Consider the following 72089-nt stretch of genomic DNA (forward strand, 5'->3'; position numbering starts at 1 on the left):
CCGTGAACCTCAGTATAAATTGAGCTGCTTCACGTTGTCTCAGTCATTTTGCTGGCGTTCTTCAATGCGAGTCTTACTGCTACGGTCTTCAGTCGGTAGCTCTTACTAACTGCACTTTACTTGTCGACTTTGGTTCACTTTCTTTCACAGCCGTGATTTCGCTCATTTATAGAAAAAATTATATTCAGTCGTAGTACATGCGACGATGCCGCTTTCTGCAACGTTCATGTAGCTGGCTTGCATTGATCATTTAACGTTGTTTATCAAGAATAATCTAATTTGAGTGCCAGATTTAAACTCTTAAATCTGTCGCCTTGCTCTCTTAAACGTGCCTTCTTTACGGTGTGGCCGAAAAGGTGTCGTAGTTGGGTAAGTAATTCAAACTTATGTTAATAATTAATGAGTTGCATGCCATTTTATTTAATTTTTTAGGTTCGAAGTAATTTTTTAAACTGTGACAATTTTAGTTTTATTTTTTAGTTTCTGTGCTAAAGTTATCTTTTTTATATTTTCAGACCCCAGTTGAAGTAAGATTTCATTACCAGCGCTATGGAATTGCTGGGCGCCACTTGATTGCGTAAAGTAGCACGTTGGATCTTTCCGTTGAATGGGAGAAGTTCCTGGAAAAAGTATTCCATTGACATCGTAGCTACTCAACGATTTCAAGTGGCTGATCGCGGTTACCGCGAGATTTGACTGCACCTGCGTTAGATAGCCTTCATCGCAGCGCTGCCCGCTGCGAAATTGCCTCTGCGGAAAAAAATTCTCTGCACAACTTCGGAAATTAAGGATTTCGGTGAGTTTTTCCCCTAATTTTTAATGATGCCCGTTCATAACGTAATCGGCAGAGCAATGGGGTAGCCAGAAATTTCGTTCGCCGGGAGTTTCCAAAATAAGGGGGGGAAATTTTTGAAAAACCAGAGTACCAAGTACAGAGTTCTAAACTAATTATTACACTTCTCATAATCAAATATTTAATTTGTTAAAGAAATATTAAGAGAATTCATGATCGTTCAATATTTTCTTATATGATGCAAAGTAATTGTTTCATATATGGAGGTGGTGTCCGGACCTTCCCCTGGCTATGCTACTGCGGCAAAGGTTTCATAGCTTTAATCCTAAATTACGCGATCATATTTTCCGTATCTCAGAGTAATAACTTCGGCGGTAGGTTCTAAGCAATTTAAAATAAAGTTATCACTCGACCTAAGATTTCCCTAATCGGTGTCATTCCCACCGTCCCTTTTACCATCGCGTAATCATTCACGTACCGTAGATACAACCGTGATTCAATGAAAGCAAAGCGTGTGAGGTTAATATCGCTGTTAGCGGCCGTGCATTCTGGTTGGCCGAAAGACTGTGGTAGCTATGGTTTCAATGACGGAAAAAGGGACGTTGAGTGATTGGAAAAGGGATAGGATTTTCATTCCATCATGGAAAATGATTGCGTGGAACGTTAATATTTCCTTTATCATTGGATCTGTCGCTAGTAAGGTGCGGAAAAAAAATGAACACGTGATTCAAGCTTTTCAATTCCATTGAAAACTTTTTGTAACCTAATCTAATAGACATTTTAATTTTTTATATTTCTTTCCGTTCTTTATCGTTGTTCACTACTTTCTTTTTCTCATTTACAGGTCGTACAACCGGCATGCATCCCTGTTAATCTCGATTAGAATGCTTGATGAAAGGATGAGGCTCTGGGGTCTATTTTCACCAAGCAACAGCTTCAAACCTATGTCGTCCAGATGAAGCAGATTGTCGGACGGGAGAGTCATGTGAAATATCTTCGCAAGTGGGCTCTTTATTCAAAATGTTGGGTCGTGATCCATCGTGACGTTTTGAAGGAATACACGTACGTAAAGTCTGATTCCTCGGAGAGAATTACTTGGTGGTGAGTAAAGTTAAATAATTTTTTCTTTCGTTCAATCCTGTTTTCATCTATCACTGTTCAAAGAAAAAATGTGGTGCGCATGCGAAATTATAATATTATTACTTACATTTCAATAGATATCATAATAAAGTTATCATTTTTGGATGCTAAGGTTTATTTAGTGAACTTATGAAATCGCGAGTAATCGTACTACAGAAAGTCATTTTTATATGGTAATATTATTCCTTTTCAGGCTTTGAACGACTTCACTTTGGGATTCTATTCCCTGCAATCACTATGCGTTAAGTGAACATCCTTCTGCAACCTCCATAGCGATGGCATCAGCTGTTTGATTCCATTCCCCCTGCGAGAGAACACAATCCAAACTAAAGCTGAAATTCATTACTGCCGCAGAGAGATATTTAGCTTGAACTGCTGACATCTAGCCGCGCCCAGCACCTGTAATTTCCGTAGCGGTGGAATCAGCTGTTAGTTTCAAATCTCCAGTGGAGGAATACCAACCTAACCATCGCTCAAATTAACCACGGAGGACAAGTTGAAGATTTTACCTGGACGTCCTGCCGCGGTCTCCTGTACCTTCCGTAACGATTACATCAGCTGTTTGGTTCAATTCTCCATCGAGGGAATATTTTCTGACTTGAAGCTTCAAAATTTACTCCTGCCAGCATGTGGAAGATTTCGTCTCAACTTCGGGCATCATGCTGAGAACCTCGGAACATATTGCGGTGAGTAAAGACTTATATTCATATTTAAGTGACTTTAGTGATCTCATTCGTATGTGATAGCGTGATCAATTGCTGTGGTCAGTGTAGGTATATCGTCAGGCTTTATTCTGATGTAAGATTAGATTGAAGTTCAGAAACAAACTGTAAACATTTGTTGCTAGAAATTTAGTGCGCTTCTGTTTTTGGATGGATCATAGACGATATAGTTTATTTACAGATATGGTGAAAGTGTTCGGAAAAAAAGTTTCATAATCTCTATAGTAACGATTACTTAGCAAATTCACTTGGAAGTAAATTTAGGGATAAATTATGTTACCTTAAGGATTATTAGTACTGAAAGTCACTTAATACATGGTAATATTATTCCTATTCAGGTCTTGAACACGCCAATTCAGGGATTCGAATCCCTGAAATCACTGAGTTTAGTGAACATCCTTCTGCAACCTCCATAGCGATGGCATCAGCTGTTTGATTCCATTCCCCAGCGAGAGAATGCAATCCAAACTAAATCTTAAAGTCATTACTGCCGCCAAGTGGAAGATTTCGCTTGAATGCGGACACACAGTCGCGCCCAGCTGCTGCAACTTCCGTAGCGGTGGAATCAGCTGTTTGCTTCCTCTCCAGCGAAGGAATACCAACCGAACCATCGCTCAAATTAACCACGGAGGACAAGTTGAAGATTTTACCTGGACGTCCTGCCGCGGTCTCCTGTGCCTTCCGTAACGATAACATCAGCTGTTTGGTTCAATTCTCCATCGAGGAATTATTTTCGGAATTGCAGCTTCAAGATTTACTCCTGCCAGCATGTGGAAGATTTTGTGTCAACTTCAGGCATCATGCAGTGGCCTCGGAACATATTTCGGTGAGTAAAGACTTTCTTCATATTTATGTGACTTTAGTGAACTCATTCGTGCATGTCAATGTGTGGTCAATTGCTATGGTCAGTGCAGGTCAATGTGTGGTCAATTGCTATGGTCAGTGCAGGTCACTCGCAGTGGTGGGGACTCCATGGGGCCTGAGGGGGGCCCGAGCCCCCTCAAAAATTCGTTATGGGGTGAGGAAAAAATGTCAGGCTTGTCGATTTTCCCCGGAAAGTCAAGTTATCAAGAGTTAAGTTTTCAGGGTTAAAATGTTGATCATCTTACTCCTCTAAAATGCTTAAAAAAAAAGCTTTAAAACTCACATTCCCATTTGATTATAAAATTTCGCAGAAAAGCCCCCGTTTGGGCCCCCCAATATTTTATTTAAAACTCGGCAACCCTGGTCACTCATCAAGCTTTATTTTGATGTAAGATTAGATTGAAGTTATGAAACGATCGGTAAACATTTGTTGCTAGAAATTTCGTGTGCTTAAGTTTTTGATAAATCATTCAGGGGTGCAGCTAAGAATTAAGGCTGGGGGGGGGGGTTAGGTAAAACTAATTCTTAGGTGTGTGGGGGTATTTCATACCCGCCAGGGTAAGCAGGACTTGCGGGGGCCCTCCTCAAGCAAAATTTTGAGAATAATGGTGAAAAATGGCGAGTTGTACGGCTTTCTGAGGGATATTTGATTAATCCTAACACTATAAGTAATCCCAATACCATTGCGTAAAATGGATTAAACTTAAATATTTCTGAGCTCTGGTGGGGGGGGGGTTTATCCCACAACCCCGCCTCGCCTCGCTGCGCCACCTACATCATGGACGATCTAATTAATGGGGAACTTGCATGGATTGCAGATTGCTCTAAAAACTATTTTGAATAAGTAAAATGGATACATTAGCTCGTGAAAATACCTACATAAGTTTCTCCATCATCAAAAGAAATAAAAAAGACTTTAAAATCCAGAAAAAAATTCTGAGACGATCACTGCACGAAGACACCTCAGCATTGCAGAGGCCAGGCATGACATCATAGGTGCCTGAACAACTGTAGGGAGTTGGGAAATACTCTTGAGCGCATGCTGTAAAATTTGTTTTGAGGGAGTATTTAGCCGCTCATCGTCACTTCATTTTGTTCTGTTATTCTTGGGTAAATTTTTCTATTGCTATTGTGCCAAGATTATTACTTGGGTTGTTAATAATGCGACATCAATATGATGAAGGATAAGCGTTTCACTTTGTATGTTTTAGCTATCAGAAAAATGGATGATAACGTTGCCGCTCATTCGAGTAGTACACTTGAAATTATTTTAAATCTAGATAATACCCCGTAAGCTGCCTAAAAGGCGTGTGGCAGGGGGTGTTAGGACACCAGCCTTTTTTTAGGACACTAAAAATTGATGCCACGACACTCATGGTATTTAATAGTTGAAAAAAGTGAAATTGGTAAAATCCCAGGGGAGTTCAGCTTTAATAGCTATGTCAATGGCTGATTTCTTGAGTTGGTCACTTAAGGTACTACAATTGATGATGTAGTTTAGGTGGCACCAGCTTCTTTTAAGTACACCTCCACTTAAGTTACTTAGAACCCGTACTTAAGTTGCATAGGCAAATGTTTTCACACGGTTGATGCTCTTCAAATGTTGTAAATGCTACATTATAATACCCATCCCACCACCCCTGGCTCATCCCGTTGGTTACGTTAAGTTGTACTGTATTCAATGACGTGGTTTTTGAGCATTCTATTTCGTTAGCTAACTTTCTAGTGTTGGGGTTATTAAATCGACAAATTTATTTAGTGGAGTCTCTCATCTAATTGTTGGTTTTATTTCTGTGAAAACTAATTGCCATGCCTGTTGCTCATGGTATCACCCGTTTTATAAAACTTAGAAACATTTTAAGGAATTTTAAGACTGAGACGACGGTAGAGGATCCGTTGAAACATTAAAGCTTCCATGGAGTCATAATCGAAAATAACGTAAACAAATGCACTTAGTAAAATCCCACACACTGCCATTGAAACCATTGCATAGGATGCCGAGGGGGATATGGCATGGCAATTTCATTAGACGTGGGAGGAATGGCAAGTTAAAATTTAACATCAATGGTTTTAATAAAGGAGTGGAATTGACTAAGTGTTTTCGATTATGAGTACGTTATGAATATGTCATTCCATGAAGTCAACCTTAGTAATTCTAAATTCCTCTGGCTCCATCACCTCTCACCAAATAGCGTTTGCTCAGGGACTGAAATCAGTCTTTTATTTTGACCTTCTAAGTCCAAAATGGCTAATTTGCAGAGCTTGGAAGTTTACTTCAAGTATCCATGGCTTTGGATCACAGAATCACTTAATTCCTCTCGTAGATCTTCATCTGTCAACATAACTATTTCCAGATGTAGACAATCATGGTGCTGAAGTTGACTTAAAGCTCAAGCTTAGCTACTGCACCACAATAAAGATTAGACTTAAGTGAAGTCACTTTAGTCTGTAGGTTAGAAAAGGCAATGGGAACTAAATTTTTATTTGATATTTGGTTGCCTCGGTGGCAGTAGGGTAAAGTCCTCACCTGCCAAACAAGAGCTCCTTGGTTTGAGTCCCACCAGTGTAGGTTTCCTCTATTCAGGGAATGGTAGTTCATGCACACATGATTGTTAAATATGTTGAATAACCCAATATAAAATGGCCAATATGAGCTGTATTCAGTGGTTTGAGAATAGAGTAAAAAATAAAAATAAATTAATGTGGATTGCCTTTATGTAACGAGTAGCCTTGGTTGATAGCAATATGAAATGATTTAAAAAGAAGTCTTCTTTGCTAAAAAGCTTTGTTATTAAATATTATCTCTCAATTATGGGTAATGATCTTATTTTTTAACTGGAGCTATATAATTTATAAAAAAAATAATAATGCATGCGTCCACAAACTTGGTGATCATGGCATTAAGTTCCGCAATGGTTCTATCTTCATTATCCCTTCATGGTGCAGGTGTCCCAAACGCTTGTGCCATGTTGTTGCTGCAATTTTACATGCTTTCATACCTTCATGTTCTTCAGCTTCTTTTCTTATTTGTGAAATAGAAGCACTCCCTTCAGTAGTGAGGTAATACAGGAAACCAACGCGATACCCCTGGAACAGAGTAGCTTCTTCGTCGCTAACAGTAGTCTTTCCGTCTCTCCTCACAATGGTCAAGCCCTTCTCTTCTAATTTCCCTTCCGAAATCAAATTGTCTTGGAGGCAAGGAATATATAACACATCAGTTAACTTTATTTTCCATCCACCACATTCATTCGACATCTGGATGGTCACTGATCCTTGACCTTCTATTTTTAGCGATGTACCATCACCCACAGTTACTTCTCCAGAGAGGGGTTTGAAATCAACAAACAAATCTTTCCTAGGGCTCATGTGATCCGATGCTGCTGAATCCAGTATCCATATGCCGTTGTTTGCATGGTTTGGATTTCTTTGCATGCAGAGTACTTTATAGCCTCTTGATACTACTGATGCTGATGACTTCTTCTCTTCTTCATCTTGCTTCTGTATGGCAGGACAAAATCTTGCAGTATGCCCCTCCTTTCCACATGTGAAACAAATGTATCTCCTCCCAATAGGTTTCTTTGGAGCATTTTGTGATTTATTTTCACTGCTTACTTTAGGTCTGTTTGGCTTCTTCTTTACCTTGAGAACCTTGTGTTCTTCTGTCTTCGCGTAATCCTCATTTTTCATTCTCTTCTCTTCTAGCAGGAGTTGGGACTTAACATATTTGGATGTTATGTCTCCTTCATTTGTTCTGTAAATACTTCGTATAAACCGAGCATATTTTTCTCGAGGCAGACCCATGAGGTAGAACGCAGCCAGTGCTCTATCCGGGAGATTAATGCCACACTTAGTAATTTTACGGTTGTAATTCTGGATCTTGCTCATGTACTCCATCCTGGAAAGGTCTTCCGTTTTTTCGGTATTTACCATTTCCTTTAGGAACATTATCTCCTGGAACACGTCGTAAGTGGTGCACATGTCTCTTAATGCCTCCCACATATCCTTCGCTAGGTCCAGTCCCACGATATCATCCAAAAATGAATCATCTACGTATTGTATGATAATGGCTCTGGCCTGTTGATTTTGTCGCTGACGGCGCCTAACCTCTTGTGGTGGGAGTTGGCTTTCGTCTTCCATTTCTATCTCGTTTCCATCACTGCCGAATGCTATGTATGGATGGAAACCTTTTACCGCTTCCCAACAATCTTTCTTCATTAAAAAAGCTTCAATTCTTACAGCCCATACATCGTAATTATCGCTGTCGAGTATTGGGATACAAGTCTTCTTTTCTTCCGCCATTTTTGATGATTCCGAACTTACAAAGAACAATTATGGGGTTCACTTCTTCTAACCTCAAACGTATTCGCCGTTCACACCATCAAAAGAAAACTTCGCTTCGCATCAACACTTAGTGTTTAAGTCTCATAATCTGTCAAAAACGAAAAAAGTCTCCTTTAGGTCTTCGTTACAAAAAACTATTTTATTCGTCTTCTATATCCCAAGGCCGCACAACAATCACTTTTTTATATTGGCAACGTAAATAAAAAACAAAACAAACATTCATCATCACCTTGAACGTAAAAATGCAAAACCCTACAAAATATTAGTTTTCACATTACAACAGTAAGAAAGTGCTACACCGAGAAATATGGGAATAAAATAACTGAAAAACTGTATTTGATTTATTTCAAGTCGCGGTGAATTCATGAAATATTTTCATTTTAGAAGCGGAAGTAGCAATGCGGTCGAGTAATTCAGTCTCCATGGACGGGAGTGAAGATAGTTGAAATGTTTCCACCAGCAAGTGATTCAGGGTGCGCTGGTGGCCTCTTTTATTAACTGAACATAGTATGTAGGCACTTGCAAGAAAATAAAGTCATAAGTAAAAGAAAGTAAGTGCTATTGCACAATTTTGTCCATGATTCTAGAGAAAACGATGTGTTCCGTCTTCATTTACTGTCACTTAATTTGATTACGATAGTTGGATGCCTTTTTCTTATTTACTGCCAGGTATGCTCTCATATGGAACAAAATTGCCCTAACTAATGGTTAACGTAATTATTTAAGGTGTATAAAAAATAAGCGTGAAAAATTTATTGCTGAAAATGTCATTCCATTTACATAATCGCGGCTGCATTCTCGCGGTCTCTAGTTGTCTCGGTACGATTTGCTGAGATAGTTAGGCGGTCTTGGGGGTGTCTCGTTGGCATGATACATGGAGGTTTTACGAGATAAAGAGGGTCACTATATAGAGGTTTGCCTATAAATTTACATCTAAATCTGATGGGATCAGAGGGTTGGTACGAAGTATGGAGGTTTACGATGTAAAGAGGTTCACTACATTGAGGTTTTACTGTAACACGAAACCACACTATTCCTGTTCAGATGATGGTGTAGGCCTAAGGTCTTACTGACCATGGTTAGGACCGCAGTTGGGTGAACAATTAAGTGAATGATTTTCTTAAATAAATATGGAATCCCCTAGTTGTATAATGGACCAAAACAGAAGAATTGTCGTTTCGTTTACGCAGATATTTACTTTACAAAAAAATTGCCATGTACCAAAATATAGCCTTAATTCTTTGCAGCACAGGAATTATTACTGTTGAATAAAAACTTTTGGGCTATGTCACCGCGTCAATTACTGGGATGGCCCAACATAACCGACCGATTCTGGTCGCTTTTCAATGGAGTCTGATGTGTACCCACAGAAGTAATGAAGAATCAGGAATTATAACCTTGGTAGGGTTGGTAATGTTATTAATGTATATCGCTTCCATGGACAGTGTCTAGTTTTCCGTTGGGTAATGGAATTACTATCTGCTATAAAAGTAGCTCTACATTCGGTATGAATCATGAGAAAATGAAGTCAACGATAAAAATTGTATAAATGATTACAGGAATGGCACAGTTATTCAATTTAGAATGAACATTATTCAAAGACTGTCTCATTGTTCAAAGAAATTACAAAGTGTTCATTGCTGTATATGTGTGGATGATAGTTCTATATTGTAAAAGAATGGTGTATTAAAAGAATATTGATTCTTATGTGCATTGATTAATGAGTTGATTCCTACTCTCAGCATATGTTTCCAGAGGACGAAAAAGTGATTGGTAATTCTGAAATGACCATTGACTCTATGACTGAGGCTATAGGTGAGTAAACTCTAGGTCTTGCAAATATATGTGCGTGGAGAGGGTGTTGTAACTCTTTTGAAGCATGAAGAACCTAAGTTAGTCATCCATGTGTAACTTTTGTTTTATTTAGTTTACATGTCACTTAAATATGAGAGAATGTTTATCTTTACATTTGTGTGGTCTGGATTTCTAATAATATGAAATGTAATGTATTTAATGTAATGAATATCACAATTTCCTTTAACATTTATGTTTAGTAGAAGTCCTTTTAATGTAAAATATTTTGTTCTGCTGAAGTCTATCGATATTTAACTTGTGCGACCATTGACTAGTAAAATTTCATATTTTAGTGACATATTGCATTAATGGCAGTGAAAGATTCGTATAAGATCTGCACTCTAGTCCAGTCAATGAAATTTAACAAATGAGTTCTTTATGACTGGTGTTATAGACAAAAATTTCTAATTATTAATGATCCATTACGAGTGCTTAGCATGAGAAACCAGTGCGCGTACAACTAAGGGTGGTATTTGTATAAAACATGTGGGTTGAATTCAGGGAAATGATTGAATGAAAGTGTTTCCGACTTCTTTTGGCAGAAATGCGATACATCCATGTTGAAATACATAACACCGGTTGTACTTTCCACCCATTTATGCACTACTCCACCGCCTATTGTTTGCCTAGTTTTGACACTCAAATGTCATTCTTAATTCTTTCTGGCCTGTGTCTATGGAAGGAAAACGTTTTCTGTGCTATGGGTAGCATGATAATATTTGAAACCTCTCCGCATGGAGTTCTTTTTTTTGGGGTTGAGTTACCCTGGTATCCTTTTCCTTCTTATTTGGGACCCAGCTGGTCCTTTACTCCAACCACTGGGGTGGACCGTAGAACCCTTTCTTAGCACGAATCCACATTCAACTCATTGCATTGCTAGTGCATTTTTTTTTTACAAAATATCGCAATTGATTTTCAAAAATTTATTCTTCCAAAAGACATATTAACATTATATAGGCATTTTTGAATTTAAAATGGATGTCTAGCATTAATTACAGCCAAATTAGTGAACACAAGGTACTGAGAGTGTAAGTCCAGAAGTGGTATTAGCATGTTGAATTTATAAAATTAGCTTGAAGTTTGTAATGCACAGTCTTATTCAATTATTTTTGTAGGCATGGCAACTGCTTGGTTAGGTGTAACAGTGAATCATGTCAGAAAATACTTTGTAACAGAAAGTAAGTAGATATATTATGGATTTCAGAAATAAAAACCAGAAGACAAATCAATACTGCTAAGTTGCAGCACAACTCAATTTTAATAAATAGTGTGTTACAGTTTGCTGCTATTGATAAAAAAAATGATAATCCCTAATATTTCAATATACTTATGTGGATCTCATCAGGTTGATCAGGAAATGATTTAGATGGATATGATATCCAACCTGGAAAAATGTAATTGCTACCATTATGACTTATTAACTCTTATCCTCAAGCGGACAAAAGGAGGAAATTATTTAATTTTTAAGAAATTTTATTTTTTTAATCAAATTTACCTCTGATTGTTAACTACGCTTGATTCATGGTTGATGCATTAATTTTTCGACAAAAATGTGGTGTGAATTTTTAAATAAATATGCATGAATTGTGGCCTCTTCCATGGCACACGTGATTTCCATTGCTAAGTACTTTATGAAAAATGTTTATTTATTGGTGTAAAAATGTTTAAAGTAAACTTATATTTAAAATCTGGAGTATTTTAACATTAAAGGAATTATATTCCTTAAATATTTTTATAATTGTTGTGCTCTCACGTTGAAGGATTAGGACAGCATTATTTTCTCCTCAAGTATTCTCAAAAGGAAAATCTATGCCATTTTAAATATTAACTTAAGGAACATTACGATGTGTATAATCCATAACCACTGAACACATGTTTTTGTCTCTTAAATGCATTTTTTTTTAAAAGGGCATGATTTCATTTTTCTTCAGCAATTTCAAGCTTGATATGAGATTATTCTTGATGCCTGACTTTTCTTTTTGGACAAAATTGTAGTTTATTGAAAATACCAAAAAAGACTGATTTCTGATCTACTTGCAAAGGAACGAAAGGAAAACATTATTTTCTCCTTAAGTATTCCTAAATGAAAAATTATTTGTCATTTAAAATATCAGCTTCAAGAACATTACAATTTACATAATACAAAATTACTGAGCACACATTTGTCTTTTGAATGAACAAATTTTTATAGGGGATGATTTCATTTTTCATCAACAATTTCAATATAGTGATTATTATGGATGCCTGCCTTCCCTTTTCAGACATAATTGAACCAATATTGAAATTGCCAAAAGAGAATGAAACCTTATTTGTGTTTAGCAACCAGCAAAAATATTAATTAAAGGGAATAGGTTTCAATCTATCAAATGGTTTTTAAAAATTAGATCTGTGAGTCCTCGATTGTAATATGATTTTCTTTTCTAGGGCTGTCAACTCCTGACCGAGTGCTGGTAGAAACAACACCAACTTCACACCTGCTGGCAGAAAGAAATGTATGGATTGACCTTAAAAATGATTGTATTGGTTCATCAGCTTCAGTTTTAAGCCGGGTTCTCCGCCCGTAACATCTAAATCCTGCCAAACAAAGGCGGCAAAGGGAGTAGAAAAGAGAAGAAACCCGCGTCTGGCGGGGAAAGTAGTGGAGGCTATCCAGGCAATCCATGAAACCGAAGGGGCCACCACGTAGGGCATCACCAACTACCTACAAAATAACTGCAAGACTGGACCAGAAATCACCGAAAATGACGTCGCCCTTGCCCTGATGAAAGCAGGAGGAGGCGCCGTTAAGAAAAACAGAGGATGGCCACGATTGGATCGTAATCGACAGTGAACCTGCATTGATGGACTACCCTACCACGCTCCGAAAAAAAATCCAGATGACAAGAAACAGAATGACGGCAAGGACTTTTTTTTTTTTTCTTATTTTTTTTTTAATACAAAACATAGATAAATTTAATTCATCAGCAAGAGAACAAAAGATATATGTAAATGCATTTCAAGCACAGCCAGAAAAAATAAAGGCTCTCCACATGGTGGTCGACTGCACCACCGTTATTTGAAAAAGTGCAGAGCTGCTGCGCTTTATGGTCACTCCTCCTCGCAGCGCCCGATCATCATCATCAGAGCGTGAAGAAGATTGACCGACGCCATCTCTTCAGCTGCACTCTTGTCAGGACCTTCACCAAATTTCACCAACTCCGGAGTGGTACCCAGACTAGCAGCGCACAATGCATTCCCAAGATTAGATTTCATGAACATGTAATCAAGAGGAAGGTCATTCCCTTCTGCAAACTTCTCCAAAGTCTCCTTGGGTGTGTGGCTCAACGCAAAACCTCTCAAAATTGACAGCTGAGGACCGTAGAGTTCTTGCAGCATCAGGTGAGACGTGCTGAGCGTTTGGCTCACATTCTTGCCAGCTGAACTCCCACCATCTTTATCCTTGATGGAGCAGTAGCCATCAATGGCAGCCTGATAATTTTTCTCCTCAAATTTCACCTTCTCAGCTTGCTTCACCGTTCTCGTCTCACTGATCAAAGGTGAGGCCATGGCCAGATGTTCCCTTATCTTGTCAATCATCAGCTTGGCAGAAATTTGTTTGGCTTGCTTTTTTGTGCGAGCCTTCCCCTGCTCCCTTAGCGTAAGCACCTGGCAGAGAATGACAAATGTTTTCGAATGCGCAGGACCAGACTCAGCCACCAGTTGGTACTCTGGTTCTTTGAGGTTCTGTTGTGCACACAGCTCTGCCAGCGCACCAACAGAATTCTCTGTCACCTGCTCAGCATACGGGGAGACAGCCACAGACGCAGCGTCATACTTATCAAGTGCCACTTTTGTGGTAACGCCACTTGTAACCAGAAGCTGCGCACGAACTAATTTATCGGATTATTTATTAATTTATTTATTTATTTTAAGGTTACAGATCATTAATATTTGTTGTATTGATGTATTTGATCATTATTTTAATATTTGTTGTATATAAGTGAGTGAAAATATGTTTACATTTGTCTGATGTAAAGACAGGGTAGGATTTTACATATCTTGAATTGTAAATAATTATGCCTAAAATACTGCGATCAAATAAAATTCGATGTGTTGGTCACAGTTCTGTTTACTTTAGAAAAATATCTTCATTTCACTGTTCAGTAGCATTGATTTTCTTGCCTTCAGTGGCTAAAAAAATCTTTCATATCTATAATCAATCAACTTGTTGTTTTGTAGAAGTACCATAAAATAATTCGAAAATAAGAAATGGACTAGGGAAGGTTACCCTGTTACTCATTGCCATGCATATTCGGAGGTAATTGTATTTTTTGTACGAGTCATGACATATCCTAATAGTGAGCATTGAACATGCATTGTCTTATGTAAGTACAGCCATATTACTTGTTTTATAAGTAAATCAAAATTGTTAATGGTGGGTCATTGCATAGTGAAAAACAATACAGAGAATTTTATACAGAAATTCTGGTACAATTCAGCTTAGAGATGGGGAAGCGACCACGTTTGAGTTTACCTATTATTTTCTATTATAATTCCTATTGCACTTTTGAGGCCATCATATAGTACATGCTCTTAGCCATGATACTAATATACTATGTATATTAGTGCCATGATATATTAGTATCATGCTCTTAGCGAACTTTTGTTATATCTTAATTAATTTGATCGCATTGTGGAAAGAGACTTGTAAAAAACTGTGGTGTACACATTTAATAATTGAAATGAAAAGTATTATTAATATATTATAAATTATTATTTTTTATCCTTTATTGTTACAATAATTATGTGGTTTGGTAATACAGGCAGGTTTTTGTTTCAAAAATAAATGAGAAATAAAAAACAATATTATTATGGCAATCCCTGGCAGATTTATCATTCTAATGGCTGTATAAACATAGTGAGTCTGACTTGCAAGGAAACTACAATTTTTGGAGTACCATATGAAATGTTAAAGCAATGGCAATAATGAACCTGCTGGCCCAAATCTTGCCCGTTGTGAAATTTGCCCATTTAATTAGAGGTTGACGAATAAGCAATTATTCATTCATTCATATTTTTCCTTGATAGGAAAAAGTTATGTATTCATACCTTGAGATTAAGTCATAACACCTACCAATTTTGAACATTTATCATTTGGCTGCAATTTTCATAAAATTAGGTTTCAAGTTATATGCAATTAGAATACTTTTATTTATAATTAATGCTTCAAAGTGGCCATGGAATTTAACATTCTTGCTGGAAAAAATCGAAATTGTGCAGTTTAATCCTCATGGATACTGATAATTATCTTATCTAGGAGAGACCCTTGTGTTTTTCCACCTCTGTATAGAATGTGATTGGATTCTAGGAAAGTAGAGAATGGAACAACCAACTCGTTAGGTGAAGTGGAGATCGGAGAGTAATCGGCTAAAGATAAGTAAATATTACCCTCAAAAACCATAGTAAATGTGACATATATTACTGTAAATGGCCCAAAGAAGGAGAGGAAAATTTGATCCCTCATTTCATCAGTTGCGGCATATGGGAGGGTATCACTTATGCTAGTAGTCTTTTATCTCATCACTCCATACTTCTTTTTTATAACATAATGTCACAACAATATTGCAAAGTTCTACAACTCTTACGCGGCAAAGTAAATAGGAAGGGAGAGAGTAAATTTATGCTACAGGGGTTCTATGAAACTAGGTATGCCATTGCATCAGTAGCATTCAAAATGAAAGACGATGTACATAACATTTTTGTAAAGAACTAATGAAGTAGAGCCCAGGATAATTTACAAAAAAATCGTTTCCCCCAAAAGGAATTAGGATTATATGAGGAAAAGGCATCTGGAATTCTCTGCAACGTCCAAAAATAAACGTCTGGGAATAGAGGGATGGCAAGATTATTTTCGCTTGTAATATTATCAACGCTCATTACTTTAGTAGTTGCCTCATTGATAAAACATAAAATGGCAGCGCTGTCGAAGTACCTCCATACAAGTACCGATAATTCTAGTATCGATAAGGTAGTACCGCTTTTAAATACTGCCAAGTACTACCGGACTCTCGGTACTACCTATCGGTATTTTTTCTTCAACCTCTGAGAGAGACCCTTTTGTTTTCCACCTTGCTGTCGAATGTGATTTGATTCTAGGAAAGTAGAAAATGGAACAACCGACTAGTTACGTGAAGTGGAGATATCGGAGAGTAACTGGCTAAAGAAAAGGAAATATAACCCTCGAAAACCATAGTAAATGTGATATATATTATTGCAAAGGGCCCAAAGAAGGAGAGAAAAACTTGATCCCTCATTTCCTAAGTTGCGGTTTATGGGAGGATATCGTTTATGCTAACAGTCTCTTATCTACCCAAGGAGGAAGAAAAGTCAAAATGACATCACTTTGACCTCAAAATGACCCACGAAAAGTCACTATTCAGTCATAACCGTGAAGGTGACTTTTTGCGGGTCATTCTGATGTCAAAGTGACGTCATTTTGACTTTGAATTCATTTGTAGATGTTTTCATTAAAAGTGAGAGCATATAAAAAAATTATCAAATATTGTCTACGATACTGGCTCTCCCTGCATTCCAACCTGAAGGTTGGTTCGGAAAGGTGAGGGTAGAGCTCACCCCTGACACTTAATCACACAACCGCGCATGCGAATATCACACCATAAGGAGGGGGGCCAGTTCCTTTCCATGGGCAAGTTCTACAGATAATTATTAATTTTGGGGAGCCCAAAGCTTCATCCCAGGTTTGAACTCCTGGGACCCATCTCCCAATAGCCAATGGCCAGATCCAATAGGCCACTAACGCAGTGGCATAGCCAGGTTTTAGGTCTAAATTTAAAAGCCTTAAAATTCTCCCCTCCTTCCTTTCCCCTATTGATACCCCAAGACGTGATTGCGCCACTTGCCCAGGGCGATATGTATCGTGAAATATCGCGATAATTAATTATATCGGGAATACGAATTCGAGTTTCGTACATTATCGAAAAATCATTGTCCGATAAAAAGGGCCCAATAAAAGTATTGGGACTGATAGAATATCGGAACCGATAAAATATCACGATATATCGTCCAATAAAAATATCGGGTGCAATAAATTAACTGAGCCATTAAAAATATCGAAATCGTTAAAAATAGCCTTCCGATAAAATACTACGGAACTACTATTATAAGGTAGAAATATCCTTTCGATAAAATATAAAGATATATCATCCGATAAAAAATATCGGGCCTGATAAAAATCGCCATTTGATAAAATACTACGCTTGATAATCCGATAAAAAATCGCCACTGCTAAAATATCGCGAAATATCATCCAATAAAAATTGCTGCTCGAATAAAATATCACGATTTATTGTCTTATAAAAGCCGCAGCCGCGATAAAACATCGTGATTTATCACCCGATCGCGTCGTCGCGCGCGATAAATTATCATGTTTTGGCATCGGGAAATTAGTTTGGGAAAATGTTTATGGCTGGAATATGTATAGGGTGGGCCTTCGTTTATGCTAGACCATAAATCGGTGCGTTAAAAACTTACTAATGTATGGTATATCGCGATATTAAATAGGAGGTATTTTTTCATCGAATTATATAACGTGATATATTTTATCTGAAGGCAAATTTTTATCGGGCTGGAGATTTTTTTATGAAATGATACATCGTGGTATTTTATCGGTAGGCGATTTTTATGGGCGATATTTGTATCGTCCGATACAAATATTGGTTTAGGATATCGTCATGTTTTAATGGATATCGGATGATATTTATGATGATTTTTTTGTTCTCGATATTTTTATCGATTTTCGTCCGAGATTTAATGACGATATATGATAATTGTTCCTTAAAAATGGTCTATTATTCGCTTTTACCGCAAGAAAGTCCCCGGGAACGAACCTATTTCGCCAAAATATTTCGAAGGAAATCCGTGACGCGCCATTTCTAAACTAGAATGCGCCGCGGTTTTTTGAAATAACTCATCGTCGCTGATTGCTGCATTTGCGTAAGAAATAATTAAGCTTCTCCTCGTTTTCAATAATATTTTCGGTGAGAGCCCGTGCGTACGTCACTACGGGAATAATAGCCAATAATAAATATCCGTCTTCATTTCAAATCAACAATGGAGCGTTCGTTATCTGCCATTTCTTGATTTATTTATGTTTGTTTTAATGGATATCGGATGATATTTATGATGATTTTTTTGTTCTCGATATTTTTATCGATTTTCGTCCGAGATTTAATGACGATATATGATAATTGTTCCTTAAAAATGGTCTATTATTCGCTTTTACCGCAAGAAAGTCCCCGGGAACGAACCTATTTCGCCAAAATATTTCGAAGGAAATCCGTGACGCGCCATTTCTAAACTAGAATGCGCCGCGGTTTTTTGAAATAACTCATCGTCGCTGATTGCTGCATTTGCGTAAGAAATAATTAAGCTTCTCCTCGTTTTCAATAATATTTTCGGTGAGAGCCCGTGCGTACGTCACTACGGGAATAATAGCCAATAATAAATATCCGTCTTCATTTCAAATCAACAATGGAGCGTTCGTTATCTGCCATTTCTTGATTTATTTATGTTTGTTTTTACAAACGAGACAAGAGATTGCAATCATACAGGAGAGGAAAAGGAAATGAAAATTTGCTTTATATTAATCCAGAAGATGGGATGTTTGAAGCAGCTAATATGCCAAAAGTTCTCTGGATGACGAGAAGGATTTAAACAACTTTGAAGAGCTCCTGAAAACCTCATATATCTCTCTTCAAATCATTTGTGAGTAAATTGACTGTTATCTGCGCTACATCATCCATCAAATTAACCCTTCTATTTTCCCTTCTTGAGCCATATGAAAAAGTTAAAATTTATTTTGGTTTCCTTTCTCACAGGTTTAACATCTTAGACAAATTGCAGTTGATCATACTGATGGAGTTTTCAGCCCATGCGACCAGATATATGTGTTCAAATGAATTTGCTCGCTGCATCAATTGGGATGGAGAGCTTGGAAAAATTATGTTCAACAACCCCTACATCAATACCTTAAGGCTATATGCAGTTAGTATCAATTTTTCTATTTAATGTATCATCGAAATTAGATACTTTCAGCTTCTTGATGTTATTTTTTCCTTTGTTTGCAGTCCCACGATGGAAAAATTTCTCTGAGGATAAAGTAATGAAAACGAAGGCAAAGATTTAGCGGTGGTTCAAGACAATTGCTTAAGCAACTAGAGGCAACTGAAGGGAAAGGAAATGCAACAGAATCAACTGAAATGGCCAATGTAGATGATTTTTCTCGATTTGTATTTGAAGAGGGAGAAAAGGAACATTAAAAGGAAAATTAAAAACAAATCCTGAGGAATTTCTTGTTGTAAAATCTATCTGTTTTTTGTTGCAATAAACCCTAATAAAGGTTGAGTTTCATATCTGAAGTGTTTAATTATCCCTAAATGACAATCTAAATACAGAAATTATAGTATGAATTGTCATTAGAAAAACAAATAGATTTGGTCACAAATAGTCAAAGTGAGGTCAAAATGAGGTCAAAATGATAGGTAGTCATTTTAGGTCATATTGACATCATCATGAGTCACGAAGGATGTCATTTCAAGGGACCATTTTGAGGTCACCGTGACTACCAAGCCATGACTTGAAAATGACATCAAGATGATGTCATAATGACTTTTCATTCCTCCTTGGGTAGTCAGTCCCTTGTTTTTTTATTACATATAATGTCACTAACAATCTTGCGGAGTTTTACAACTCTTACGTGGCAAAGTACATAAGAGGGAAGAGAGTAAATTTATGTCTAAGGGGTCCTACGAAACTAGGTGCGCCATTATATCAGTAACTTCCAATATGAAAGGCAATGTGCATTTTTCACAAAGAACTAATGGGCAAGAGCCGAGGAGAATTTACAAAAAAATTGTTTCCTCAGAAAGAGATAAGGGATATATGAAGAAAAGGCATATGTACTTATATGCAACATCCAAAAATAAACGTCATCGAAAAGAGGGATCAGACAATCATTATGGATTCATTTGTGATGTTCAAAGTGACACAGAATTGGCCAGCCATGATTCAATGAGTGATTTCCTTTCATCAGTAAAAATTAAAACAAAGGTTGCGTGAAAATTGGAGAGGGAAACTAGAGATCAAATGCTCAATGGGACTTGGCAGTCTGAAAGGCAGAAGAGGAAGCCTCTTTCTTTGGTCGTATATGTAATCTAAGGAAATCAAACATCAAAATTGTGAGACGATTGTTTGTTTCCTTCCTTCAGAGGAAACCAGGCAACCGATTGAGGAAATGCCAATGAAAAATTTGCCATCAGGGAATATGAAAGATGAAGCAAAAATTAAGTTTTCCCCACAGGTCTCTCTGTTGATTAAAATGTACTATTTTGTTTGCTATTCCTCATGGGATAATATCTGATAATGAAGGCTCGGTGGAAATCAAGTGCCCCTATTATTATATATGTGAGCGTGATGCGCCCGCTCCCAGCGGGCTTCCCCCGCTCTTTTCAATGCAGGTCCACAGAGGGATAGGCATGTTTCTAATTTAAAATGTAGTAAAAAAAAGGCAGGGTTATATGTTCAAATTCAATTCGAATGTTCATGTACAAATTTAATTGGAATATTCATGTACAAATTTAGGTCAGAGGACCTCTCAAAACACAACATTGGAAGTAATTACACTATCCTCTGTTAAATGCACATGATGACTCATACTTACGTATCAGAGGGAGACTTGAATGTGGAATCAGCCGCATTTTGATAAAAGTTATTTAAAGAAAGCGAGATATTGTTGCAAATGAACAAATGTATCAGTTTGTGCGCCGTTAACATCAGGAATATTTACCGTTTTTTTTAAATACTTAAAAACTAATTTTAGGAAACATTAGCAATATTTAGGAAGTAAGATATGCCGTCGCATGTTCTCTGATAAATTCTGTGCATTTTGGTACCTAATTTGTAGAGTTTGGTTGCGTATAAGTTGAGAAAAATGTATCTATACAGTAGAAATAATATAGAAGATATTCCTAGGGAAGGAGTTTAAAGTATAAGTTACCTTCATGAAAGTTAAAGAAGGAAATAAGCTACGCAGAAGAAGCAGAGATATCTACGAAGTGTAGAAACAGATAGAAATATTAAATAAAAAATACATATTGTGATTTTATGTTGTGGTATCCTCTAGGTTTTTCAATTAATAGAAAGCCGAGGGAAAATCACTTTTTGTGCAATATAAATGGTGGAAAAGTTAAAGGAATTTTACGTGAACTTCATATTTCCCAAAATATGCCAGAATGCATCAGATTAAAATAAATAAATGTACCGGAGTGGATGTTTTTTAATTTGCACCTACACTTTCCTCTCAAATATTTATCCTTGTATATCGCAGAGTGGCCCACAGCAGCCTCCTGCTCCTGCCACTGATTTTTCCCCGATAATCACAAATATGGCATAGCTGTGTACTGATGGTGTAAAAATGTGTCCTACACTCTGTAGGAAACATTTTTTTCATCTCCAATTTTATAAATTAATTAAAATTGTAACAAAATTAAATATGACTTTCTCTCCATGAGCGCTTACAATATGCTATACATTGAAATAATTATTAGCAAACAGTGGTGTGAACCACATTGTTTTGCAAGTCACATGCGGGTCAAATGTTTCTAGACATGGCCATAGAAATAGGTCTCCAACAGGTTAATGAGATCGCAATATACAAAATTGCTAATACCTCCTCTAAATGCCTCTACCAATTATGAACCGAGTCGAAATTTTTCTCCTAGAAAAGATAAAATGCTGAGGCACGACTTACATTTTCTCTGGGTATCTTCAAATGAGTGAGATAAAAAAATTAGGATACCGTAACTCTTCCGCTGACTGAGATTTTAGTGCTGATGACTTCACTTCAAACTTAAGACAAATCATTGCTAAACGTCGGTGGCAAATTGAGATGTAAAAGAAACTTGTAGTACTGGAGGATAACGATCGTAAGCTAAAAGGCTGTTCTGTTGATTCTGGCAATGCTGTAGTAGCGGAGAAGGTAGCCCTATCCGTTCTATGGTATGAAATCACTGCAAAAGTCTGCACACAATCCACATGTGAGATCGAGAATCTGTTCTGCTGCCAACACACACAGAAAGCTACTAACTATTTCAATAACATAGGCAAATCCATAGACAATATACTAGCATACAACATAAAAATATAGTGGGAAATAGGCAAATGCAATTATCAAAAACTGGAAGTTGCCACCATTCTTATATTCATCACGTACAACTTAAAATAACAGAGCTCGTTATGATGGAAACAACTATTTATTCACTGATTTAAACCCTTAAATTAGCCCACACAAGTGACACAGGTGACTTTTCTCACTACTATTCGTTGAAATAATAGAATAATAATACAATAACAAACTTCACGCACAGTTTTGATCTTGATAGCTCTATCGTGAAATGTCATATTTATGGTGAACAACGGAGGATAACACGCCACTGAGGATTTTTACACTACTGTTAGACATTTATTGATAGCGTAACAGCACTTTTTACAATTCAATCACGATGGAACACTGAAAACTCTTGGCCGATATTTTTCAACCTTGTCAAACTTTGTGCATTACAACCACTGGTACTGTGCTTATTAGCAGTAGCTTAACAGGAGATGTCACGTTGAAAATAACACTATTTTGGCACAAAGATGTTCCTAGATGCCTCCAATCAGCAAGCAAAAGCTGCATTGACTGGAATTCACCTCATAATAAAAGCACAGGCAGTCCTAAACGACGAATTCTCCGGTACCAGTAATGAAATGGATGAATTTATTGTATATTATAGCATAGCAGAAATTAATAAACATCAAAATTGTTCTAATTAAATACTTATGATGAATAATATGCCATCGATAACATCAACTTACAATTAACGTATCCCCCTTCCAACGGCTGTGGCTCAGACTGCTACAACGATGCTACTTTGGTATTATAAAATATTTGGTTTCACTGCTCCACTTTTATATTTTATGTCCTTACTCAGATATTAACATTATAAAAAACACACAATATGAGGGCTTCCGAGCCTATTGTCGGATATTTATCTTTAAATAGAAAACAATCAACACGTCTCACAAACAAAGTTCTCACAATGGCAGGCAACTATTACAAACAATCACAACAATTGATTTGTGTGATGTTTAGGCACCTATGATGTCATCGAGGCTTCGTCGGAGGTGGCTTGGGGTGGGAGGAAGTTTATGGCAGGCTATGAAATTTGTTATATTTATTGCTGAATATCTCACGAAGGAGAACTGATTTACAAGCTATTTTCTTTGATGACTTCAGAAAATAATTTTCTGTCAGTCTGTGAAATAAAAAAAATTCATGTAAGTTCCTCATTCAGATATTCTCCAGGTGTCTGGATAAAAAAATAGTTTCATATTCTCAATGATAATGATTACTCAGCAGACACTTGGGAGTCGATTTAGGGATAAATTAGGGTTACCTTACTTGGGGATTATTAATACAGAAAGTCACTTAATAACATGGTATGATTATTCCTTTTCAGGCCGTGAACGATCCTACTACGGGGTTCCAGATCCATTAATCACTATTTGTGTCGGGAACATGGTTCCGTAACTTCAGTTAAGGTGGCATTCGCTGTTTTATAACTTCTACTGCGTTGGAATACCGTCCAAATCTATTACTGCTGCCAAGTGGAAGATTTCGCTTGAACTGCGGACATACAGCCGCCTGCAACTTCTGTAGTGGTGGAATCAGCTGTTTGCTTCAATTCTCCAGCAAAGAAATGCCATCCGGACCAACGCTCAAATTTACCACAGAGGAGAAGTTGAAAATTTCGCTTGGACGTCCTGCCGTGGCCTCCTGTGCCTTCCATAATGATGGCGTCAGCTGTTTGGTTCAATTCTCCATCGAGAGAATATTTTCTGAACTGCAGCTTAAAAATTTACTGCTTCCAGCATGTGGAAGATTTCATCTCAACTTCGGGCATCGCGCGGAGGCCTCAACATATTTCGGTGAGTAACGACTTTCTTTGTATTTAAGTGACTTCAGTGATCTCATTCGTGCATGTCAATGTGTGGTCAATTGCTTTGGTCAGTGCAGGTCGATAGTCAGGCTTTATACAGATGTTAGGTTGAAGTTCAGAAACAATCGATGAACATTTCTGTTGCTAGAAATTTCGTGACCTTCAGTTATGGATAAATCATGGACAACCTAATTTACAGATATTTTCCAGGTATTCCGATTAACGAATTACTTCGTATTCCCAATGATCACGAAAACATAGCAGACCCACTTAATTCAATACGAGGATACATTGGGTTTACCTCTTTTTTAAAGTTAGTTAAATGTTTTCTCTTACTCCCTTACTTGCATTTACAATGACTGCTGCTAGAAAATTAAAGTGTGCGAGGACAGGATGCTGTCCCTGGGTCGTCATGTTGCTGAGGTTGGCATTGTAAAGCAATTGTAACTGTGAAGCAATTGTAGCATTGCTATAAAACTTTTTCTCATTTGCTAATGTTTCCCTTTACTAAATTTATCGTTCCTATTGAAATAAAGAAAAGTTGACCAACAACATTGACTGCAATATTTCATGAGCATGGAGAGGGTGCTAGTGTTTGTACTGGACCTGTTTGCAGCAGCACAGTGAGGGGGTGGGGGGTTTAGGGGGATAAACCCCCCAGAGCTCAGAGAAAGTTTCTTTAACTTAATTGGATTGATGTTACTAACAGGATAGTGTAAGGATTAATTAAATATCCCTCGGAAAGCAGTAAAACTCACCATTTTGAACCGTTCCTCTTAAAATTCCATAATTTATTAATCTTGCACCTACTGCTTATCCTGGGGGGTATTCCATACCCCCACACACCTCGGAATTATTTATATGTAAACCTTCCCCAGCCTTAATTCTTAGCTGCGCTCCTTGGCACTCAGTGTGACCCACTGTTGATTTTGACAGGGCAAGGGATGGGAGAAAGATTAAATGAAGCAAGTTATAAATTTCATACGAGTACACTACATAAATTCACATATAAAATTAGCATGAAACTTAAACATAAATATGGGCAAGTACTGGTAGGTCAATAATGAGAATTTCTTAAGTATGGTAATGGCAGACAGTAGATTACTCATATTTTTACGGCCATTAGAGCAAGATCCCAGGACCTGTTGAATGTGTAGCCTGGTGAAATCCATTGTGATACAGACAGCAAAGCATATCAAAAGGCATATTTTTCGTGGTGTTAAAGTGAATTGCTAAATGTTTTATCTTGTGTGTTTTGTCATCAGTCAAAATAATAGGGAAGCTGATGATATTGTCAGACATGAGCTGATTTATTGTTAAGTTGTCTTCATTCTATTCTGTATAAATCTGTGTGCAGCTGGTAAGGAAAATGTTTTCATTCGGTGCTATTTTGTTCGTGAATCGCATGGATGAAGTGGACAGCTGAAGCCCTTTTGTGCATCTGTTTTACTTTCTCCTTAATTTATCACCCTGATGGTGTTGGCTACTACAGCCTCTGGATATAATTAATAACCATCGGACGTCTGGTAGGTCAATAATGAGAATTTCTCAAGTACCACTTGTCCTTCAAAGATTGTCTTCATCAGGCCATCATGTCTCAAGATGTGGCCTATAAGGTTGTTCAATCTTAAGGTTTTCATGATGCTTCTCCTCTCTCCTACTCTTCTGAGGACTTCTTCATTACTAACTCGGTCGATCCATTTGATCTTCAACATTCTTCTGTAGCCCCACATTTCGAAGGCCTCTATCCTTGCTTTCTCCGCTTCAGTCATTGTCCATGCCTCACTTGCATATGTGAGCATACTCCAAATGTAGGTTCTTATAAATTGTTTCTTTACTTCCATATATAGGTTTCCCGCTGTAAGCAGGTCTCTCTTTTGGTGGAATGCTCTCTTCGCCTGGGATATTCTGCTGATAATTTCTTTCTTACTTCTCCCGTCACTAGTTATCTTGCTTCCCAAATAACAGAATTCATCCACTTCTATCAGTTTTTGCCTCCCTATTTTAATGTTGGTCTTGACTTCTTCTCTTCTGCTGCATACTAAGATCTAGGTTTTCTTCGTGCTTATTTTCAGTTGATATCTACTCATTACCCATGTTAACCAGAATATTTTTCAAATCCTTCTGTTTCTGCTATAACGGCTATGTCATCGGCAAATCTTAGCATGCTAATTTTTTCTCCATGGATATTCACTCCCAATTACTTTTCTTTGATTTCATTAACGGCTTTTTCAATGTAAACGTTGAAAATTATGGGTGACAATGTACAGCCTTGTCACACTCCTTTCTTAATTCTTGCTTCTTCACAGCTGGGCCCTGATTTTATCACGGCTACTTGGTTTTTGTATAAACTATGGATGATTCTTCTGTCATTATAAAGAACCCCAATTTCCTTTAGGATTCCAGGCATTGTGCTCCAATCCACGTTGTCAAATGCTTTCTCTAAGTCCACAAATGCAACGAACGTTGGCTTGTTCTTTTCCATTCTCTTCTCTATGAGCAGTCTTAGGGCCAATATTGCTTCCCTTGTGCCTTTGTTTTTTCTGAATCCAAATTGGTCCTCATCCAAGTTCTTCTCTGCTTTTCATTCTATTCTTCTATAGATGATCCTTGTCAGTATCTTTGATGCATGTGTAGTAAGGCTTATGGTCCTAAAATCTTCGCACTTCTCCGCTAGTTTCTTCTTAGGAATAGGGATTATAATGTTCCTCTCGAAATCCTTTGGTATCTAACCTGTCTTATACATTTCACTAATGATTTTGTATAGCTGGTTCAACGTCATGTTGATTCAACCTCAAGTAATTAGTCTTTGCGCACTTTCCCTTCATCCGCCATTTTCTCTCGCTTAACACTGGCGGCATGAATTCTTCTCAACGCTTTTCTCTCGACTAACAATTTTCACTCCTGGTCAGTTTGAGGTTGATAAGAATGCTGGGGCCATAACCTGTTGGCTGATTGGAAGTTTAACTTGATGTGGGCAATGAATGCACAATGTGCAGGAACGAATAACTTTTATAAGCGACACATGCACTGCACTAAGTGCGACTGCGAGACTAATACACTTGAAAAAATGAGCAGTGCCTTCTCACACCTGCCAACCTTGCTGGCTGATAGCCAACACAAGAATGAAACAGCAACATTTTCATGGTGTTGTATTTCTTCCCTTGCATCCTGAATAGTTTTTCCTGTGTGACTATTTTGCCGTTCTCTCAATGTGTCTCCTTCTGAGATTTTATTCATCAGGCCATCATAATGTGGTAATCATAGTGGTCTGTTCTTTTCCTTAGGGTTTTTTGAAGACTTCTTCTCTCGCACTCATCTTATTACTTCCTCATTACTTCTTTGGTTGATCCATTTGATCTTGATTCTTGGAGAGCACCAAATTTTTACAGCTTTCACATTTCACTTCTCAGCAGCTCTTATCGTGCTTAACCCTTTGAGTGCTAACTGATTTTCTAGGCACTATGCCTAAAGTGCCAAGGCATTTTTGCTGATTGTGCAGTAGGTTAGGGAAAAAAAACTAAGTCTCAAAAACAAGTAAATATTTATGTTCAAAAAATTTAAGAAATCTTTATTATATGTGGTTTCACCTTTTTATTATATTATTTGACAAATTTTTGGTAATAAGAGGTAATTTTTATAATTTGAAGAATATAGTTAATGTTAAAATAGAAGGAATATTGACAATTGTATGATTGGGTAATTATCAGCATCTAAGAGTGACATTGCATGAGGAGTGTGATAGTGCTCCCCGACACTACGGGTTAATGCTGTGTTGGAATATCTTGTATTCTTAGACCCTTATTCTTTAACACATCTCTATTTGCAGAGTCATATTCAGTTGTTTAGATGAAGACACTCCCATGTTATATTTTTCTGTATCACTTTCTTCTTCGATAACATTTGGGCTAAGTTTTCTTCAGTTGTAAAAGTCCTTCTGGTACTCATTCCATTTCTTCCCTTTCTTTGTTTTCAATCAAAAAAATTCCATAATTCTACTTTACACTGCTAGCTCTTGTGCACAATTCCTTGAAATGGTTTCAGACAGTTCTAATGACTGATTCTACTTTCCTTTTTTGGAGGATAAATTGCCGATCTTTTCCTTGGCATTTATTCATACTTGCTTGTTTTCCTTATTCTCTTGCGGCAAGCCTGTCCTTGGTAATTTTTTGCATCCTTCTACTTTCTAATGTATTCGATGAAGAACTGAGGTTTAGAATGCATGCGAATGTATCACTTCAACGATCCTTGGCTTTTTCATAATAAATTTTCTTCTCCTTCAAACCTATATGGCAGCCTTCTGAAACCCACTTTTGATATTATTCTATCTCATTTCCTCGATTTCTTAGTTTTAATATTATCATATCCTGCCATCTATTACTTTCTGAAAGTTAATATTTTTAGCTCTTTGTTTCTCAAATATGAGTTCTTCAGATTTCATTTATTTCTTGAATATCAGACTGCATTTATTCATCATTAGATAGTGATAACTAATGATATATGCCTCCCAGGGTAGCATTATGTCTTTCATCTGGTCCCTATACCTCTGCTTCCCTAAAATAGTTATTGTGGATTCTTTTGCTTCCTAGCATTTTCATGTGCATCTTATTTGCATGCGATTCTTAAACTGTTGGCAACCAAAGCTGTGGGATGGGTGCCTTTCTCCTCTTTGTTGGATTTCCTTTGTTCTTTTCAGAATTATTTTCCTGTTACTTTTCCATCCTGGCCTTAGCCGATGAAGAAATTCCTGTAAGGAGGATTTCTTACCTCCTTACCTGTTTGATTGCTTCAGTGATGTCTTCATTTATTAAACTTCTCTATCCTTATCTGATGTAGATACATAAATCTGTACCACTATGGAATTTATCGGTTAAGTCTCTAACTTCACCATATCTATACTTTCATTATACTGAAGGAATCTTTTCACATGCATTCCAGTGCTTTAACCCTTTCGCTGCTACAAGCGGGAATACCCGCAAAAAACATTATGGTTATTGCCTGCGACATGCGGGGATATTCCACGACTTTCAAAAAACTTTTCCTTTCAACACGACACGCGGGTAAATATCTACGTTTTCGAAAAACCCTCCCTTCGGTCGTAGGTGCTGTCATCTGCTCGAAATTCTAGCGGAACTACGTCCATTCGTGCGGTGACATTCAGCGACGTCAAATGAATGATTCAATTCATTTTTTTCTGGATAATAGGCAAAATAATGGAACCGATGAAAAATCTATTGAAGCAGCAAAAGGGTTAAGCACTTGGGCATTATTCTTCAGAGATCCTGCGTGGGTCCTTGAGCATCCACTCCTCAAGTCTCACTCCTTAGGCCAATTAAATTTGCTGATTCCTTCCCTTCCTCAGCCAATGACAGCATTCCTGTCACCTAAATAGATTATTTCTTTCCTCCTGAACTGTTTGATTACTTCAGTGATATCTTAGTGTCTTAAACTTATTTCTCAGTTAGTTGTACTGGAGGAATCTTTTCAATTATTCCAGTGCTTTTAGCAGTATCCCAACTCAAGCTCGATATTATTCTAGCTCATCATATCCCACCTTCATATTATTCTAGCTCATTACATCCCACCTTGATATTATTCTAGCTCATGTCCCACCTTGATATTATTCTAGCTCATCATCGTGATTCCTGTCCAACATAATCCTATCTTGAAGTCTACCTACTTCTGAAAGACATTGATTATTTTTAGCTCCTTATATTTCTCAAATATCAGTTCTTCACAAATTTCATTGATTTCTTCAATTTCAGATGGCATTTATTCATCACTAGATTGTGGTTACTGTTGATCTCTGCTCATCGCCCCTGGGGTAGCATTTTTACTCAATCTGGTTTAACCTCTGCATCACTAAAATACTCAAGATGGAATCTTAATCTGCTCCCTGGCATTTTTATGTGCATCTTCTTTGCATGCAATTCTTTTACTTAGTGTTGGCTACCACAGCTTCAAATTTAAAGGATTCCAGGTGCCTTTCTTCTCTTCGTTGGATTTCCTGAACCACATTTTCCTATTATTTTTAACAAATTTGCTTTAGCCGATGACATCATTAAAATCACGTAATCAATTAATTCTTTCCTCCTTTCTTATGAAATCACTGAAGTGATATCTTCAAGTCTTAGACTTCTTACTCCTGTTGCAGGCATGACACGCGTATCACTATGGAATTGTTAGGTCAACTTTACCATAGCTATCCTTTCATTGTACTGAAGGAATCTTTTCAAATTCCTTTTCTCAATGATTTCCAATGATGCATGGTTAACTGGATCACCTAATTGTTTTAAATTGAAAAAAGTCAAATTCACTGATTTGAAGAATCCTGATTCACTTTATGGTATGCAGTGGAATTAGTATCATGCTTATAGTTTCCTTCTTTTTCCTAAAAGGAACGTGTTGGCCATGCAGGAATACTGTCTAACTGATGATAGTTCCATCATCCAATAACTCCATTATGAGAAGTGCAGTCTGGTGAACAATGTAATGGTACGTAATGTTTTTATTTTCTTAAGAGATGTATAGTTATTACAACTGTAGTTCCTAAATGTTTGCCTGATCACAAAGCAAGCAGAAAAGTCATGTATTAACCCTAAACATTATTATTCACTGCTGTGAACCTGAACATATTATAAAAAATGGCTACTTCACTTAATAGATCAAAATTTCAAAATGGAGCTAATTATAATTAAGCACTTACTTAAAATAAATAATTTTAAACAAAGTGATCATAAGCCTGCAAAAAGACAATTATGTTATAAAATGACATTAATAGAAAAGATAACTTAGTGATAAAGTATTTTTCAAGCTTAGAAATGTCATACTATCTATTTCAGGTACGTATACCCCCTCAAAACAATTCAACATATACATAGAAGTTTACATCAGAAATTATTGATAGATCATCGTTCGATGAATTCTTAGGTGCTCTTCCTATGAAAAAGCAGTCGCCTGTGGGAGGTGAAATGAGGCTGCCTGGGTCACTAGATTTTAGGGTCGTAAATATAATGTATCGCTAGCAATATAGTGGCTCCTCCTGCAAAAAGGCCGTCGCCTGTGGGAGGTGAAATGAGACTGCCTGGGTCACTAATTAATACAGTCGTAAATATAATGTATCGCTAGCACAATAGTGGCTCCTCCTGCGAAAAGGCCGTCGCCTGTGGCAGGTGAAACGTGGCTGCCTGGGTCACTAGATTTTAGGGTCGTAAATATAATGTATCGCTAGCACAATAGTGGCTTCTCCTGCAAAAAGGCCGTCGCCTGTGGGAGGTGAAATGTGACAGCCTGGGTCACTAATTAATAGGCTCGTAAAAATAATGTATCGCTAGCACAATAGTGGCTCCTCCTGCGAAAAGGCCGTCGCCTGTGGGAGGTGAAATGTGACTGCCTGGGTCACTAGATTTTAGGGTCGTAAATATAAGGTATCGCTAGCAATATAGTGGCTCCTTCTGCGAAAAGGCCGTCGCCTGTGGGAGGTGAAATGTGGCTGCCTGGGTCACTAGATTTTATGGTCGTAAATATAATGTATCGCTAGCACAATAGTGGCTCCTCCTGCGAAAAGGCCGTCGCCTGTAGGAGGTGAAACGTGGCTGCTTGGGTCACTAGATTTTAGGTTCGTGTATATAATGTATCGCTAGCACAATAGTGGCTCCTCCTGCGAAAAGGCCGTCGCCTGTAGGTGAAACGTGGCTGCCTGGGTCACTAGATTTTAGGTTCGTATATATAATGTATCGCTAGCACAATAGTGGCTCCTCCTGCGAGAAGGCCGTCGCCTGTAGGTGAAACGTGGCTGCCTGGGTCACTAGATTTTAGGTTCGTATATATAATGTATCGCTAGCACAATAGTGGCTCCTCCTGCAAAAAGGCCGTCGCCTGTGGGAGGTGAAACGTGGCTGCCTGGGTCACTAGATTTTAGGGTCGTAAATATAATGTATCGCTAGCACAATAGTGGCTCCTCCTGCGAAAAGGCCGTCGCCTGTGGGAGGTGAAATGTGGCTGCCTGGGTCACTAGTTTTTAGGGTCGTAAATATAAAGTATCGCTAGAAATTTAGTGGCTCCTCCTGCAAAAAGGCAGTCGCCTGTGGGAGGTGAAATGTGGCTGCCTGGGTCGCTAGATTTTAGGGTCGTAAATATAATGTATCGCTAGCACAATAGTGGCTTCTCCTGCGAAAAGGCTGCTATCACGATAGTTGCTCCTCCTGCGGAAAGGCCGTCGCCTGTGGGAGGTGAAATTTGGCTGCCTGGGTCACTAGAATTTAAGTTCGTAAATATAATATATCGCTAGCACAATAGTGGCTCCTCCTGCGAAAAGGCTGCTATCACGATAGTTGCTCTTCCTGCGGAAAGGCCGTCGCCTGTGGGAGGTGAAATGTGGCTGCCTGGGTCACTAGTTAATTTTAGGAAGGAGTTTTCCTTACATATTCACTTAAACTTACACTGCCCTTGTCGCGGCTCCAGCGACATTTTCGGTTGCGAGGGAGACCTGGGATCGGGTAATCATGGCGCTGAGGAAAATAAAGGCCGGGATAGGAATGTTAAAACACCCGGGGGGGGTGTGTTTATTGCGTTCAGAAAGTTACAGGGGGTGCCGGTAAGGTCGGGCGAGGTCCGCGGCTGCTGCTTCCGCGTGGCTGGGTCCGGCTCTGTCCGGAACTGCCTCTCTGGGGATCTGCGTGGATCCGCAACAGCTCTGGCGGAGTTCCGGCGTTGGCGGCGGGTCCAGGCGCTACGGCGGGGTCATGGGCCTCGTCCTCCGTCTGCTTCCGCGGGTGATGACCTCAGGCGGGCGGCGGTGTCCGGGGAGAGGACCCTCTGGGACAGCGTGCGCGCTCCTCGCGGAGGGTGCGAGTGCGGCGCCGGTCCACCCGCAGTTTACGGGGCATCCGGCAGAGTGCGGCGCCGGTCCACCCGCAGTTTACGGGGCATCCGGCCGATTGAGGGCCTGTGGTAGGAACTATGAGGATATGCTCGCTCTTAGTCCTAGCTTCGGCCTCCTCAACCCCGACTGCCTTCCATGGTCCGGGCAGCGTCTTTTATATCCAACCCTGGCCTCCCTCCGTCCAATGAGGGTGCTCCGCTTGGTCACGAGGTGACGCGTTCGCTGTGCAGGTGTGCGGTCGGGGTGTGAGGGCAGGTGCGCAATTAAAAGCGGGAGTGGGGAAATCACGTGGTGTGAGGGGAAGGCAGCGGGCTGGAGTGGGGAAGGTGAGGAGATGAGGGGAGCGTTCCGGTGGAGTGGGGAGGGTCACGTGGTGACGCGTTCTTCACCGGGGGCGCGTGTTTCAAGTGGGTTTTGCCCATGTTCCAATGCAGCACAACAATCCACCCCTCCCCTGATGGCGCAAAACCCGCGAGAAGAAACACTGTGGGGGCATTGTGGCCGTATGTTGTCGGTCCATAGAATATCCTTGGTTGGCACTGTGCACTTGGCATCGCTGCCGGGGAAAGGTTTCTTCCTGGGTGGATGTGGTGGGCTCTGTGGGGATCGTGGGGATGCTGCTAGGAGGTCTTCGGTATGGACCTTTGGCGTCGCCCATGGGGAATGCTCCCGTCCATGTTGAACGAGGCCTGTAGTCACTAATGGGCTGACTTTTCCTTCTGCAGTGCGTGGGTAAGGATCCATGAGGTCTTCAGCGACATCCTCCAATGACTTCTGTGGGTTGTGGACGTGGAGTGAGCTTGTAGTCCCTCGCTGTCCTCCTTTCTTGCAGGCCCGATTCAAGCAGCTCTGTACGTGTTTGCGGACGTCGGAGAGTGCTGCTCGCCAATGATACTTTTGAGTTAGGGCAGTGTAGGTCGCCTTGATTCCAGAGTGTCCTTCAAATGGCGTATCGTGGTAGCGTTGGAGAACTTCCTTTCGCAAAGCTAGCGGGACCCATAGCCTCCAAGGTCCTTTTTGGCCCGGCCGGGACCACAGATGATCGATGTCGTCCTTGTATTTCTTAAGGAATCGTTTCTGTGTTTTTGTCCTTGAGGGTGTCTGCTGGGCATTCAGTAGTTTCTCCCTGATGTCTGCGATCTCTGGATCATCTTGTTGCGCTTGCTGGACTCTTTCGTATAAATCCGCGTGCTGTGTCACGACACGGATAGATGGTGGGACCATCCTGTCCATATCCGGAGTCAGAGCGTCTTTTGATTGTTGCGTCCAGGCTGCAGTGACTCGGCCCGTAGTGCCGAAGGAGATTATACCTTGTGAGTAGTCTATGACGGCGTCGGCGCCTCGAAGCCAGGGGTGTCCCAGGATGAGATCCTCCTCCATGTCCCGTATAATGTGCAACGTTACTGGTAGATGCAATTTTTGGACGGTGACTATGGTCTGCAGGTCCCCCGTTGTTAGGAACGTATCTCCCTTTACCGTTCGTAGTGTTGTGGGTTCTCCTTGGACTAGTTTCTGGAAGGCCACTGGCAGGCAACGTTCAGCTATTAGGTTCACTCCGGCTCCTGAATCGATGAGGGCGTGGAGTACTTCGCCGCCAAGTTCCACCTGGATTCGGGGGGTGTTTATAGCTGCTCCATCCGGTTGTGTGGCCCCTATTGACGGGTGGGTGGGCCGGAAGAGATTTTCTGAATTTCCGCCTGGTTTGCTGGGACAGTCTCGGTGCAGGTGGCATCCTGGACAGTGCGTGCATTTTGGTGGTCTAGAAGGTTGTATGTAGGTGACATCTTCGGCCTGGTCGGCTTCAATGGCGCTGGCTAGCCGTATGAGCTCTTCAGTGCTCTGCGGTGGGCAGGCTCGGAACATCTGCTTGATCCTTGGGAGGAGTTGTTCCGTCAAGGTGGGTAAGAAAGTTTCCTTATCTCCATCTGGGAACAGCCTCCGAAACAACTGGATCTTTCGAAGGATAAACATCTCTGCGCTTTCCTTCGGTGTCTGCATGCTTCCAAATAATTTCGCCTGTATCTGGGCCCTCCGTGCTGCTGTGTCAAATCTTCCCTTCAGCCTTTGCTTGAATTCGTGCCATGTGAAAGCGAATTCCCGGTACGGTGTCCACCACCTTTTTGCTTCCTCTTGGAGTTGTTGCTCCGCTCTGCTGACCCACCATGGTGTAGGTATCTGGTCCTCGTGGAACATTGTCTCCATGCCTCGCAGGAACGTCTCCGGATCTTCTGCTTCTCCTCCGAAGAACTCCGGGTACGGGGGATGGTAGGCTGGCTGCGGCACAGCCCGAGGTGTGCTGTTCTGCGGTTGGCGTTGACTGCATCTTCCGCATATAAACTGCAACCCTTCAATGTCCCTGGCTTCGTCCCTCCAGCCAAGGCAGAGGTGATGAAACCATCGTTGGCAGCTGGCACAGGAAATCAGGTGCTCCCCTACTCTGGTGCATGATGAAGCCTCGCATTGATCCCTTGTGCGGGTGCGAGATGGGTTGGGCGCCACCGAGTTTTGTTGAAGCTCTCTCGGAAGAGCTATGGTAGGTGTAGCGGGCGCTCCATCGATGGGTTGTACATCCATGGTGGAGGCGTTGATTTGCCAGGCGTTGTCAGTCGGAGAATCCTGTGGGTCCCGGCTGCTATCCACGCTGCCGGTCGATGTCCCCGTAAGTTGGGCGCCAATTGTCGCGGCTCCAGCGACATTTTCGGTTGCGAGGGAGACCTGGGATCGGGTAATCATGGCGCTGAGGAAAATAAAGGCCGGGATAGGAATGTTAAAACACCCGGGGGGGGTGTGTTTATTGCGTTCAGAAAGTTACAGGGGGTGCCGGTAAGGTCGGGCGAGGTCCGCGGCTGCTGCTTCCGCGTGGCTGGGTCCGGCTCTGTCCGGAACTGCCTCTCTGGGGATCTGCGTGGATCCGCAACAGCTCTGGCGGAGTTCCGGCGTTGGCGGCGGGTCCAGGCGCTACGGCGGGGTCATGGGCCTCGTCCTCCGTCTGCTTCCGCGGGTGATGACCTCAGGCGGGCGGCGGTGTCCGGGGAGAGGACCCTCTGGGACAGCGTGCGCGCTCCTCGCGGAGGGTGCGAGTGCGGCGCCGGTCCACCCGCAGTTTACGGGGCATCCGGCAGAGTGCGGCGCCGGTCCACCCGCAGTTTACGGGGCATCCGGCCGATTGAGGGCCTGTGGTAGGAACTATGAGGATATGCTCGCTCTTAGTCCTAGCTTCGGCCTCCTCAACCCCGACTGCCTTCCATGGTCCGGGCAGCGTCTTTTATATCCAACCCTGGCCTCCCTCCGTCCAATGAGGGTGCTCCGCTTGGTCACGAGGTGACGCGTTCGCTGTGCAGGTGTGCGGTCGGGGTGTGAGGGCAGGTGCGCAATTAAAAGCGGGAGTGGGGAAATCACGTGGTGTGAGGGGAAGGCAGCGGGCTGGAGTGGGGAAGGTGAGGAGATGAGGGGAGCGTTCCGGTGGAGTGGGGAGGGTCACGTGGTGACGCGTTCTTCACCGGGGGCGCGTGTTTCAAGTGGGTTTTGCCCATGTTCCAATGCAGCACAACACCCTTCCCTACGTTCCTGTGACGTCTTCTGTGCTTTTCCTGATGCTGCAACAGCTTGCATGTCATCACTGAAGAATTGTGAAGTTTTGTCCGCATGGTCTATTTTGTAATGCCCCTGTGTATGTGTGTATGGTCGTGTTTTGGGGCTACTTGTGTAAAGTGATATATCGTGTGCTTCGTGGGATCGTCGATGGAAAGCAGAAGCTCCTCCGCCGTGGGACATTGCAGTGTTGTGGTAGGGAGTCTTCTCCTCTCCCTGCATGATCTAGGTGCTGGCACACTGGCAAATCTCGTAGGCCAGTGTTGCAGTCATCTTAGGGTCCTTAAGTTGGAATCAAGGGGGAAAGTAGGAATTTTTAAGGTGGCAAATGGTGTTCTGGTGTGGTTGTGCACTGAATCTCATGTGTTAGGCATTCATTTTAAGGTTAGGTCAAATTTGGGAGTTGGTGCATGCTTCTCCATTACGCCACTGTCAATCTGTCCCATTCCACTTGCTTTTGGCTTTAGTGGGCGATAGAGAAATTGTACTTAAAGGAACATCTGTTTTATGGAGGGAGAATGATATGTTGCAATACTTTGGCACCTTCCCAAGGTTACCCAAAATCTATCCTTAATAACATAAACTTTAACTTTGATGTCCCCATGTTCAATAGTGTGGTAGGTTGAATGAGCTTGGATCTTGTGTAGAGATCCTGATTATGATTACCAATATATCATCAAGGAATTCCTTTTCTTCGGTGTCCAGTGGGAATTGAAAGAGTCCTTACACACTTAAAAATGGGCTTTAGGTAGGGCTTTGGGACTCCTCTTTTCGTGCTGGCTCTGAAGTTTAGGTTCCTAATATAAATTCCCTTAGGGCAAATAGGCATTTAGTGTACCCACTGCGGTCATTAACTCTCTGAATAAAACTGTTTCATTTGATGTGTTGCTTCTACAATTTGACTTATTATAAACTTTAATTTAGCTCTTAAAGGACTATAAGTTAGTTGTAAAATTTTTTGGTGATTTACATAATGACATTTCATTGCCTGCTGCTAATAATATTACTTTTCAGGCCCTCGTTTCCCTTAATTTTTTTAATCTCTCACAAAATTCTGTTTAAATTTTTTGATTATGAATAAATTTTGTAGAAATGAATTGCTTCTCTTAAATTTGCTCTTCTTCCAAGAGAAACATAAGATTTTTCTTTCTTTTTGGTCATTATTGGAATTTTCTTTGCAGTTTTAATAAATATAAGTAAATTTTTCTTGTAAAGAAATGATGTAAATATAGTTATAACAATTTTATCATTATTTTCACATAAAATTGTTACTAAAATTAAATGTCATTTTGTTCTTTAAAATGAGGCAATTCTTAATAAATCCCCATTTGCTTGATTTGTGTTGCACAATTTGAGTAAAGATTACTAATACAGTTTCTTTTCTCTTGCTTTCATCCTTTGGAGTGATATTGGCCCATAACCTTGCATGGTTTTGTGGTCCCATCGTGGGAAAGTTGCGTCATCACTCTGTATCCGAGGTTGTCATCACTGGAAATATTGTGCCTTACTTCAGTTGATTTTAAAATATGGACTTTCTCATATATTTCTTAAGTAGTTTTTTTGTGCCTATAACTGTTCTATTTCCATGTCAATAAGTCTTTATAAGAATAACCAGATTCATTTTAAAAGAATTATACTAATTCCGACTAAGACTCCTGGTCAATGTTCACACAGCACTGTGATATTTAGTTTCAGGAAGTGCATTTCTGCCAGACTGCTTGGTGTGTACCTTAGGTTGTGATTTATTAATCTTTGGATGGTCATACATTTATAACTTTGAAAACTGCAATGATGTAATTGATTTATATGTCCTATCTTGTCTCAAAATTATTCAGTCCATATGAAGGAAATATTGTGTAAATTTTGATGTAGTCAGTTATTGTTTTGTGCCCTCTTTAAGGGTTATAATGCCCTCAGCATTCCTAGAAATCACTCCAATGTTGTAGATGCCTGCTATTTAATATCATTTTTCTGTTTGCTTTTTCTTAGGCACGGGTAAATGAGCCATATACATTTCAAGCTAACAATTGTATTTTGTTTGGACTCTTCTTAGGGTATAGATCTTATTGAAATACATTCGTGTTACTTGTTTATTTTTTGTTATTTTTTTACAATTGTTTGCAATTATTGCTCTGGATGCTCCAACTTAAAAATAAATGTTCATAGTTATGTGAAAATAAATGCTATTTCTCCCTCTTGAAAATTGTATTTCTTGTGCAAAATAAATTATTCTCTGAATAGTATTATTTAGTTTTCATTTTAGATGTAAGTAAATGTACCTGGCTGAACATTGAAGGGGTTAACTCTGGTTCCTGCAATAAGTAAGGTCATATATTCATGAATGCATGCATGCTGTGCCCCTCCCCCTAAAAGTGAGGTAAACACAAAAAGTAAAGTACTATTTACGTCTGGAATACGTCAGTGACACGTTTAAAAGTGGCAATGGGTTACTTTGTGGTAACTGTAAGAATTTTTAATTTCACCAAGATGTATAATTGTTTATATCCACTTATTTACTTGTTTCTGTCTTCCATTTTGCAACAGGAATAAGATTAACATGTGCCACTGCTTCGGTTTTGTGGTTAAACAATTGAAGTAGAGCTGCAATTATTTGTGGTCGAACTTTTACAATGACAGATAGCTGCTCTGACTTACCTGCAGTATATGTCCACATTCTCCCCTATGGTCATATGCTGGAAAAGTGCCTAATCTGAGCATCACTAAAGAAGTGGTCAATATTGACCTGGCAAACTCTAAATGGGCATTCATCATGCAAATTGTCCCTAACCGAATACACAGCCTTTAAAATTGTAAATTTATTACTTCTCTGATAATCAACTTGGTCAGGTCTTATGTTTACAACATTTTAATGGAAATCTCTGCCATTGTGCATGGGGTGTTAACGGCAGATCAGATTGTCATCAATGGTTATGTTACAGATGTATTTCAGCAGTTCTAGTAAACAATGGTCATCGTAACCAACCAGTTTAGATTTCAATACTCAAGGAGCAAATTTTGTGTTGGTATGAGGTTGTTTGTGGAAGCAGAAACTTGCATATACATTGAATTAAGAACTTTGAGAAGACAGTATTTTTTGCGAATTGCTAAATGGTCTAATCCCAATCTAAAAGTGTATTTTTCAGTCTAAGTAGCAATCATTTATAATTTTGCTTATATTTTTGTGAATCACTATCTTCCTCATTTTCTCCTTTATTTTATACTTCTACTTTATTTCACATATTCCATCAAAAATAAACTTAACCTACATTTGATTACTGAAAAATTAGAAAAATTACAAAAGAAGGAAAGACTAATGGAAGAGAATCTTGACAAGGGAGAATGCATGTTGAGAGTTGATGAATAATATAATTGTAAATATCTGTTAACAATGTGTTGTCCTGACCCAGGACTTTAATAATTGACCAGTTGAGAGATGAAATGCTTTTCTGTGGGGAGTTAATAAGCAGAAAGATATGGATTTTAATTAATTTGGGAAGGTTCAGCAGAAGACGGTTCTAAAGTGAGATGAAATCGAAAATATATGGCCAAAAATCACTAGTCTAGAGTAATGATAAATTAATGAGAATCTTTGAGATTAGTGTATTTTAAAGATGAAATAAAACTCATTTAGCATAATGCCGTCCACAATATTGTTTAGGAGGCCAATAACAATTGAAAATTGGGAAAAGTATCGCGGGAAGCATAGTTCCCAGGAACAAGTTTAAATTTACGGAAAGATACGGAAACATCTGGGTTTAGGGAGAATTTCTTGTCGTTAACAACATTAAAGCTGTCAAATTGATGCGTATAAGGTGAGTGATGATTAAAAATTATTAACAGGTCTTTAAACTTGAAATTTTGGTCATTGAAGCGTAATGATAGAAAAAATACCATTGACAAATATTTTAAATGCTTGCCACTATGATTCCTACTTGAATCAGAAAATGAAGACGACTCCTAGTTCAAGTTCCTAGCTCCTCCTAGGTGAAAAATCTTTCACCAGAAGATTTTTCACCTCGTCTGGTTATCTTTTTAATTTAAGAGGAACCTCCACAGAACAAGAAATAGAAGGATCTGATGTAAGCAGAAGTCTATTTGAAAAGGTCATGGAGTGTAGCATAGAGTAAGTATATTGTTTCTTATACTTACTGTATTGTTGTGGCAATCTAGACACTTTTCTTGGTATGTTTTCCTCGATATCTTATTTCCTAGTGGGAGGCTTCCAATGCCTCTTTGGAAAGCTGTCCAATAGGAAGAATGACATGTTTCACTATTCCTGCTCCATGCAGTAAAACTTTGAGAACAGTTAGTGGCATGTGGTACCATGGAAAAAGGTTAACATTTATTTTAGCTGTTTTTAGGCAATAATTTGAGAAAATCGAAACATTAACTTGAAGTCCTATGGATACAGCTCTCAAAATTCCTGAGAAGCGGGTAATTAATTAGGTCTTCCAGAATTCCTTGAAAAGGATTTTACACCCTATTAGGATTGCCAATAATAATTATTTTACCAACTTGAAGACATTTGAGAGATTTTTTTTAACACGCAGAAAGCTTAATTGGCTGTTTAAACTAAATTTTATTCAACATAAATCTACTAATCACTCTGGATCACTCATTTCACTGAAAATGTTGGTTAAAAAACATTTTTGAATCAAGGCCGCAAGCAAAGTTTTTAATTTCTCGTCTCTTTCAAAAATACGTTTCTTGTGTAAAAAGTCTATTACGAATGATTTCATCTGCTTCATTCTACCCCTATATTTGGCAAGAACATATTATGTAAACCTTGGTGAGTCAGATTCGTTGTATCTATAACTTGGCAATAGGGTAGTTTCCTTCATCAAAGAAAACGAAAGGCATTGATTGCGATTCGTTACCCACCATTAGTGTATTCATAATATACAAATTATTTCGTTTTAGAAATACCGGTTTAGACGAAAGGCAATGGTCCATTTTTATCCTTATTTGAAAAGGGCCAGATTGGCGCCCATGCGATGCCACTCTACGTGACGTCACAGGGACCTAGTTTCTATACGAGAAGATAGGAGTTAAACATCGTCTGAGGTTACCATTGCATGCATGAGGCGCAGAGCTCAGGGAAACATGTCTTAATAATCACTTATTAAAACTGGCTAAGGTACTTATTAAAACTGGCGTACTCCAGGAGTAATACTCTTTCGATGTAGGCAATTAAAAATTATAGGAAACCACCCTGCTACACTGTGAATTTCCTTCAGCACAAACAGGCGCGCCGACTTACAAAAAGTATTGGGGGGGCCCTAACCGGGGATCTTGCCCTGGGAAATTTTATAAGTTGTGAGTTTTAAGTTTTTTAAGCATTTTAGAAGAGTCATATGATCAACATTAGAACACTGATAACTCGAATCTCGATATCTGAACACTCCGGGGAAAATCCGGGGACACATTATTTCCTCACACCCATAACGAATTTTTGAGGGGGCTCGGGCCCCTTCAGGCCCCATGGAGTCGGCGCCACTGTATAATATAACTTAATTAATTTCTTGAATTATTGGGGGGGCTCCGCCCCCCCAAACGAATTATTGAGGGGGCTCGAGCCCCCTCAGGCCCCATGGAGTCGGCGCCTATGAGCACAAACTTCGGCGAGGAACACTGAAGGGAGACTGGTGATGAGAATTCGGCTGGGAATGAGCGAGCCAATCGCTAAGACGGCATATTTTGGGAAAAACATATTTGTGAAATGGAAAAATTTTCACATGTTCAAACTAAAAGAACAAATCTGGGTGCATAAAGGGGTAGCCTCTGAGGACAAAGGGCTTTGGGTGGGGGGGGGGGGGGACTTGCGCAACACCAAAGCTCCCTTACAAAGCAAATAGGGTAGTTTCCTTCATCGAAGAAAACGAAAGGCATTGATTGCGATTCGTTACCCACCATTAGTGTATTCATAATATACAAATTATTTGGTTTTAGAAATCCCAGTGCAGACGAATGGCAATGGTCAATTTTAACCGCATTTGAAAAAAGCTAGATTGGCGCCCATGCGATGCCACTCCACGTGACGTCACGGGGACCTAGTTTCTATTCGAGTAAATAGGAGTTTTACATCGTCTGAGATGACCAATGCACGCATGAGACACAGAGCTCAGGGAAACATCTGGTAATAATCGCCCATTAAAACTGCCTAAGGTCGGAAAGTTTCCTTCGTTTGATAGGGTAATAATAATCCTTATTTAAGCCAAGCGCTACCCGCTAGCAGGGTACTCTGATACCTACTAGCAGCCTGAATCGAAGCGGCGCATATAACCTCGCCCCAAGGTCACCTCACACGGCGACAGCGGGAACCAGAATGACGTTACGCGGGCTTTTCCCAGCATTCACACTTAGCCGTAGCGTATTCGCTCGCTTAAAAATTTTCACTTTTCATTTAATCGCTAAAAATAGATATCGTCATTTAAAAATCTAAAAGCGTGAAATACGTACTCCAGGAGTTATAATCTTTCGATTAAGGCAATAAAAATATAAAAGGAAACCACCCTATTTTGGACTACGTGCTTGCGTCTAACTATAGTATCTGCTGCGCCTATCATTGGTCTCCTACGGCGTCAGTAACCCGGCAACAATCGGTTAACGTTGTGACTACGTTGGTTTCCGCGGTGTTCAGGTTCCAATTTCTCCATGTTTCCGGTGCAACGGCGTGGGTTTGTTGGTGATGACAACAGTTTCGCTGGCCCTACTGCCAGCGTCTTCAGGTCGAAGATGATGCCGGTCCACGACTGTCACTAATTGTCCGCGCCGATGGCGCGTTAATTCTGCTGTATCGGTGAGAACAAACTCACCACAACCAGCCAGTTGACAAAATAAATTAATAAATTGGCGCATTTGTATCGTTATGAGTGTAAATGTTTGTACTGTGAAAACGGAAAGAATAAAAACAATGCAAAGTTTTGATTTATGGAATTATTCTCATTTTTTTAAGCTTTCTTTTGCAACAAGACAGCAGAAGAATTTACATTTTTATTTCAATTGAATTATTGTTTTTCTCTTTTTTTCCATTTGTTTTCAATTGAGTATTAATTTAATTCTATAAAATATTGCATTCCTGTGCAGGGACCATAAATTAAATTAAACCTGCGATTGGAAGGAGGTAAGACATAGAAAAGGCACATAGACGTGATAATTTTAAGGCAGTGTGAATTGTAATTTTTGGATAGATGTCTGTAAAGTTTTAATTTAGCCTTGTAGCCTGGACAAATTATTGGGAATGGATGATTAGCAGTTGAGTAAGTAAAAATATTTTTTCTCGGCTATTGTATTTAACGATGACAAGTGTGAATTTATTCCTAAGAACCATGAAAGGAGATCTTGGTTATCGGAAGTTGAAGGAGTAGAGGAATTATTTTGGGTAGGCAGGGAAGGAAAGGATTCTGGGTTAATGGCTTGGGCAAATGATTTTGTAAGGGGGGAGGGTTGGTAGGATTTTGAAAAACTGCTGCACGTCTTGCGGTCATTGCTGCTTTAGCCTCCTTATGCTTAATGCAGCCTCGGTAATTTGCAGGATGGGCTTCTTTACACAAAGCACATTTAGCCGGTAGTTCTTTCGGTTTGACACACTCGTTACTGAGATGGTCCTCACCGCAGCGAACGCATCTCGGAAGAAGAGAGCAGTGGTTTTTGGTATGTCCAATACCTTGACAGCGGTGGCATTGGACCGGGACCGCAGGTTTTACAAAATTTGTTATTGTTACTTTTAGACCGAGAACTGATTTGATGTTGAAAAATGCAGGAATGTCTATTTCAGAATTAGTAGTAATATGACAGACTTTTGTGGGATATTGTGGAACAGAATTAATACCGGAATCGCGTTGACTGGCTGAAAGCCTAGTGGAAAAGATGCGTTTGACGGAAAGAACCGGAAAACCTTGGGACTGAAGGTCCGCTAGAATTGCTGAATCTGTCATTGAGGTAACGGTCCCGCGAAGCGCAAAGTCGCGTCGGCGGTTTTCCGGGAGTTGATACGTGGTATATGGAATTTTTGATTAAGCTAGCTCGGATTTAGTCTTAATGAAATCATCGACAGATTGACGTTTTAAAATTGCTGATGAAACACTAGTTGCATGAGGCACTGGCGGAGAGGAACAGGCTTTAACAAGTCGCTGATGAATTAAAGGCCACTTTGTGGTGTCGGCCAGGCGTATTGGCGGGATTTTTGGCTTTTTTACCTGGACGTTAGATGACGGAACTGAATTTTCATTAGAATTAGTAACAGTAGGAGAATGAGTTGTGTCTGAAGGACCAAGAGAAATATTCTGATTAGTAGAAAGAATTGAGTACTGATTATTTAGTGGAATTAACACGGGAGCAAGGGGTTTAGGTTTATTTGCCTTACGGCGGGGTGACACCACAGTAAATTTGTCCAGGCTATCACAATCAGCATGCGCACTCAAACACTGGCTGGATGTGGGGGTTGCACTCATCGAAATGGATGGCTGGACAGCGGAAGGGCAGGAGGCGGCAGCAGGCGGCTGCTCGCAGTCCGCAGGGTTGGACCCTGGGATGGAACAGGCATCGGAGGAAGGCAGCTGCTGGCTGGCTGGATAACTGGTCTTTTAGGGTCCGTTGGAGGCGCTGGGCTGGGCAGGTTGGCGGCTACTGAAGGCGGCTAAGCCTGGGATGAGAGTCCAGTGGCCCGGGATGGCGTAAGGAGCTCCTCAGATGCCTCAGGTGACAGCTTGTCAAGGTCCCTAACACTGAACCAACCCCAGACACATCTAACATGCAATACAACCACCATAAACATCACGTACTAATAGCCTGCGATTCCCGCTTCCAGAGAGGCGACGAACTTACAGCGTTCGTTCTTGAATACAGCCTTATAAGCCCCGACGCAGAAAAACCTGCACCTGAACAAAAATGGACCAATGTTCCTGCCAAACGACTTGCAGTTCGCCCACCAAGCCCTCCACAACCCGCGACGCCAGTGGTTCGCAACAGGTTTACTGCAATCTACCCAACGGAGACAGAACACATTACAACGGCAGAAATGCAAACTGACGAGATCGAAGATAACGAACAGGAACCCAAAACCCGCATCCCGTCCATCTTCCTCACGGAAACATCTAACTGGCCACAAAAACAACGCCAAATCAAAGCCGTGTGCGTTTTTCCCCCAATCTGCACGCTCGTCAAGAAGGACATTCGAATAAAATGTCAAAACATTGCTGACTTCCGGGCTGTCACACGTCTATTAAAAGAGAAGTCATGGGCCCACTACATCTATCAACTGAAGACAGACAAGCAGATACACTATGTCATACGTGGAATCCCCTATGACACGTCAATTGCGGAAATAGCTGAAGCTCTGGAAGACGTTGGCTTTAGCACCGAAAACATCACACGACTACGAACCATAAGGCTGAACGAAGAGGAAAAATCCATTCGACAGCAAGCCAAGGAATCCGATCCACCAATCGAACTTCCAACGGTCACACCCAAACCACTCCCCATCAACCAAGTAAAACTGCAGAACCCTGGTTTAGGTGAAGAGTTCCTCAAGTTAAACAGCCTATTTGATCTTGGTGTTAAAATTGAGGAATACAGACCATCGCCTGGACCACCGCAGTGTACCTCCTGCCAAAAATTTGGGCACACCTTCAGAACATGTGGGCTTAAACCTAGATGTCACATATGCGCCGGTGACCACCACTATTCAAAATACCCCAAGCCAAAAGATACGCCAGCAAAGTGCGTCAACTGTTCCAGCAACCATCCGGCTAACTATAGAGGATGTCTCGCCTATAAAGAATTACAACAATCAATGAACGAAAAAAGGCAGCGCCTTCTTAATCCAACACTAGCCCCACCAGTAGTTCCCAACCACTCTCAATTCCCCCAACTACGTAACCCATGGAACCGTAACCAAACTCACGCAGCTACTCCTAAAGTCCAACCAACTGCCAACCCACTCCAACCTCCTATAAATTTGTTAAATCAACAAATTCCGTCAACTTTCAACTCTCACCAGCCTCTTGTAATTCCGCCCAAACAACAAATTCCTTCCAATTCCGCCAGCAACGTACAAATCCCCCCACAACCTTCCTCAGCCCCCTTCGGCTGGAAATCCGCCATCAAAACCTGGTTCCTGGGTCTAATTAAAAAAGTTCTAGCCCCCCCAGAGGGTAAGTCCAAACTGGACATACTCCTTGAGGAGCTTATATCAGGCGCTCTCATCCTCAATGGCCTCTAAAGCCAGACATCAAATAACCGTCCTGCAATGGAACGCCGATTCCATCAGCAATAAAAAGATCGAACTACAACGACTAGTTGACGCACATCACCCCGAAATAGTGCTAATACAGGAAACCTGGCTAAAACCCAACAAGACAATTTACATACCTAACTACCGCTGCATTCGCCGCGACCGAGAGACACTGGGCGGCGGAGTCCTTATGGTAATCAAAAAATCTATTAAATTTGAATAGCTGAAAGATCCCTCCTCACCTAACATTGAACTATTGGGAGCTGCAATACATACTTCACTGGGCCCCCTCGAAGTGTGGTCGGCATATAGCAAGCCAAACTGTAAGTGGGAAGCCGCTGACACCCAGACAATTCTCCAAATAGCCCAAAAGCCCTGCATCATCGGCGGGGACCTGAACAGTAAGCACACGGACTGGGGCTGCCGTTCCACCAACCTTCATGGAAAACACATCAAGAAAATAGCATCCTCCCACGCAGTTCAAGTTTCTGCTCCTGATTCTCCAACCCATTTCCCACCATTCCCAATGCTTCCAGACATTCTAGACCTAGTCCTCTCCGCCAACCTCCCTACCAACATCACCCCGAGCACCATCGACAACGCAGCATCAGATCATTGCCCACTGAAGTTCACCATACCACTAACTCATCAGTCTCAGCCTCCGCCAAATCCACGGATCAACTGGACCAAGTTTACTGAGCTTACGGCCAGCATCTCACTCCCGGATCCTCGCAACATGAAAACCGCAGCACAACTGGATCAGTTGGTGGAAGACTTTTCCTGCTTTCTCCAGAACTCCCTCAAATTAGCCTCCATACCGCCAAAATTGGATACTCTAGCAGGGTAGATACTCCTTACGGGACCAATACAAGACATCATCCGGAGACGAAACGCTGCCAGAAGACTTTGGAAACGCACATACCTTCCAGCAGATCATAACCTGTACAGAGCGCTCAAAAACCGCGCCACTTTCTTGCTCCGTGAATATAATTCCAAAAAATGGGATTCCATGATAGAGTCCTTGTCCCACAAGGACCACTCCGTATGGCAACTAACACGGAATCTGAGAGGGAAGCGCTCGCAATCAAAACCACTCACTCACCAAGGAATCACCGCTGTGTCAGATGCCTCCAAAGCGAACCTTTTCGCAGAACATCTAGCCACAACTTTCCAAAAACATCTACCATCCAATTTGGAAAACGAAGCTACTGCAACGATCACATCCCTGCAAAAAATTCCAACACCACCATTCCTTGTTATAACCCCAGCTGAAATCCAAGGAATAGTCTCCAAACTAAAACTGCGCTCTGCAGCGGGACCAGATTCAATCTCAAACCGGGCCATCAAGAATCTTCATAGCAATACAAGAACATATCTACGCCACCTAATGAATGCCTTCTTCCTACTCTCACACTTCCCCATGCCTTGGCGCAGTGCAAAAATCATCCTTCTTCCAAAACCCCGCAAACCTCATCATGACCTCAACAACTACCGCCCTATAAGTCTTCTCAACTGTCTCGGAAAAATTCTGGAACGTTGTATTCTGAACCGGCTTTCCGCGGAGATCGGTGAAGGAAACCTGCTTCGTCCAGAGCAAGCAGGCTTCAGAGCCCAACATGCTACAATCCACCAAATTACGAGAATTGTAGAGTTCATCACTTTCGGCTTCAACATAAATAAGCAATCCCACGGGGTGTTCTTGGACCTACACAAAGCTTTCGATAGAGTCTGGCATGCCGGCCTAATTCTCAAAATCTCCAACCTTCCCATTTCAACGTACATAGAAAAAATATTAATTTCCTTCCTTTCAAACCGATCCTTATGCGTTTCCGTCAACTCTGCTTCCTCACCTTCCAAACCGATCACCTCCGGAGTACCCCAAGTTATCTCTCCAATACTATTTAATCTATTCATCAACGACCTGCCCTGTAACCCCAAAACCGAAATCTTCTTCTATGCTGATGATACGGCAATCATATCCCGCTCCTTCAACCCTAACATAGCTAGGTACCAGAAATGTCCAAGAACACCTCAACTCCGTCAAAACGTGGATGGATACTTGGAAACTTTCCATAAATGCCAGTAAGTGCAATGCCATCACATTTACCAGGAGATCTAAATACAAGAACACCACCCCATCCCATCATGGCCAGGAGATCATTCCGGATGCCAAGGAAGTGAAATTTCTTGGAGTCATGCTCGACTCCTAATTGTCCTGGAACGCCCACATCAAATATGCTACCAAGAAGACACAAGCTGCAATATCGGCACTCAACCCGCTGCTTAACAGAAGAAGCAAGTTACACATCAGAACCAAAAGAACGCTGTACCTCTCAATGATAAGGCCTCTAATAACGTACGGTTACCCTGCCTGGGCATATACAGATTACACCAATCTAAAGAAACTATGCTCCACACAAAACAAACTAATACGACGTATGATCAATGCTCCATGGTTCGTAAGAAATGAAATAATCCAACAGGACCTAAAACTCCCTCCACTAGAACAACACCTCACAAACATTAAAGACAAATTTGAAAAATTACTCACAAACATCAACAATACACTACCTCACGACATCTGGAATTATGAAACCAACCCACACTTCAAATATCGCAGACCAAAACACCCGATTCGCCTGGCCCCACTAACACACAATGAAGGACACAGAACCTAAGCGAAGAAGAACACTTTTACACCCAGACACTAAACACATAGCTAAACAAACCAAAGCAATAATACGTCCTATCTAAAATCCCGCTAAGAAGACACATTCAAGACCAACATGCGTTTAGCAGCCACGGCTGAATATCGCAGCATATGCGCACCAGCGCAGTTCAAACGTCCTGCGTCCTGGACCGGCATCATCTTCGACCTGAAGACGCTGGCAGCAGTGCCAGCGAAACTATTGTCATCACCAACAAACTTACGCGGTTGCACCGGAAACATGGAGAAATTGGATTAGGGTGAGGTTTGAAAGGAACATGGTGAAAGTAAGCGAAAAAGTAACTAAACCGTCTGTAAGTCAACACATGTCATTGTCAGAATGGAAAGAGGGAATTAACTTAACTTAAAATTGTAACGCGGTGTTGCATTCTGCAGGATAACCATCCTTTTCTACGCCTTGCATAGGTTTATTAAATTACGAATCGGCTCTCGAAACACATTTTGCTCGTATGTCGAAGAATTACTGTATATATACATGAATCAATTTTAAGACCACTCTCAGACGAAACGATTTTCCGCGGGCGCCGTCCACGGAACGGCACACGGGATTGCAGAGTCGTCTCGTCAGAAAGCCGCCTGAATTTCATGCGAATGGCGGCCGACGAAAATCGTTTCGACTGAAAGCGGCCTCAATGTAGCTTAGTCTATATTGCATTCAACGGCCCGCACCCCCCGTAGACGGCGCATCGCCGGGCCGGATTGAAATGGGCGCAGTGCCGTCAACGGCGCGATTCGACTCGTTTGAAGACATCCATAGAGACCTATAGTCAATTGAGAGAACGTCACCGTGCTGTGGACGGTAGCAGATGAAGAGTCAGCTCGTTTGAAAGCGGCCTACGTGGCCGCGGCCATGGAAGAAGGAGGAGTTATATCCTCCTCCTCCTTCTATGCCCGCGGCTACAGAATGTTACAATGTTGGCGAGAGTGACAAACTGACGAACCCTTAAACGCGCGAGTTAGCAAGCAACTCTCAAAAGAAAAAAACATGGGCGCCATGCAATCGGAAAGTGCGGAAAGTAATATATGCGTTTTTTTCACTTATTGGCCATGAATACGCTGCAGACTCTTGCTGCAGACCATTTCGGCTTTGGGCGCCAAATTCAAATCCTTGTCACAGTTCAGAGCCGGTTGCAAAGCACCGTCTACATGCGATCGGTTATTAATAGCGGTTTTTAAATAGACCTTAAGTGACGGGGTGTTTTTTATCGGTAATGGTAGAAAATATCGCGCCAAATTCGCGGAAAAAGTGCGTAAACGCGAAATTTCGCAGAGCCAAGTGAATTTCGCGCAGCCTTGGAAATTTCGCGTTATAATTCACGTTTCGCGAAAATTCGGTGCCCCTACTTATTGGTGGTGTAGATCTAAGAAAATTTTTGCGCGATTTTATTTGTGAAAGGTGCGCTTTTTATCTTACACACTTGTATGCATAAGTCAACGTGCTTCAGTATGGCCCCCACTCTTGTCTGAGGTCTGGGTTTATCCCCCAAACCCACCCCCCTCCCCCCTCCGCTGCGTCACTGGGTGGATTCCGGATAAGGGGAAAGAGAGTGGGAAGAGGTGAAGTGAAATAGTGAAATGTTTTCTTCGCGCGTGCACACATGTGGGGGCTGATTTGGAGGCTTTCCTCCCAAATGAAATGGGCTCTATATTTTCTGCTTTCGATGGCGTCTCCGCAAAACCCGTGTTGGAATCTTTTGACCTTGGCGAAAGCTCATGTGTTTTCAAAGTTGATTGTGTGATCGTAGGCTTTTGGGGGGAATCTATCCCGCTCATCCCCCCATAGTTACGCCACTGCTCGTTCTAATACTCTGCTCGATCTCAGTTTCCGCACGTGATTCGTCCTGCATGTTACTCATGGAATTTCGTGAACCTCCACCTTCAATTACCAGGTATGTCACAGAGTTCTGCCTTGATCCCTTCTCATTTTATGAATTTGACTAAGAAGTACCTAAGGGATGGAAATGTTCTTGATTTTATGTTTTGCCCTACCTTGTCATTCGTACATTTTATGTGGGAAAGACAGATCTTTTTCGAAAAGGTGGTTGTCATGTAAGTCGTATCTTATTTGCATCTCCCTGCTATCATATAAACCAGTAGCGCAGCAAGGGGGGGGGGGTTTAGGGGAGAAACCCCCCCCCCCCAGAGCTCAGAGAAATTTTAAATTTAATCCATTTTATTTTATTGGATTGATATTACTAATAGAATAGCGTAAGGATTAATAAAATATCCCTCAGAAAGCCGTAAAACTCACCATTTTGAACCATTTCTCTTAAAATTCAGCAATTTACTAATCTCGCAACTACCGCTTATCCTGGTGGGTATTCCATACCCCCCCCCCCCCACACACCCCGGTATTAGTTGCAACTAAACCTCCCCCAGCCTTAATTCGTGGCTGCGCCCCTGATATAAACTACCTGTATTCAAATATTGACATACCCGGAGTAAAATTGAATTTTTCCGATAAAAAACTATGCTAATCAACAAATAACAAAGAATTTCATGTTTAAATTGTCTTTGTATTGAACTCGGTCTCAAATCCTGATGAATTGATGGCAAATCAGCGCAATTAAAGGTTGCTCAACAATTGAGGATAATTTTAATTGAATTGAATTTTATTGGAAATTACCTTGGTCCGGAGAGTATGAAATACCTCCGGAAGAAAGGGTGTTCTCCCGTGTAAAAGTTTTTGTGGGGAGTGCCACGATTGAGTGATACGCTTTGCTGTTAATACATCTCACATTTGGAAATTGTAGCCATGCATTTTCATATAAACTCACATTAACCCTGACGAGGATACATAAAGTATTAAACTAATAAAAACTAAAAAAATTTGATAACATTTGGGGGGGGACCCCTGTGCCCCCCTAAATCCCCCCCTGAACGAGGCTACGGGTAAGGAGTATCGGGCAACTATTCAATTACATATAATAGCAAATGTGCATATATGGCACGCTTTTCTCCGATTCACTTATTGCTTCACTTATGCTGAATATTGAAAAGAAAAGAGCTTTAACTAATGCCACTAAGTTTATTAAAACTGGAAACGGGTTTCAATGTGTATTCAAATCATAATTCTGAAGATTTGTATCCCGGATCGTGTTTTAATAAACCTAATTGCATTAGTGGAAGTTTTAATCATACTCCGCTGGGAATTAATGCCAGCAGTCGTTCTCCATCCACAAACATGAAGAGAAACAACCGAAAAAATAGATTGCTAAAATTGAGAGAGATTTTTGATTGCCGTCGGTGAGTGCCCTGGACACTTGAGGGACTATATATATTAGGAGTGGTTTAACCCGTAGGTCGATTTGGATAGGTGAGGGTAGAGCTCAGATTAAATCACAGACGTGTATAAATATCACATATTCACTGGGGAGGGGCCTTTTTGTTTCCATGGACACTTCGAAGACTATATTTGGTGAGTTGTTCAACCCATAGGTTGGTTTGAATAGGTGAGGGTAGAGAGAGGCCCACCCCAGACTTACTGTCTGCGTCAAAATAATGAGCAGCTGTATTTTGCAAATCTATATCTGGGCTATAGATTTGTGCTGTGTCATACTGTAGGAGGGTGAGAGTGCGAACAAACGACGATCGGAGCTGTTCGGAAGATATCGCCTAAGTTCCCTCGACGTCGTCTTCTCCCCTCCCTCCCGCTGCCCACCCTACCCTCCTTAAAGCCCCCTGTGCGAAAATGTTCCCCTTACCTTAAGAACCTTGCCCTTACCTCTGCTTCGCCCATCCCACCCCCATTTCCGTCTTGGTCATTTGGGCCGCTGTTATACCAGTATCTTCGATAATAGCGCTGACCAGCACTGTATTTTAGAAATCTTTCAGTGCGGGACAAGATGAAAGTGGGGTCAGGCGTACTAATTTTTATTTTGAACACTATTTCACAATCTAATTATTATTAATTTCAAACGAAATATAATGAGGTCCTGTTATCCCATTGGGAAGAAAATTCAGCTTTTAACCCCTTGCGCTGAAATGACGACTCTATCTCGTCATGAACTTCTGATGCCAAATTGCACAATGACGAGTGTAGCTCGTCATCAGACTTTAGCAATTTAGGACTATTTAGGGAAACAAATAGATATTTTGAAAAATTAATAATGTTAAAAACATCCATATTATACATTAAGAACAATATTTCATGAAATATTATGCATTGGAAGGAATAAAATGATTTTATGCAGGGCCGGCCCTAGCAGGTGCGGGGCTAGGGGTGAACCTTCAGTGCGGGGCCCTTCACTTAAAATATTAAACTCTATACCCCATCTACAAACTCGAGCATTTTGAATCCCTACCACTCTCTGGCTTCCCCTCCCAAATTAAGACTTCGTAATTACGCCGTTATGATACCATCACGCAGTTGAGTTCAAAATAGTATAATACAAATAAAATTTATAATTATATTTATTCATAAAATTATAACGTTAAATAAAAAGCGCGCTTTTTCAATAGGTACGTATTTTTATAAGTTAGATTATGAAAGTTAATTAGTTGTAAGCGTAAAGCAATCACTGAAAATGAAAAAAGATAGTTTTAATTTCACATGCAGGTCAAAATGGTAATAAATTAATAAAAATATACTTACCATTGCATTGCTCTCACTCATGTCAAGTTCTCTCACTCGTTGTTATCACTCACACGACACAGTACTGTACTGACAAACGCAATTGCACTATAAAAATTACTGCATTATTATTCCTTTTTCATAATTTTATTTTTTGTCTAGCACGGACTTAACAATACAGTAATAGTTGAAATTGCTTTTTCAAAACTATCGTATATTTTAATTATTTTTTCACGAACGCGGGGCCCGGGGCGGTCGCCCCGGTCGCCCCGCCCTAAGCCCGGCCCTGATTTTATGTGAGTAGCGATGACGGTGTTCTCGAGGTCCTTACGTGAAGAGGATTCGTTGGTGAACAATTTGAAATAATAACCACTTTTTATTTCACTGCTCCAGGTTGATTACAAACTACGAAATATTATTTCATTAGCTACAATTCAAATTAAAAAGGACCACAGAAAAAAATAAATGGAGGATAGGAGCACAATATTCAGAAAATAAATTGAAGTGGACGGGGTTAATCTAAGGGTGCCGGGTTCAAATCTTGGGTGAATCCTTCCTTCCTTCCTAAGAAAAAGCCTTCGGGAATCGCAATCAAAAATCCTCGAAATGCGAGTTGGCCGAGAGAAAGGTACTGCTACATTGTACTGCTACTTACGGCCAGTGGTTTAGTCTGGAATGGGCTCTACCCAAACCAACCTACGGGTTGAACCACTCCCCATATATGGTCCTCGAAGCGCCCACGGAAAGAACTAGCGCCCTCTAACCTGAATATGTGATATTCACGCGATTCATCTTTCGCATCTTTCGCGATTAAACGAAAAGTGAAAATTTTCAAGCGCTAGAAAACGTGACGGCTACGTAGGAATGATGGGAATAGTCCGTGGGACGTATTTCTGGTTCCCGCTGCCGCTCTGTGAGGTGACCTTGAGGCGAGCCTTGAGCGCTGATTCGACGCAGGCTGCTAGCAGGTAGCAGAGTACTCTGCTTTTTTTTTAAATTTCAATAAGTGATTATTAAGACAATTTTAATAAGTGATTATTAAGAGATATTTCCTGATCTCTGTGCCTCATGCATGCATTGGTAATCTCAGACGATGCAAAATTCCTATCCTCTCGTGTGGAAACTATGTCCCTATGACGTCACGTGGAGTGGCATCGCATGGGCACCAATCTGGCCTTTTTCAAATGAGGTTAAAATTGACCATTCCCATTCGTCTAAACTAGGATTTCTAAAACCAAATAATTTGTATATTATGAATACACTAATGGTGGGTAACGAATAGCAATCAATGCATTTCGTTTTCTTTGATGAAGGAAACTACCCTATTGTTGGTTTTGATTTCAAATATGAGAAGACGGTTTGCCTGCCAGACTCTTGTGCCCCCCACCCCCGAAAAAATCCTGGATACGCCCTTGGGTGCGGGGATGTTTAATAAGGGATTGGAGGATATTAAATAAAATAGGATGGGCTTTTACGTGGTCAGGGGCGGTCTGTGGTGATTTTGGGACCTCGGCTGGGGCTCATGTAGGGGCCCCCCTTACCGTGGGATTCGGGGAAATTGCAAGCCCGGAAATGGATTGTGACGCTATTCTGGCTCATATAAATTAGATAGAAGTGAATAAAAAATAGCAATTTCGTCTGAAAAAATAGTGTGGAAAGAGAGAATATTGCCGCTCATAAAATTTTATAATAAAAATCTAAAAATACCTCTAAAATAAGCTTTTCGAATTACCATTAAAAAAAAGATGAAGTTCTCTCCATTCTCCCGACACATTATCCGATTAATTTTTAAGATCTTTTTACACTGAGTCAGTTGTAAATAAAGCAACTAATGAAAACGTAGAATTTATTGTTGCAAAAAACTTTGGCTCAAGTAATCAGTATTTTTCTATTACCCCTATCGTATACTCTCCACAATACACGCGAGAGTTGTGGGGACCCCATAAGGTCGGGGCCCTCGGCGATCGCCGACCAGCCCTCCTAGCCAGACTAACCCTGTAAGTGGTGTAGGGTGTTGCTTATTTTTTAGTTTTTCTCGGATTTTTTCTTTCAACCTCTTAGGCTATGGGGTGCAGAATGGATATCCTGAAAATTTCAGCCCAATTGTTTAACATTTAGAGGTCGCTCAAAGAGCGTGAATGCAATAACATTAGATTTTCCGAATTTTTTGAAGCAACATCATTTTCAGGGGTAACGCACAATTTTGCACCCTTTCACCCTTGCACCAGTTCGCCGTCAGGGGTGTGACGGGCGGCTGTAGCTCGCGTAAAAGTATTGTATTCCTGGAAAACTGTTGAGCGGACGTTAAAATGGAGCGAATTTTGGCCATAAAGACCTGCAAAATTGTGCGTTACCCCTGAAAATGATGTTGCTTCAGAAAATTCGGAAAATCTAATGTTATTGCATTTATGCTATTTGAGCGACCTCTAAATGTTAAACAATTGGGCTGAAATTTTTAGGATATCAATTATGCACCCCATAGCATATTTTAAGAGGTATAAATAAAAAATCCGAGAAAAAAATAAGCAACACCCTAATGTGGTGTCTTCAGGTTAAGCCTGAAACTCATTACAATTTTTTCCGTCCCTTCCGAGCCATAGCTAAAGCGATCCCTCCAATGATGGCGGAAAAAATGACAGTTTCGAGCGATCATTTTCAGCGATGGCTCCAGGGATGGGAATCCTATCCCTTTTTCGATCACTCGGCACGTCCCTTTTTTCCGTCGCTGAAACCATAGCTTATTCCGTCTTTCAGCCAATTAGAACACACGGTCGCTAACGGCGATTGCAACGTCACGATATGCTTTCAATTGTATAACCGTTATAATTACGGGAAAGTGCCGGAATAAGCGACGGAAAAAGGGACGGTATGAATCAGGGGCGCAGCTAATTATGGCTAAGAGGGATTTTAGGCGCAACTAATACTGGGAGTTTGGGAAGGTATGGAATAGGGGGCCCTCTCCCAGAAAAAATTAAGATAAATGGTTCAAAATAGTGAATTTTACGACCTTATAAGGGATATTTTATTAATTTTTACAGTATTCTGTAAATAATATTAATCAAATTGAGTAAAATGGATTAAAATAAAAAAATTCTCCGATCTCTGAGGGGGGGGGGGGGCACAAGGATGCCTCGTAATACAAAACAAACGCAATGATAATGGGATCATATTAAAAATCTTGCACATTTTTAAAGGGTCCGGGGGGGGGGGGGGGGGCACGTGCCCCCGTGCCTCCCCCCTTGGATCCGCCTATGTAGAGAACCATGGTAAAACCAATATTAACGTAGACTTTCTAATTATTTCATATTTTTTCTATTATCCCCCAGAAACCCCTTAGCTGCGCCGCTGGTATGAATGACCGTGTGATACATAAAATGATGGGTCTAGCGATCACTCCATTGATCACTGAAAATCAATCGCTGGAGCTATAACTCTGAGGGAGGGAAAAAATGATGATGTGAATGAGCCTTTACTAATAGTCTACAATCCTGAAATTTTGACTCGACAGAAATGTTGTGAATTTGAAGAAGATTATTGGAAGAAGGCTTGGAGTGCCATTCGCGTTTTTATCGAATTTAAAATTATATTTAACGTGTCCAACCACGCCCCCACGCCGGAACATCACTCATGTTTTTCCTTTTCATGAGTCGCACGCAAAGGCCGTCTCCCGCTAAAGGCGAATGATTTCATTCGCAGGATCATTCACCGTGTATAGCGGCCTTAATATCGATAAGGATCATTTCAGTTTAGTTGATTTCAATGAAGGCACGATGAGGCTTATGGATAGTTAACCCCTTCCCTGATTCGGACGAGATATCTCGTCCTAAGAAGACGCGCAAAAACTGACGCGGCCGAGTTAACTCGTCCTATGTCAAGTTGGCTTCTTCTTTCGTGATCTGGACGAGATATCTCGTCCCCTTATTAGAAGTACGTAGTTTTGCCGTGAGAGTGCATACGTGTCTTCACAATGCATGATATCCGGCAAACTTCTACGTTTTTTCGAGGTCCAAAAGAGGGTAAAAATCTATTATTTCTCGTAATGTTTATGTTTCTAAACCTATTGTGTATCGAGATGTGATAAATGAACAAAGAAACAATGCGTTTTATAAATAACTGCGATGACTTTTCGCAGAGTTTTTATCAATCGTTGGAACAGCCGAAGTGAGTCGGCAGACAAGTGCCGTCTTGCTATTCTGAAGGTCGCGCGTTCGAATCTTGCTATCGGAAAGGATGTTGTATTATCTTTATTCCGTGAATAAATTAATTTGAAACATTTTATAAACACTACTAAGCAAAACTATCATTACTTACTCTTCAGTGTAGTCGACGGGACCTCGTAAATAAATTACGTCCAAGCTGCTATTCCAAAGGTCGCGTGTTCGAAAGCCATTTCTGTCAACTACGTAACAGTAGTCGGGAACTTTCTGACAATGTTCTTTTTCAGCAATATGGTGTCAAAATCTTCGCACCGAAAATCAACTTGCTCAGTGATGTTTTATTGTCTTTTTTCTTTATAATGACAAACTATATCTTTGTTTTTTAGTTTTCCGTTTGTTATTTAGCTACAAATACAACTGATTATTATTTCATTTCTGTAAGTTCGTCAATATTTGTGACCGTGCATAGATTTGACATAGAACCTTCGGCTATTCAGCTATTTCTCCCTTCCAGGGAAGACATATTTTCTATCTCCCAACCCCCTTGTTTATCCATCCCTTCTCTTCATCCATTGTTCTCTCCCCTCCGCCTTTCCTTTTACGCACTGTCTACGCACTGTCGCGGCCGCCCTTTCATCCTTTTCATCCTCCTCCCCTCCGATCTCCCTTTCATGCAACCACTGCCCCCTCATCGGTTTTTCCTTACTGCCCTCCACTTTCCCTTTTTACAGCCGCACATGACAAAAAACACTCTTTCTCACCATTTTTCCCTTCCCAATGCCTCTGACCCTCATGTTTTGGTTTCTTTGCCTCTGTCCTTTTACCACTATCTGTTTTGGGTTACTTACACTCCCATTCCATAAAATTCTAGTGTCATTTCTACGGAGTCTTTTGGAGTGTTCACAGCTAACATTTATTTCCTCTGCGAATTACTGTACAAAGAGCTAGATTCGGCATAAAAACTTTTGTTCTCTGCGAGTCCAGCACTGGATACGTCTGGTCAACAATCATTTATACAGGGAAAGGCACTACTCTTGACAAAGACTTTGAAAGTAAGCCAATGTCCTCCCAAGTGGTATTGTCACTGATGAAACCACTATTTGAAAAAGGGTATTGCGTCACGACAGACAATTTTTATACCTCTCCACAACTAGCCGAGGAACTAGTTTCTCATTCTTGAGATACTTATGGAACTGTGTGCAGAACAGGAAAGGGGATGCCAGAGGGGCTGAAGAAGAAAAAAATGAAGAAAGGAGATGTGGCAGCTTTCCGTAAAGGAAAAATTTTGGTTCTTCCCTGGAAGGACAAAAAGGAAGTAACGCTACTCTCTACAGTTCACAATAGGGAAATGAGAGAGGTGCAGAAAAGGGGGCAGTGGTTATGAAACCAAAGGTAGTCATCAATTACAATGAGACAATGCGGGGTGTTGACAGGGTAGATCAGCATTTGGCTGACTATCCAATCCCAAGAAAAAGAGGGAAAAAATATTGTAAAAAATTATTTTTCATATGATGGAAATTTGCTTATGGAATTCATATGTTTTATGTCGAAAAACAGGTGGTGATAAAACACATTTGCAATACAGGCTGGACCTAATAGATAAAATGATTGAACTGTACTTCCCAAGTGTTCCCTCCCCTAAGGCAGGTAGGCCACCTGCAAAAGCACATCCCCTCCGAATTACCGAGAGGCATTTCCCAGACATAATCCCACCCACGGAAAATAAGTCAAACCCAACTCGGAAGTGTGCCGTGTGCTCCCGAAAGCGAGATGCGCGTGGAAAAATGGTGAGGAGGGAGAGTCGCAATTTTTGCCCTGACTGTAATGTGGGTGTTTCAAAGTGTACCACACAAAAATAGACTTTTAGTTTATATAATATTTTACCGTTTCAAATTTGGAGTTTATATTAATATTTTTCTAACTCCATCGTCTGTTTTTATAGTGAGTAATTTTTGTGACTATATTTATTGTGAAATATTTTACTTGATTTTTATGCAAGAATACATGAAATTTTTTAAAAAGTGATATAATAAGAGTAAATTTTAAAATAAATGACTTCGTAAAACACTTAAATGAATGTTTTTTATTTAATATCTACCTGTAAATAATTAAAAAACGTAATAAAATAATATGACATTTTTTGTGATATTTGTTGAGAAATATCCGTCAGTGAAGGGGTTAAAGGGAGGGGATAATTAATTAATAAGTAATAATAATAATAAATAATAATTAAGGGAATAAGTAATTAATCAGATTGTAGGGTTCGGTGGGTCGTAATTGCTGACGATTCTTGCTCTCAAAGGATGTCTATTAGTGGAATGATAATGGCCAGGGGAGATTTCCTTGAAAACTGGTAAATTTGCTTTCATTTACGTAAATATTGGAGTGATATGGAGTTCTTCACGAATAGTATGGTAGCCAGGAATTTCGTTTTGGGGGGGGGGCTCCGAAACCAGGGTGGACATTTTTTAAAAAACGGGGTACTAAGCATAGGGTTTTAAACTGATTGTAACACTTTCATAATCGACGAAAGTTCATTTCTCAAAGAAATATTTCACCATTTCATGATTTTTCAATATTCTGTTTCCTTTTATGAAGGAAATAAAGTGTTTTTATATTTCGGGTACGGACACCGCGGAACTCCCCCCCCTCGCTAAGGTTTACGCATATCTTTATTCCGTATTAACCATGGCATTGCAACCATCAACTTTCTAATGAGTGACTTTTCATTATAGATTGTCTTTTCCGCTAGTGTGAATTCGTAGCCGTTAGTCGTACGGGCGGAGCCTACGTTAATATTGGTTTTACCATGGTTCTGTACATACGCGGATCTAAGGGGGGGGGGGGGACACGTGCCCCCCAGCCAGACCCATTAAAAATATGCAAGATTTTTAATACGGTTCATTGCGTTCGTTTTATATTACGAGGTATCCTTGTGCCCCCCCCCCCCCCCCCCCAGAAAGAAATCCTGAATCCGCCCTGGTTCTGTAGAGCGATATCTCCGATTTTACTCGTGAGTCGGTCGTTGTAATCTCCCACGTGGGGGCGCAATCTGACGCCTGAAGGTGGCATGACGCGAGGGACTGTTCCTGCTGCTCGCTGCACTGCGTAGCAGGGAACGGGGAGGAGGTGGGGAAAGGCGGGGTGGGGAAGCCACCCCCTGAACGGAGACCCGGGAGACCCCCTCTCAACCCTCCCCTATCGCCGGTGAACCCGTGAACCTCAGTATAAATTGAGCTGCTTCACGTGGTCTCAGTCATTTTGCTGGCGTTCTTCAATGCGAGTCTTACTGCTACGGTCTTCAGTCGGTAGCTCTTACTAACTGCACTTTACTTGTCGACTTTGGTTCACTTTCTTTCACAGCCGTGATTTCGCTCATTTATAGAAAAAATTATATTCAGTCGTAGTACATGCGACGATGCCGCTTTCTGCAACGTTCATGTAGCTGGCTTGCATTGATCATTTAACGTTGTTTATCAAGAATAATCTAATTTGAGTGCCAGATTTAAACTCTTAAATCTGTCGCCTTGCTCTCTTAAACGTGCCTTCTTTACGGTGTGGCCGAAAAGGTGTCGTAGTTGGGTAAGTAATTCAAACTTATGTTAATAATTAATGAGTTGCATGCCATTTTATTTAATTTTTTAGGTTCGAAGTAATTTTTTAAACTGTGACAATTTTAGTTTTATTTTTTAGTTTCTGTGCTAAAGTTATCTTTTTTATATTTTCAGACCCCAGTTGAAGTAAGATTTCATTACCAGCGCTATGGAATTGCTGGGCGCCACTTGATTGCGTAAAGTAGCACGTTGGATCTTTCCGTTGAATGGGAGAAGTTCCTGGAAAAAGTATTCCATTGACATCGTAGCTACTCAACGATTTCAAGTGGCTGATCGCGGTTACCGCGAGATTTGACTGCACCTGCGTTAGATAGCCTTCATCGCAGCGCTGCCCGCTGCGAAATTGCCTCTGCGGAAAAAAATTCTCTGCACAACTTCGGAAATTAAGGATTTCGGTGAGTTTTTCCCCTAATTTTTAATGATGCCCGTTCATAACGTAATCGGCAGAGCAATGGGGTAGCCAGAAATTTCGTTCGCCGGGAGTTTCCAAAATAAGGGGGGGAAATTTTTGAAAAACCAGAGTACCAAGTACAGAGTTCTAAACTAATTATTACACTTCTCATAATCAAATATTTAATTTGTTAAAGAAATATTAAGAGAATTCATGATCGTTCAATATTTTCTTATATGATGCAAAGTAATTGTTTCATATATGGAGGTGGTGTCCGGACCTTCCCCTGGCTATGCTACTGCGGCAAAGGTTTCATAGCTTTAATCCTAAATTACGCGATCATATTTTCCGTATCTCAGAGTAATAACTTCGGCGGTAGGTTCTAAGCAATTTAAAATAAAGTTATCACTCGACCTAAGATTTCCCTAATCGGTGTCATTCCCACCGTCCCTTTTACCATCGCGTAATCATTCACGTACCGTAGATACAACCGTGATTCAATGAAAGCAAAGCGTGTGAGGTTAATATCGCTGTTAGCGGCCGTGCATTCTGGTTGGCCGAAAGACTGTGGTAGCTATGGTTTCAATGACGGAAAAAGGGACGTTGAGTGATTGGAAAAGGGATAGGATTTTCATTCCATCATGGAAAATGATTGCGTGGAACGTTAATATTTCCTTTATCATTGGATCTGTCGCTAGTAAGGTGCGGAAAAAAAATGAACACGTGATTCAAGCTTTTCAATTCCATTGAAAACTTTTTGTAACCTAATCTAATAGACATTTTAATTTTTTATATTTCTTTCCGTTCTTTATCGTTGTTCACTACTTTCTTTTTCTCATTTACAGGTCGTACAACCGGCATGCATCCCTGTTAATCTCGATTAGAATGCTTGATGAAAGGATGAGGCTCTGGGGTCTATTTTCACCAAGCAACAGCTTCAAACCTATGTCGTCCAGATGAAGCAGATTGTCGGACGGGAGAGTCATGTGAAATATCTTCGCAAGTGGGCTCTTTATTCAAAATGTTGGGTCGTGATCCATCGTGACGTTTTGAAGGAATACACGTACGTAAAGTCTGATTCCTCGGAGAGAATTACTTGGTGGTGAGTAAAGTTAAATAATTTTTTCTTTCGTTCAATCCTGTTTTCATCTATCACTGTTCAAAGAAAAAATGTGGTGCGCATGCGAAATTATAATATTATTACTTACATTTCAATAGATATCATAATAAAGTTATCATTTTTGGATGCTAAGGTTTATTTAGTGAACTTATGAAATCGCGAGTAATCGTACTACAGAAAGTCATTTTTATATGGTAATATTATTCCTTTTCAGGCTTTGAACGACTTCACTTTGGGATTCTATTCCCTGCAATCACTATGCGTTAAGTGAACATCCTTCTGCAACCTCCATAGCGATGGCATCAGCTGTTTGATTCCATTCCCCCTGCGAGAGAACACAATCCAAACTAAAGCTGAAATTCATTACTGCCGCAGAGAGATATTTAGCTTGAACTGCTGACATCTAGCCGCGCCCAGCACCTGTAATTTCCGTAGCGGTGGAATCAGCTGTTAGTTTCAAATCTCCAGTGGAGGAATACCAACCTAACCATCGCTCAAATTAACCACGGAGGACAAGTTGAAGATTTTACCTGGACGTCCTGCCGCGGTCTCCTGTACCTTCCGTAACGATTACATCAGCTGTTTGGTTCAATTCTCCATCGAGGGAATATTTTCTGACTTGAAGCTTCAAAATTTACTCCTGCCAGCATGTGGAAGATTTCGTCTCAACTTCGGGCATCATGCTGAGAACCTCGGAACATATTGCGGTGAGTAAAGACTTATATTCATATTTAAGTGACTTTAGTGATCTCATTCGTATGTGATAGCGTGATCAATTGCTGTGGTCAGTGTAGGTATATCGTCAGGCTTTATTCTGATGTAAGATTAGATTGAAGTTCAGAAACAAACTGTAAACATTTGTTGCTAGAAATTTAGTGCGCTTCTGTTTTTGGATGGATCATAGACGATATAGTTTATTTACAGATATGGTGAAAGTGTTCGGAAAAAAAGTTTCATAATCTCTATAGTAACGATTACTTAGCAAATTCACTTGGAAGTAAATTTAGGGATAAATTATGTTACCTTAAGGATTATTAGTACTGAAAGTCACTTAATACATGGTAATATTATTCCTATTCAGGTCTTGAACACGCCAATTCAGGGATTCGAATCCCTGAAATCACTGAGTTTAGTGAACATCCTTCTGCAACCTCCATAGCGATGGCATCAGCTGTTTGATTCCATTCCCCAGCGAGAGAATGCAATCCAAACTAAATCTTAAAGTCATTACTGCCGCCAAGTGGAAGATTTCGCTTGAATGCGGACACACAGTCGCGCCCAGCTGCTGCAACTTCCGTAGCGGTGGAATCAGCTGTTTGCTTCCTCTCCAGCGAAGGAATACCAACCGAACCATCGCTCAAATTAACCACGGAGGACAAGTTGAAGATTTTACCTGGACGTCCTGCCGCGGTCTCCTGTGCCTTCCGTAACGATAACATCAGCTGTTTGGTTCAATTCTCCATCGAGGAATTATTTTCGGAATTGCAGCTTCAAGATTTACTCCTGCCAGCATGTGGAAGATTTTGTGTCAACTTCAGGCATCATGCAGTGGCCTCGGAACATATTTCGGTGAGTAAAGACTTTCTTCATATTTATGTGACTTTAGTGAACTCATTCGTGCATGTCAATGTGTGGTCAATTGCTATGGTCAGTGCAGGTCAATGTGTGGTCAATTGCTATGGTCAGTGCAGGTCACTCGCAGTGGTGGGGACTCCATGGGGCCTGAGGGGGGCCCGAGCCCCCTCAAAAATTCGTTATGGGGTGAGGAAAAAATGTCAGGCTTGTCGATTTTCCCCGGAAAGTCAAGTTATCAAGAGTTAAGTTTTCAGGGTTAAAATGTTGATCATCTTACTCCTCTAAAATGCTTAAAAAAAAAGCTTTAAAACTCACATTCCCATTTGATTATAAAATTTCGCAGAAAAGCCCCCGTTTGGGCCCCCCAATATTTTATTTAAAACTCGGCAACCCTGGTCACTCATCAAGCTTTATTTTGATGTAAGATTAGATTGAAGTTATGAAACGATCGGTAAACATTTGTTGCTAGAAATTTCGTGTGCTTAAGTTTTTGATAAATCATTCAGGGGTGCAGCTAAGAATTAAGGCTGGGGGGGGGGGTTAGGTAAAACTAATTCTTAGGTGTGTGGGGGTATTTCATACCCGCCAGGGTAAGCAGGACTTGCGGGGGCCCTCCTCAAGCAAAATTTTGAGAATAATGGTGAAAAATGGCGAGTTGTACGGCTTTCTGAGGGATATTTGATTAATCCTAACACTATAAGTAATCCCAATACCATTGCGTAAAATGGATTAAACTTAAATATTTCTGAGCTCTGGTGGGGGGGGGGGTTTATCCCACAACCCCGCCTCGCCTCGCTGCGCCACCTACATCATGGACGATCTAATTAATGGGGAACTTGCATGGATTGCAGATTGCTCTAAAAACTATTTTGAATAAGTAAAATGGATACATTAGCTCGTGAAAATACCTACATAAGTTTCTCCATCATCAAAAGAAATAAAAAAGACTTTAAAATCCAGAAAAAAATTCTGAGACGATCACTGCACGAAGACACCTCAGCATTGCAGAGGCCAGGCATGACATCATAGGTGCCTGAACAACTGTAGGGAGTTGGGAAATACTCTTGAGCGCATGCTGTAAAATTTGTTTTGAGGGAGTATTTAGCCGCTCATCGTCACTTCATTTTGTTCTGTTATTCTTGGGTAAATTTTTCTATTGCTATTGTGCCAAGATTATTACTTGGGTTGTTAATAATGCGACATCAATATGATGAAGGATAAGCGTTTCACTTTGTATGTTTTAGCTATCAGAAAAATGGATGATAACGTTGCCGCTCATTCGAGTAGTACACTTGAAATTATTTTAAATCTAGATAATACCCCGTAAGCTGCCTAAAAGGCGTGTGGCAGGGGGTGTTAGGACACCAGCCTTTTTTTAGGACACTAAAAATTGATGCCACGACACTCATGGTATTTAATAGTTGAAAAAAGTGAAATTGGTAAAATCCCAGGGGAGTTCAGCTTTAATAGCTATGTCAATGGCTGATTTCTTGAGTTGGTCACTTAAGGTACTACAATTGATGATGTAGTTTAGGTGGCACCAGCTTCTTTTAAGTACACCTCCACTTAAGTTACTTAGAACCCGTACTTAAGTTGCATAGGCAAATGTTTTCACACGGTTGATGCTCTTCAAATGTTGTAAATGCTACATTATAATACCCATCCCACCACCCCTGGCTCATCCCGTTGGTTACGTTAAGTTGTACTGTATTCAATGACGTGGTTTTTGAGCATTCTATTTCGTTAGCTAACTTTCTAGTGTTGGGGTTATTAAATCGACAAATTTATTTAGTGGAGTCTCTCATCTAATTGTTGGTTTTATTTCTGTGAAAACTAATTGCCATGCCTGTTGCTCATGGTATCACCCGTTTTATAAAACTTAGAAACATTTTAAGGAATTTTAAGACTGAGACGACGGTAGAGGATCCGTTGAAACATTAAAGCTTCCATGGAGTCATAATCGAAAATAACGTAAACAAATGCACTTAGTAAAATCCCACACACTGCCATTGAAACCATTGCATAGGATGCCGAGGGGGATATGGCATGGCAATTTCATTAGACGTGGGAGGAATGGCAAGTTAAAATTTAACATCAATGGTTTTAATAAAGGAGTGGAATTGACTAAGTGTTTTCGATTATGAGTACGTTATGAATATGTCATTCCATGAAGTCAACCTTAGTAATTCTAAATTCCTCTGGCTCCATCACCTCTCACCAAATAGCGTTTGCTCAGGGACTGAAATCAGTCTTTTATTTTGACCTTCTAAGTCCAAAATGGCTAATTTGCAGAGCTTGGAAGTTTACTTCAAGTATCCATGGCTTTGGATCACAGAATCACTTAATTCCTCTCGTAGATCTTCATCTGTCAACATAACTATTTCCAGATGTAGACAATCATGGTGCTGAAGTTGACTTAAAGCTCAAGCTTAGCTACTGCACCACAATAAAGATTAGACTTAAGTGAAGTCACTTTAGTCTGTAGGTTAGAAAAGGCAATGGGAACTAAATTTTTATTTGATATTTGGTTGCCTCGGTGGCAGTAGGGTAAAGTCCTCACCTGCCAAACAAGAGCTCCTTGGTTTGAGTCCCACCAGTGTAGGTTTCCTCTATTCAGGGAATGGTAGTTCATGCACACATGATTGTTAAATATGTTGAATAACCCAATATAAAATGGCCAATATGAGCTGTATTCAGTGGTTTGAGAATAGAGTAAAAAATAAAAATAAATTAATGTGGATTGCCTTTATGTAACGAGTAGCCTTGGTTGATAGCAATATGAAATGATTTAAAAAGAAGTCTTCTTTGCTAAAAAGCTTTGTTATTAAATATTATCTCTCAATTATGGGTAATGATCTTATTTTTTAACTGGAGCTATATAATTTATAAAAAAAATAATAATGCATGCGTCCACAAACTTGGTGATCATGGCATTAAGTTCCGCAATGGTTCTATCTTCATTATCCCTTCATGGTGCAGGTGTCCCAAACGCTTGTGCCATGTTGTTGCTGCAATTTTACATGCTTTCATACCTTCATGTTCTTCAGCTTCTTTTCTTATTTGTGAAATAGAAGCACTCCCTTCAGTAGTGAGGTAATACAGGAAACCAACGCGATACCCCTGGAACAGAGTAGCTTCTTCGTCGCTAACAGTAGTCTTTCCGTCTCTCCTCACAATGGTCAAGCCCTTCTCTTCTAATTTCCCTTCCGAAATCAAATTGTCTTGGAGGCAAGGAATATATAACACATCAGTTAACTTTATTTTCCATCCACCACATTCATTCGACATCTGGATGGTCACTGATCCTTGACCTTCTATTTTTAGCGATGTACCATCACCCACAGTTACTTCTCCAGAGAGGGGTTTGAAATCAACAAACAAATCTTTCCTAGGGCTCATGTGATCCGATGCTGCTGAATCCAGTATCCATATGCCGTTGTTTGCATGGTTTGGATTTCTTTGCATGCAGAGTACTTTATAGCCTCTTGATACTACTGATGCTGATGACTTCTTCTCTTCTTCATCTTGCTTCTGTATGGCAGGACAAAATCTTGCAGTATGCCCCTCCTTTCCACATGTGAAACAAATGTATCTCCTCCCAATAGGTTTCTTTGGAGCATTTTGTGATTTATTTTCACTGCTTACTTTAGGTCTGTTTGGCTTCTTCTTTACCTTGAGAACCTTGTGTTCTTCTGTCTTCGCGTAATCCTCATTTTTCATTCTCTTCTCTTCTAGCAGGAGTTGGGACTTAACATATTTGGATGTTATGTCTCCTTCATTTGTTCTGTAAATACTTCGTATAAACCGAGCATATTTTTCTCGAGGCAGACCCATGAGGTAGAACGCAGCCAGTGCTCTATCCGGGAGATTAATGCCACACTTAGTAATTTTACGGTTGTAATTCTGGATCTTGCTCATGTACTCCATCCTGGAAAGGTCTTCCGTTTTTTCGGTATTTACCATTTCCTTTAGGAACATTATCTCCTGGAACACGTCGTAAGTGGTGCACATGTCTCTTAATGCCTCCCACATATCCTTCGCTAGGTCCAGTCCCACGATATCATCCAAAAATGAATCATCTACGTATTGTATGATAATGGCTCTGGCCTGTTGATTTTGTCGCTGACGGCGCCTAACCTCTTGTGGTGGGAGTTGGCTTTCGTCTTCCATTTCTATCTCGTTTCCATCACTGCCGAATGCTATGTATGGATGGAAACCTTTTACCGCTTCCCAACAATCTTTCTTCATTAAAAAAGCTTCAATTCTTACAGCCCATACATCGTAATTATCGCTGTCGAGTATTGGGATACAAGTCTTCTTTTCTTCCGCCATTTTTGATGATTCCGAACTTACAAAGAACAATTATGGGGTTCACTTCTTCTAACCTCAAACGTATTCGCCGTTCACACCATCAAAAGAAAACTTCGCTTCGCATCAACACTTAGTGTTTAAGTCTCATAATCTGTCAAAAACGAAAAAAGTCTCCTTTAGGTCTTCGTTACAAAAAACTATTTTATTCGTCTTCTATATCCCAAGGCCGCACAACAATCACTTTTTTATATTGGCAACGTAAATAAAAAACAAAACAAACATTCATCATCACCTTGAACGTAAAAATGCAAAACCCTACAAAATATTAGTTTTCACATTACAACAGTAAGAAAGTGCTACACCGAGAAATATGGGAATAAAATAACTGAAAAACTGTATTTGATTTATTTCAAGTCGCGGTGAATTCATGAAATATTTTCATTTTAGAAGCGGAAGTAGCAATGCGGTCGAGTAATTCAGTCTCCATGGACGGGAGTGAAGATAGTTGAAATGTTTCCACCAGCAAGTGATTCAGGGTGCGCTGGTGGCCTCTTTTATTAACTGAACATAGTATGTAGGCACTTGCAAGAAAATAAAGTCATAAGTAAAAGAAAGTAAGTGCTATTGCACAATTTTGTCCATGATTCTAGAGAAAACGATGTGTTCCGTCTTCATTTACTGTCACTTAATTTGATTACGATAGTTGGATGCCTTTTTCTTATTTACTGCCAGGTATGCTCTCATATGGAACAAAATTGCCCTAACTAATGGTTAACGTAATTATTTAAGGTGTATAAAAAATAAGCGTGAAAAATTTATTGCTGAAAATGTCATTCCATTTACATAATCGCGGCTGCATTCTCGCGGTCTCTAGTTGTCTCGGTACGATTTGCTGAGATAGTTAGGCGGTCTTGGGGGTGTCTCGTTGGCATGATACATGGAGGTTTTACGAGATAAAGAGGGTCACTATATAGAGGTTTGCCTATAAATTTACATCTAAATCTGATGGGATCAGAGGGTTGGTACGAAGTATGGAGGTTTACGATGTAAAGAGGTTCACTACATTGAGGTTTTACTGTAACACGAAACCACACTATTCCTGTTCAGATGATGGTGTAGGCCTAAGGTCTTACTGACCATGGTTAGGACCGCAGTTGGGTGAACAATTAAGTGAATGATTTTCTTAAATAAATATGGAATCCCCTAGTTGTATAATGGACCAAAACAGAAGAATTGTCGTTTCGTTTACGCAGATATTTACTTTACAAAAAAATTGCCATGTACCAAAATATAGCCTTAATTCTTTGCAGCACAGGAATTATTACTGTTGAATAAAAACTTTTGGGCTATGTCACCGCGTCAATTACTGGGATGGCCCAACATAACCGACCGATTCTGGTCGCTTTTCAATGGAGTCTGATGTGTACCCACAGAAGTAATGAAGAATCAGGAATTATAACCTTGGTAGGGTTGGTAATGTTATTAATGTATATCGCTTCCATGGACAGTGTCTAGTTTTCCGTTGGGTAATGGAATTACTATCTGCTATAAAAGTAGCTCTACATTCGGTATGAATCATGAGAAAATGAAGTCAACGATAAAAATTGTATAAATGATTACAGGAATGGCACAGTTATTCAATTTAGAATGAACATTATTCAAAGACTGTCTCATTGTTCAAAGAAATTACAAAGTGTTCATTGCTGTATATGTGTGGATGATAGTTCTATATTGTAAAAGAATGGTGTATTAAAAGAATATTGATTCTTATGTGCATTGATTAATGAGTTGATTCCTACTCTCAGCATATGTTTCCAGAGGACGAAAAAGTGATTGGTAATTCTGAAATGACCATTGACTCTATGACTGAGGCTATAGGTGAGTAAACTCTAGGTCTTGCAAATATATGTGCGTGGAGAGGGTGTTGTAACTCTTTTGAAGCATGAAGAACCTAAGTTAGTCATCCATGTGTAACTTTTGTTTTATTTAGTTTACATGTCACTTAAATATGAGAGAATGTTTATCTTTACATTTGTGTGGTCTGGATTTCTAATAATATGAAATGTAATGTATTTAATGTAATGAATATCACAATTTCCTTTAACATTTATGTTTAGTAGAAGTCCTTTTAATGTAAAATATTTTGTTCTGCTGAAGTCTATCGATATTTAACTTGTGCGACCATTGACTAGTAAAATTTCATATTTTAGTGACATATTGCATTAATGGCAGTGAAAGATTCGTATAAGATCTGCACTCTAGTCCAGTCAATGAAATTTAACAAATGAGTTCTTTATGACTGGTGTTATAGACAAAAATTTCTAATTATTAATGATCCATTACGAGTGCTTAGCATGAGAAACCAGTGCGCGTACAACTAAGGGTGGTATTTGTATAAAACATGTGGGTTGAATTCAGGGAAATGATTGAATGAAAGTGTTTCCGACTTCTTTTGGCAGAAATGCGATACATCCATGTTGAAATACATAACACCGGTTGTACTTTCCACCCATTTATGCACTACTCCACCGCCTATTGTTTGCCTAGTTTTGACACTCAAATGTCATTCTTAATTCTTTCTGGCCTGTGTCTATGGAAGGAAAACGTTTTCTGTGCTATGGGTAGCATGATAATATTTGAAACCTCTCCGCATGGAGTTCTTTTTTTTGGGGTTGAGTTACCCTGGTATCCTTTTCCTTCTTATTTGGGACCCAGCTGGTCCTTTACTCCAACCACTGGGGTGGACCGTAGAACCCTTTCTTAGCACGAATCCACATTCAACTCATTGCATTGCTAGTGCATTTTTTTTTTACAAAATATCGCAATTGATTTTCAAAAATTTATTCTTCCAAAAGACATATTAACATTATATAGGCATTTTTGAATTTAAAATGGATGTCTAGCATTAATTACAGCCAAATTAGTGAACACAAGGTACTGAGAGTGTAAGTCCAGAAGTGGTATTAGCATGTTGAATTTATAAAATTAGCTTGAAGTTTGTAATGCACAGTCTTATTCAATTATTTTTGTAGGCATGGCAACTGCTTGGTTAGGTGTAACAGTGAATCATGTCAGAAAATACTTTGTAACAGAAAGTAAGTAGATATATTATGGATTTCAGAAATAAAAACCAGAAGACAAATCAATACTGCTAAGTTGCA

The 72089-nt window shown here is 40.2% G+C and overlaps 1 protein-coding gene and 1 long non-coding RNA gene across 2 annotated transcripts; one reads left to right on the plus strand and one right to left on the minus strand.

Moving 5' to 3' along the window:
- Positions 1–12801: 12801 nt before the first annotated feature.
- On the minus strand, positions 12802–15154 carry LOC124158197 (RISC-loading complex subunit tarbp2-like). Its single transcript, XM_046533385.1, has 2 exons — positions 15142–15154; positions 12802–13583 (listed from the first exon to the last, which is right to left on the minus strand). Exons 1-2 carry the CDS (start codon positions 15152–15154, stop codon positions 12802–12804), a joined length of 795 nt encoding a protein of 264 aa, XP_046389341.1.
- A 7991-nt stretch (positions 15155–23145) lies between these two features.
- Positions 23146–32262, plus strand: LOC124156899. Its single transcript, XR_006864422.1, has 3 exons — positions 23146–23739; positions 30149–30245; positions 30593–32262. It is a non-coding gene; the product is annotated as an uncharacterized LOC124156899 (long non-coding RNA).
- Positions 32263–72089: the final 39827 nt, after the last annotated feature.

This window comes from Ischnura elegans, chromosome 4 (assembly GCF_921293095.1).
Source record: "Ischnura elegans chromosome 4, ioIscEleg1.1, whole genome shotgun sequence".
Classification (NCBI taxonomy): Eukaryota; Metazoa; Arthropoda; class Insecta; order Odonata; family Coenagrionidae; genus Ischnura; species Ischnura elegans.